Source organism: Lycium barbarum, chromosome 3 (genome assembly GCF_019175385.1).
Source record: "Lycium barbarum isolate Lr01 chromosome 3, ASM1917538v2, whole genome shotgun sequence".
Taxonomy (NCBI): domain Eukaryota; kingdom Viridiplantae; phylum Streptophyta; class Magnoliopsida; order Solanales; family Solanaceae; genus Lycium; species Lycium barbarum.
Genome location: NC_083339.1, coordinates 120,985,263 through 121,057,351, shown reverse-complemented (window position 1 = coordinate 121,057,351; position 72,089 = coordinate 120,985,263). Strand labels below are relative to the sequence as shown.

Genomic DNA, 72,089 nt, shown 5'->3' with positions numbered 1-72,089 from the left:
AGACTGATCTCATTATGAAACTACGAACCGAATTGCTTCCCCTGTATATATTCGAATGGATTTAGGTGGATCCGATTGGTGATAATGGATATGTTCCTATCATATCAATATTCCATCAAAAGAGAATTCATTTAATATTATTAGTCCCAGTGGGAGTAACTAATTAATTGATAATCTGTTTGTCAATCTCAACCTCGACACACGAGTCATCCTTGCATTCTTCTTCAACGATTTGAGATTGAAGGGGAAGCATATATAGTTACTCCACTTGATGGAAATAGCTACATAGTGTAATGTAGGCTCTTACATACCCTACTAAGGATAAATAATTACAACAATAGAAATTGAAATGGAGTGCATGATATCAAAATCAAGTGGGAGTTGATTAAGATTTTGGATCTTAAAGCTATTGGGAACAAAGGGTTCTCAAACTCAAGCATGAGGCTTGAAGCGTCATGTATTCTTGATCCATAAATACTTCTATTTCTAAAGGCGAATTTTCGTGTGGGAGGATGTGTCCTCATACCACACTAGACAATAATATTGGAAAGTAGTTAAGATGCTACAAAGGTATTTTAAAGGCACAATAGGATATTCCTTGTCTTGTCAACGAATTGAGAAGACGATTTAGATGAGAGAAAATCTAAATCTGAGTATGTTCTTCTTGCTATTGAGAGTATAAAATATATTAAGTATAATTTTGTGTCAGAGATATAGTTGTACATAGAGAAGTGAACATGAAGTACATCTCTACGTATCACTTGGTAGTAGATCTATTAACAAAACTCATAGCATTTGTTGCTTATGAAAAATATGATATCATTGGGTTTGTGTAGTGCTGATGTATATATATATTTTTAATACTTCTTGCTCATGTTTAAGTAAAACTACATTTTGAGATAAATGTTAGTTAATGCCTAAATTATTCATTTTTGTTGTTTCACATACATAAGATGGGATTTTATGATTAGAACATAAATTCCAAGTATAAGTATGCCGGATAGACAAAAAGATTGGCCTATTCACACGGGCAATCATCTCTATTGTCGAGGTGTCAGATAGAGATCGATGAGACAATTATAAACTATTATTGTCAGAAGTGATAATAATAGAGAGCTCAAAGTTTATAATACGAATGTCATTTTTTTTATGGTTAATCATGTCTGATTAAATGTGATTGTTTGTGTTTATGCCAGATGTGGGTTTTGATGGATAAAATGTATGAGTAGATTTATGAACTCAAAGTTGGACATAAGGTGTTTGAACTGTCATCTGCATAGTGTTTTCATTTGCCAAAAGACATACGCTCCACGAGGAAAGAGTAAATACTGCGGTACGTGATTCATACCACGTATGAATTAGTGACCTATAAGGGCGATACAAGTTTAATCTCTACTTGTTATCATGTGAAGCCCAGAAAATTATGAGTAATTTTCTCTTTGTACCCTCATGACTTTGACCGGTTTCGCGAGACTAAATTTAGTGTTTGCTATCTTAGGGTGTTGCCAAGAGATCATGAATGATTGGGTCGGTGGAATATTTATAGAAAAGCATATCAAATTGAGATTGATAGATTCATGAGATAAGGAAGATCATTGAGTATTATCACATTAATTGTGTTCATTGGTCAACCCTTTACGTTTGTCTTTGAGACATGAACATAATGATGAACTCAAATTTAAGACAGAGATTGTGAGAGATGTGAATACGATAAATGATCTAGGGTACTGCATACTATAATCTACTGTAAGTTTCATTGATCGAGATATATATTCCTAAGAGATGTATTGAAACGAAGCTCTCGAAGTATGTACATGATCTAGTCGTTATGTATGAAAGGTGCAGAATGGGAATGACATGACCCACTATGTGTGAGTGGGAGATGAAGGAATTAGATTCGGGCCACCCATGTGGGTCAACCCAGATCATTATAAATAATAAATAAGAAATAAATGTATATTTGTTATATATTTATTTATATTAAAAGGATGAAAAGACACAATGATTAGGACTCCTCCTGAGCCGGTGTCTTGCGTCTGTTAAATAAAAGGGGGACTCCTGCAATTTTTCTCCTTGACACGAACATAAACTTCTCCTTCTTCCTTCTATAATTCTGCAAAGTGTTACGTATTTGGTGTGAATGGGAAATGAAAGTTTTGTTTCCTTTGTCTTTTTTGGAAAGATAATTTTTTGCCGAAAAGGCACATGCCTTTTCAAAAAAGGCACATGCCTTTTCAAAAAAGGCACATGCCTTTTCAAAAAAGGCACACCTATTTCCTTAACATACACCTGTTGTTGGCTATAAATATCTAGTCATCCCTTCAGATTTTACTGACGAATTTTCTGATCTTCTCTTCTTCTTCTTGCACTTCATAAAATATTAGTGTGATTTACTGCGGTCGAGTGAGTTCGCTTCACCGGAGTTCGTTGTACCGTTACAACATTGAGTAAATTGTTGTATCTTGGGAGGATATATTCCAACACCTCGGGTACATTGAGGGGAATAATTTCCTTAAGGACACACTGTGAATTCAGTGGACTCGATTTAATTCTTACAATTTTTTTATACTATTTTCATATTCTGGTTTATGTTCATTTTCGAATACAGATTGCTAACAATCTTAAGGAAATTAATATTCTCTATATTAAAAAAGTTGATCAATCAGTATTCACAACAGAAAGAAAAGGAAATAAAACCGAGATGGTCTTTGGTGACATCTACTTTAAGAATTACTTTTTAATTAACAGAAACAGAAGTTTTGGCAAAGTCAAATGTTGAGGAATGACACAGTAGTGAGTTTTTTGATGCATTGAGTATTAATGATCATTGCATTAGTTGCAGTATGAATTACATATTTGATGGCTTTGTTTTTTAACCCGCTATGGTCTTTCAAGTGGAATGACCAAAGTATATGCCATCTCAAAGAGAAAGTGATATCTCTATACTTAATTAATCCAATGGACACGACTCTTCGTTGATATATACTTGGAGACTAAAATCTTTGTGATTTTCTACTCCGACATTTGAGATCAAAATTTGCGGATTTTCTACTTCGATTTAATACTTGGTTTGAAGATATAAAAACTTCACTAATTTATTAAATCTATTTATTTTATATTCGGTTTAAAGAATAAAAACTTCACCGTTTATTAAATCTAGACAAGTAAATAATGGAGAGAAGGAAAGAAGGCAAAGGTGACGATGTTCTATGATGAACCAGTTAGTGTGGAACTGGTTCTTCATTTCATTGCTGCTATTGATGACTGCATATATTGGTTTGACGAATCACTGCGTCAAATTAATTTGATGGCGCTGATTTCTTATGTTTTTCATCTCTATGTCTTTTCTTTAAAAATCCGAAGTATTTCGCTCTGCAAATATTTTTGGAAGAAAAATACATTAATCATTTGCAAAGCATATGAGTGTACTGGTGTGGAGGGATTTGCAAGATACACAATTATTTCCACGTTTCTTAAATTACTGGAAGATGATAGTATTATTTAGATAAATTTTGCATTCAAAAGTTAAAGGCCATATTGAATTGGTTTTGGATGATGGCATTTGGCATCCCAATGATTCCATACGTATGGACAACAAACATCTAGTGACTTTGGCCAGAAATCTAGAAATCATGCCATTAGTGCTTGAGATTGATATGGTTCGGTGGTAACAAAAATCAGGTTCTACTTTCTCTCTTTTTATATTTAATTTTCTACCCTATGTGATTTATGATTTCTTTTTGTTAATAAATGTTAGGGTAGATGTTTATTATGCAATAATTTCAAAATATATTTTATTTGCATACCATAAAATTAATTAGTTGGGATACTATTTGGCACCATGCATAAAATATGTGGAAAGTTATTTTCAAAATAGTAAGGTATGAATTAAACTTACATTAATACTCGGAAATTATTCTTGAGATCATGAAAAATAATATGTATATATTATTATGGGTCAATAAAAGTATACACATGTTTTGCATCAGCGTAAGTGTGCGAATGCGTGTGTATTTGTATATTCTAAGAACCCAAATCTCGACAGATGCCTTTAATGTTGGGCTAAAGATTACTGAAGTGATCCTATCTATTACACTGAGGAATGGAATCTTATGAGCATTGATATACATATGAGATGTATAAATTATTTCAGTGCTATTTTTTGATGGAAAAAAAAAAAAAGAATTACTCTAAAACATGGTGTCTCTTTGGCAAGACCGAAGTAATCATGTCCTCGAAAGGTTAGTGGGTTTTGGGATGAAGATTGCACTAGGTAAGTTTTATTCCTTTTAACCTTATGAAGAGAATTGTTTCCACCTTTTTGGCGTAGTTCAATTTAGAGATAAATGTCTGGTGTCATGTCTAACATTTAGCCTTTTACCAAGACACGTGTCTTTGGAAAGAAAAAAAATGATCTTCAGAAATATTTTTTAATGAATTTTGCTTTGGTAGATCGTTGATAACCAATTGGCCAATTTGTTTAAGGGTTGTTTTTATGCGTTATCAAGTCTAAAAGGTTACCTGGTTGTTCATAAACGATGAAGGTTATTTTTTGTGATCAATACTTGGCAAGTATTGGCAAAGATGGCAACATAGTGAGCGTTGATACTCCTAAAACTTCTAAGATAATAAATAAAGTGGTTTGATGGAAATAAAAGTTGGGTGTTCTGTGATGCTTTGGGAAAAAGAATTTTTTTTTTTGGCACAAGAATGATTGCTTAGCATGAAGTTTGGCTAATAAGATTCTAACATCAAAATGTTTGAGGGTATTTTTTTTTATGTGCATGTTGATTTGAAAAATAAGTAACATTTTCTGACTTGAAATTTTTCATATGCCCTTAAAATACTTGAAATGTGGGGGCTTCCTTGCTTATGATAAAGTCAATATTAGACTTAGTGTTTAATTTGGAATAACAAGAAATATGAAAATTGAAGGCAGTCTTGTATATTAAGCCAACCAACAAAATCTTTAATGGATTTTTGATATGGTGGTCGTTGAGATTAACTAGTACCAAATTGATAATTGGTGGTTATATACTTGTTCAGAAAAGTTATGTTCTTTCATGAAAGGGTGTCACTAGAAATGTCGTGACTTTTCATGAAAAATCCGTGTCTATTAAAATACAACTATTTGTATTGACATGAATATTGGTGAAAGGCTACCCGTTGTTTGTTGTTTGATAAATATGACATTCAATTAATCATTGATAATAATGAATGCCTTGTTAATAAGTTCTTGTTTCCCCTAGAACTTATGGGAGGAAGCTATCCTTATGACTACCAGTATACTCAATCAGGTGCCTATAGAAAAACACAATTTATTCCATATGAAAAATGAAAAGGAAGAAAGCCCAACTTGAATTACTTCAAAGTGTGGGGGTGTTTGGTTAAAGTGCAAGTTCCTAAGGGTAAAAATAGGACCGAAAACTGTTGGTTGTGTTTTCGTAGGATATGCCACCAATAGTAGAGGATATCGGTTTTTGGTTCACAAATCAGAAAAGTTTGATAGAATCAGAAAATGATGACTTATTGACATTATTCTATTATATCAACCCCACAATATATGTCCTTGGTGGTATTGACATGGTATGCCCTTGGTGGTATTGATATGGTAGTTAGTGAAATATTCACATAACTCGTTCTGTCTTGGTAAGGACTAGTTGATTGAACTACTAATTTGATGAGGTTGATCATATGTCTTTCATTATAGGTCATGTTCATTAATCTCGTGAACGGATGACACTTGAAAGGTTGTGAATTTTCATGATAAAATGTGTCTGTTGAAAGACAATTCTTTGAAAAGACAAGACGGTTCATTGAATGTATAAATTCATTGGTTTATAAATCGAAGAACCAATTGATGATAATGATAAAAATCGACAATAGCTTGGATTTTCACATCGGTGAATGTGCTATTAGTTGGATATTTGAAGAAGTAGACTTACAAGAAGTGGAATGGTTGATAAATATATATATATTCTTAAAAGGTTGTGGCCACAACTAATGTCAGTCATCCATGGGTATCATGATGTCACTTTAAGTGTAGTGAGAAGTCTACGTTATATCCTATTTATAATTTTCTGTTTTGCATTATAAAAAATATCCCACGGTTATTAAGTGGTATAACGATGCAAATTGGATCATCGGATCAACCGGAATAAAATCCATAAGTGGATATGTTACCATTGGTGGAGGAGTAGTGTCTTGAAAATCGTCTGAACAAACTTGTATCACCCGCTCCACAATGTAGTCTAAGTTCATAGCTTTAGACATAATCGGTGAAGAAGTTGAATGGCTTAGGAATTTCTTAGAAGATATTCCATTCTGGCCCAAACCATTGGCACCAATATGCATACATTGCGATAGCCAAGCGACAATAGGAAGGGCAGAGAGCATTATGTATAACGAGAAATCTCGTCACATACGACGAATACATAATACCGTTCGACAACTGCTCTCTAGTGGAGTTATCACAATTTACTATATAAAGTCAAAAGATAACGTGTTAGATCCACTTACAAAAGGCCTAACTAGAGAAGCGGTTGAAAGATCATCAAGGTGAATGGGTTTAAGGCCTAGGACAAGTCATCATAGCGGTAATTCTACCTACTAGATTGGAGATCCCAAGAGCTAGGTTCAAAGATATCAAACAAAGTTATGAATGACGGTTCAACATTGTCAAATAACTCAACATATTCTAATGATTAAGACAATGTTCAGAAACAAGGATAAAGCAGTAAGGCTTTTTAACGAGTTAATAAAGCTTAAGCCTTTTATGGTTTCTAAGTTTGGCAAGATATGACCAAATCGTGTATCTATAGGATTACACGTTTAGAAATCACCTATGTGAGTGTGAAGTGTAAGCCGCTTCAAGGAGAATGATAGTAAAGGCCAATTTTCTATGCACTCATGAAACTAGGCGGTGTTCATGGCTAAAACGAACACAACCGCGAGAACCATAGACGGTTAAGGATTAATTGTGTGACATATGGTTGTCTAGGTATACACCAAAGCTCGACGGTTCAAACATATCAAATCTATCGATTGACCGAGTATATTTGACATATGTTTACTACGGAAAGTTCAAAGGGAAACCTACTTATCTAGATGCAATTAATCTTTACTTGCAAATCACACACTTGTTGTTGCATTTTTATGTCATAGAGTCATTTCCCATTCATGTGGGGGATTGTTAGGTATTTGGTGTGAATGGGAAATGAAAGTTTTATTTCCTTTGCCTTTTTCGGAAAGACAATTTTTTGCTGAAAAGGCACATGCCTTTTCAGAAAAGATACACCTATTTCCTTAACAGACACCTGTTGTAGGCTATAAATATCTAGTCATCCCTTCAGATTTTACTGACGAATTTTCTGATCTTCTCTTCTCCTTCTTGCACTTCATAAAATATTCGTGTGATTTACTGCCATCAAGTGAGTTCGCTGTCACCGAAGTTTGTTGTACCGCTACAACGGTGAGTAAATCGTTCTATCCTGGGAGGATATATTCCAAAACCTCGAGTACATTGAGGGGAATAATTTCCTCAAGGACACACTATGAATTCAGTGAGCTCGATTTAATTCTTACATATTTTTTATGCTGTTTTCATATTCCGGTTTATGTTCATTTTTTAATACAGATTGCTAACACAAAGTTCCTCTGAAGATTCTATTGGAGATTCTTCCCGAAAGCAGGAACAAACTTATGTAACTAAGGTACAATCATAGACTGTAGCTATTTCGGTGTAGGTCGTATTTCATAAACATGTGATTGCACTATTAGACTAGTGAAACGAATTCAATGATGTTGGCGAGCTATGTGTTCTTGTGTATTTTTCTTCAGCTTATATAGCCTTGGCCTCTCTCCCACCTTAATAGCTAGCAACTTTTGGGGTGTGATTCTCTTAAGATTGTATCGAAGCTTTTAATGAGTTGGAGATCGGAGATCACGGGTCTTTTGAAGAAATTTATTTATCTTGTGAAGAAATTTTAAAGTAAAAATCCTAGCTTTTTGCAGTTTCCTGTTTTGCTTTAATTTGCCATACCACTTTTTCGGAACACCTTATATGTGTACTTTTCAATTTAAAAAAACACTTTCTTCTCGTACCTTAATTGACATCATCACTAATGTCTTTTCTATTGCTGAATGCGTTAGCTTAGACCTTAAGTTTTGCTTGTTACAGTACTAAGTAGAGAAACTTCAAATATTTATTGCAATTATCTTATTTGATGATATTTAGGTGCCCACCATTTCTCCAATATTTTTAGCATTGTGTAATCAAAACCATCAACGTATTTTATGTGTTTGTCTCCTCTATCCTTCTTGCCATGAGGATCATCACTTTCTGTTATTTTTTACATAAAATGCTTCATCCTTTTCATAAGAGTTCATAATTTATATAATAGCCATTCTAAAGAGATCAAGGACATGCAGAAACTTCATTTCAAACATGAGATGATGACTTGTTGTCTATGTATGTAAAAGAATGCTCTCTAAACCATCCCAAAACGCAAGGAGGAAAAAGAAAAGAAGAAATGTGGTTTAGTAATTGTTCAATAATGGTCCCAAGTGGCAGTCTGACATGTTGATATGTAGTATAGTATCCAATAATTTCATGTGCTTAATCAAAATCTTGCCAGTAAGGCAGCTTTCCTAAAGGGGCTCAACTTCAAAGTTAAAACTGGTGCTATGTAAAATCAATTGGGACATCTTAGTAGTTACAGGTTGGCATATTTCTTTGGTCCATTAATTAATTAGTACTATGATTATGAGCGAAGGCCAAGTAGCGTACGAAGATTGGGGGAGTGGACCAGCGGGAATCTGCGACTTTTGTAGGACAAAAAAAAAAGTTGAACCAAACTAACACAAAAAAAAATATATATATATAAGTAGGTTTCACGCACTAATTTAGTGCGTGAAAGGATCAAATTGTAAAAATAAAAGTTTGGCCTTTCACGCACGAAATTCGTGCGTGAATAAGGCATGCACTAAATTGTGTACTAAATATGTCTTCTCCTCCAAAAGTAAAGTAAAGCAACAGTCTCACGTTTTTGCCATTCCATTTGCATTTTTCATCGGGAAATTGAATTTCCAGAGAAGGTGATGCTGTAGCTTACTCATTTTTACGTAGAATCTTAATATATGATCCACAAATTAAATATTTCACTATGTTTCTCTTTACTGGGAAAGTAAAAAGCATCATAGAACTATTTAAAGGATCACAAACACCAGCTGTTATTTCTCTCATATATTCCTATTAATTCAACATAATTTTTATCAAATTATAAGGACAAAAAGAATGACAAGGCATATGTGAAATAGTGCAGAAATAGCAGCATCTTCTAAAACAACAATGCTTTCAGCTTTTTACTTGAGCTGCAGACTGTAGTGAGATGTTGAGAAAATGGACAGACATTGTTTCAATTGTTAGATGTAGGAAATTTAACAGTAAGGTAAAGCAATCTGGATAGGAACGTGAAGCATTCAAACAACAATGAAGATTTTATCATTAGTGTGAACAGTAAAAAAAAACAGTTACACCCACCACTAAATAGTAATACTAAGCATAAGCATCTGGATATCATACGTGCACTCAAAAGTTTGGGGGCAATTGGCGCGAATGCCCCTCTTTTGGGCTGATCTTTAGATTTTGCCCCTCAAAATGATGGTCTTTAATTATTGCGCTTCCGAGCAAAACTAACATAGTAAAAAGACATTACTACTCCTAACCGTTACATATAAAATACAACAAAAATCGTTATTCTCAAATCCTTCTATCGTTAACCCAGCCCAACTTCGTTTCCAAACCAGATTTCTCAATTATTCAAATCGTTGTTTCAAGCCAGATTTCTCCATTGATTTTGCTGCTACAACATCAGTAAAAGATACAAATCTTAATTCAACTCAATTTAACGATTTTATTGAGTTTAGATTGTTAATATTTGAAAAAGATCATCTTCTACGACCTGATTATTAAGAAACAGATGACATACAGCTCAGATTGAACATTACGCATGATAAAATTATTCAGCAAAATAGAATCGATTGGATTTAATGCTTTGTTCTGATTTTAATTACTTTATACCTTAATAAAATTAGTATACAATGCTTATTTACTTGAAATTGTAATTATAGTAAATTCAATTTAAATCAGGCAATGCTTATCGATTTAAACTTGAATTAAGGTAAACTGTGTGCAAATTTAGAACAAGTATGCCGGAGGAGGCAAAAGTTCAATTTACAAAAGAGTAGAGTATGCCGTTAACGGCAATGTTTTGAACCAATTTCATAACAAGTATGCCGGAGAAGACAAAAGTTCTGGTTTATGTAGAAGTATAAATTAGTCCAGTTGCGTCAATCCTCTAATTGGAATAACTGTTGCAGGCATTTGATTTAAATTGGATGAAGGTAGAGGAGGTTTTCATTTTTTTTTAAACCAAAAACAGTTACTGCATTATCATCAGCAAAACAAAAATTGATTATGCCGGAGGAGGCGAAAGTTCAATTTACAAAAAAGTAGAGTATGCCGTTAACGGCAATGTTTTGAACCAATTTCATAACAAGTATGCCGGAGAAGGCAAAAGTTATGGTTTATGTAGAAGTATAAATTAGTCCAGTTGCGTCAATCCTCTAAATTGGAATAACTGTTGCAGGCATTTGATTTAAATTGGATGAAGGTAGAGGAGGTTTTCATTTAATTTTTTTTTAACCAAAAACAATTACTGCATTATCATCAGCAAAACAAAAAGTGCTTATGTCGGAGGAGGCAAAAGTTCAATTTACAGGAGTAGAGTATGCCGTTAACGGCAATGTTCTGAACCAATTTAATAACAAGTATGCCGGAGAAGGAAAAAGTACAATTTACAAAGTAGTAGAGTATGTCGTTACTGGCAAAGTTCTGAACAAACTTCTGAACAAGTATGCCGTAGAAGGCAATACTTCTCTTTAGAAGCCATTAAAGTAAAATTCTACAAACCTAAAGAAACTTACACTTCATTAACATACATTTATATATATATATATATATATATATATATATATATATATATATATATATATATATATATATATCCACAAAACATAAAATCCTAACTTCATAAGTACCAAACTACCATCATCAGTTCTAATTTCACGTGTACCCATTTCAAATTGCCCCATCGTCAACTTGGCCAGTGTGCTGGAATAAGCTCTGCCTTACAAATCGTAATTCTCTTCGCAGATCATCATTTTCTCTACTTAGAGCACCGTAAAGAGCCCTCAGAAAATCTATATCTCTTTTGATATCAGCAATTTCATGAGTAATTTGCAAATTTGCAATATTAGGATGGATTTGGTTATGAGGATGGGCATGTTCATGTGTTTGCCCGTGGCCACCATTAACATGTACAATATGTTGATTTTGGTTCATTTTGTATGTGATTATATCTGGTTTTCAGAAGTAAAGTGTTTTTTTTCCTTCTTCAAAGTTGTGTTGGTTTATATAGAAGTATAAATTAGTCCATTTTAAATTGGAATATCTGTTGCATGGATTTGATTTAAATTGGATAAAGACAGAGGAGGTTTTTCAGTTTCATGAAAATAACTGTTGCAATTTTATTGGAATAACTGTTGCAGAAACAGTTACTCCGTTTTTGAAGAATGTTGGTAGCGGCAGAACTTCTGTTTACAAAATGGTAGAGTATGCCGTTTCAGGCATACTTCATGACTTTACATACAAAGCCTGCTGGGAAGGGCAGAACTTAAATTTTCAAAACTAACAACTTAAATACATTTCATTTAGGTTTTTTCTCAAGTGAATCTCTTTTTATGCAGGAAGTTTAACAAAAAAAAAATGACACCAAGATGCATCTACGTAGCCTTCAACGGCAAATGGGACGCCGCCTACAATTATGTTAATCATGAAACCAAGCTAATACTTGTCAATGATGGTGTAAATTTTCAACAATTCACTCAACAGATATTTGCGGGGCATACACAAGATACTCAGCAAAAAGAGGTCAACATATGGTTTGACACCAGTGAGAAAACATCCAAAGGGATGCGTGTAACAAACGACATTGATCTTCACACTTGCTTGTACCTGCTCAACAACAATGACAACTTCAGGAATTCCCGTTTCATATTAGAGTTCGATTCAGCTGATATGGAGGACAACCCATTACAAGAACATCATAATGAATCTATCCTAATGACAGAAGGACAAACCATAGAGGAAATTGACAGACAACTCTGCATTGCTTATGAAGAAGACATGTCTGAAGTTGGATTGGATGACGAACAACACAGCCCTATTGGACATAACCTTGGGATTACACTTGAGCAGAGCGAGATAGTAACTCCTAACCAGACACCTCAGCAGCTACAATGGCAACCGCCAAAACATTGAGCAAGTTGTAAACAATGACTTTTCTCAGCATCCAACTTCAATGAATGTTGTATCACTTACTCAGAGCATGACAGTTGAAGAGACACAAACACAGCCATGCAACAAAATAAAGACACTAAAAAGGAAGAGGATACAAAATGATACACAAATTTTGACACCTAGTGCATCGATTGATCAAATAGAAGTTGGCATTTTATTCAAAGACAAAGATACCGTGAAAAAGTGCATGAATAACATTGCAATTACTCGTCATCAACAGTATAAGGTAGAAAAGTCATGCACGCAACGGTATTACATCAGATGTGTTGATCCAACCTGCATTTGGCGTTTCCACAGTTCAAGGTTCAGAGGATCAGAACTTTTCAAAGTAGTTAACTTTGAAAAGAGACATAGTTGTTCAATAAATTTCATCACTTTTGACATGAGGAATGCAACTTCAAAAGTCACAGCGGAATACATTATAGACCTAGTACGCCATACACTACAAGAGATAACACCCAAATTTGTTATTGAAGAAATGAGAAGCAGATATGGCTTGCACATTGGTTACCACAAAGCATGACGTTCCCTCCAACACGCTCATAATGTCATAAGAGGAAGCCCAGAAAATAACTACATACTTCTACCGCAATATCTTCACATGATGAAATTAAGAAATCCTGGAACAGTTGCTAACATCAAATGGACTGCTGACAATAAGTTTAAATATGCTTTTTTCGCATATGGAGCATCAATTGAGGGTTGGAAACACTGCAGACCAGTAATGATGGTGGATGCAACCTTCTTGAAATCAAAATACCGCGGTGTGCTCATGATAGCAGTAGCAAAAGATGGAAACAACAGCATATTTCCTCTCGCATTTGGTATTGCTGACTCTGAGAATAATGAATCCTACAGGTGGTTCTTCAGACACGTGAAAAAGGTGTTTGGCACGCGCGAAGACCTATCAATTCTTTCTGATCGCCACTCGTCAATTGCAACTGCAATCAAAGAACTATATCCAGATACCCAACATGGAATATGCATCTACCACATGGAGAAGAACTTGCAGAAATATTTCCCATCCGAAGCGATCCTATCACTGTTCTACAATGCAGCAACTACCTACAAACAGGCAGAGTTTCATACCTATATGTCACAGATACAACAAATCGACCAAAAGCTGCAGAATACATAGAAGAAGAACCACCGGAAAGATGGGCACGTTCATTCCACACCAACAGGCATTACAACATGCTCACAACAAATAATGTCGAGACAATGAATTCTGTATTGAGGAAAGCAAGGGAGTTGCCAATAATGGCATGTATTGATTACATCCAGAACAAGCTGCAAAATTGGTTTTACCAGAGAAAATTGGACGCAACAGGACCGTCCCATGACCTGACATGTTGGACTGAAAAGATTCTGCTTGAAAAGATAAGTAGAGGCTTCACAATGAAAGTAAGTACATTTTACCAACACACACTTCAATATTAGTTTGGTGAGAAATGCATAGTTTAATTTTAACCAAACACAAAAGTTATGCTGGATATAGGAAAAACTATCACCCTATTTTTATACTTCGTTCTGCCGGAAGGGGCAGACACTTATATTAACTAGCATGGAATTATGCCGGTGAGGGCATAACTATTACACTGTTTTTATGCTCACAATGAAAGTAAGTAGATTTTACCAACACACTTCAATCTTAGCTTTATGAGCAATGTATAGTTTAAAATTAACCAAACACAAAAGTTATGCTGGACAAAGGAACAACTATGACCCTATTTTATAGTTAGTTCTGCCGGAAGGGGCAGAATCTTATTTTCAATGTACAGGAAGTATGCCGGAAAGGGCATAACTCTCATATAATCTGAAAATTGCCACAAAAAATATCACTCATTTATATTTTCAATTTCCACAGGTAGAAAACATAACTCCCGTCAAATTTGTTGTGAAAGATGAAGGATATCAATACAATGTAGACCTGAAGAATATGACTTGTGAGTGTTTGGAGTTCCAAACTGACGAGTTACCTTGCACACATGCCATGGCAGTTATAGACAAAAGAAGTTTGCCAAAATCTACATACTGTGCGGACTGGTTCAAGAAACAAGCCTGTCAAGAGACATACAAAGGTGAAATACTATCAGTTGGAAATCAAGACTCATGGATTATTCCACAAAACATTATGGATGTTAAAATAACGCCGCCTGATGTTAAAATAAGACCTGGAAGAAAACAAACAAAAAGATATCGCCCAAGAAGAGAATCAACAAAGTACACATACAGATGTGGTAGATGCAAGTTCTTTGGACACACTAGGGCAACCTGTAACCACAGTCCAGCTCTCAATCCATATTCAAGAAGATACAAGAAGAGGAAATTGTCATCCTAACATCACACTCTTATACATGGTTTATATGAATTTATCTTATGATTCTTGACGCATAATGCACACTCTGCCTGAAAGAAATGGCAAAACTTTGGTATTACTAAGACTAAGACTTCAAGCATCTTATCACTCATTTATTCTTCTGTCCATTCTTTCTTTTATTATTTTCTTTTATTAAGTTGTTATCTTCTTGTTGCTGATAATAAAATACTATATAATAGCAACAGATAAATGTCCCTACATGAAATCTACAATTCTCTACCATAAAACATTGAGGAAAAAGAAAAAAATCATCAACTTTAATTATCCAGTTTTATAATTTATGCCTCCTCTGACAGGTATAACAGTTTTTGCCGGGGAAAATGGCAAAACAAAATTGGTATCTCAAAGACTACATCCTGGTAAGTTTAATAAATGTGTGCCTTGGGACATAACAATATTCCTTCTCTCTGTTGTTTTCAAGTTTTACATTTATTCCGGAACTGGCATGTCTTCCGCTTACAAAATAAATAAGTATGCTATTAGGGGCATACTTATGTGCTTTGTTGTTTATAAAATATTTTCAAATGCTGAAAATTTGAAAAAAAACATTCAGCACAACACAATTAACATTAAGTAAAATATTTCATTCATTCATAGTAAAATTTCATTCATTCATACAAATTTTGGAGAGCAACAAAAAAAAAAAAAAAAACAAACATAGACTAAAAATAAAAATTCATTCATACTAAAACAAAAATTATGAGCAGATCTAGTCTATAACTACAATCTCCTCCTTCTTCTTAACAATAATCCCTATGCTAGCATTGCACTCAACAAGCCTAAAGCATAGAGTATCTCCTTCCTGCAGCCCATTGGTATCAACAAAGTCTTTCCACCCCTGGAAAAGGCGCCGATATGCACCAACTTTGTAAGTCATCTTGTAGTAATGCCGACCATAAAGCACATAGGCTTCACATTCAGAGTTCGGAAGACTGTCTGAGATGTCATTTGGAAGGATCTGCAACGAAATAAACACACAAAATTATTACTAAAAATAAAAACCCAGATGAAAACAAAAAAGTTTCTTGATAACATTTACACATACAAAGTCATCGTTAAGGACATAGGACCTGCTTAACCTTTTCTCGAAATTCACATCCATTGTTATGTGGTAAAAGTTGTATAAGAAAGAGATAAAATGTGAGTGAAAAATGGTCTAATTTATAGTGTAAAATTATAAGTATAGTCAAAATACATTTAATTAAAGTTAATAAATGCGTTTGACTGCCCAAATAGTTGGCGTCTCAACTAATCCCAATAAAATGCATTCTGACTGGTCAAAAAAGTTAAAAGGTTTTGTCTTTGTTGCTGATTGTGGCAAGTTCTCTGAACTTAATTTCTGCCTGAAAGGGCGGAACTTCTATTCATAAAATGACAAAGTATGCCGACCCCGGCAAACTCCTATTACATAACCATCATAAAGTTGTGATGCAAAGGGCATAACTTTGGTTTTCAACAAAATAACAGCATTACGTGACAAATAATTCCCAATAAATGCATTTTGGCTGGTCAATAACTTCAAAGGGTTTGTCTTTGTTGTTGGTTTTGGCAACTTTTCTGAACTTAAATTATGTCGTAATGGGCAGAACTTCTATTTACAAATGAGAAACTATGCCGACCCCGGCAAAATTCTATTACACAACCACCATGAAGTTGTGATGGAAAGGGCATAACTTGGATTTTCAACAAAATAACAGCTTTTATGAACAGATAAGTTGAGATTAAAAATGAACGCCATCAAATTACAAAAGGGCTTAAAGTTGAAATTTATAACACAAACAAACTATACAAACTTAATTTCTGCCGGAATGGGCGGAACTTCTATTCATAAAATGACAAAGTATGCCGACCCCGGCAAACTCCTATTACATAACCACCATAAAGTTGTGATGCAAAGGGCATAACTTTGGTTTCAACAAAATAACAGCATTACGTGACAAATAATCCCCAATAAATGCATTTTTGGCTGGTCAATAACTTCAAAGGGTTTGTCTTTGTTGCTGGTTTTGGCAACTTTTCTTAACTTAAATTATGCCGTAATCGGCAGAACTTCTATTTACAAAATGAGAAACTATGCCGACCCCGGCAAAATTCTATTACACAACCACCATGAAGTTGTGATAGAAGGGGCATAACTTGGAATTTTCAACAAAATAACAACTTTTATGAACATAGAAGTTGAGATTAAAAATGAACACCATCAAATTACAAAGGGGCTTAAAGTTGAAATTTATAACACAAACAAACTATACAATCTTATAACATTTACAAAAAACACAAAGGGCGCACGAAAAAAAAATTACATGGTGCAAAAATAACTAAAACAAACTATTTTTTCCCTTTCTTCACAGATCTAGCTCAACTAAAACAAACTATATTTTTGCTTTCTTCACAGATCTTGCTCTCTTTTTCATCTCATAATCACACTCCATATTGTTATGCTCATGATAATCACTTCCAACTGTATCTGGTGGCGTGTCATAACCCTTTTTCAGCTTATCTTTCCCATGACAAACCAAATTGATTGATCACTCTTTCATGTAGTCCATCAAACCAGAACTATCCCAATCAGCAGAATTTTCACCACTAATCAGCATATCAGCAAACTTGATCAAAAAACGACCACAATTATAATCTCTGAAAGTCATAAAAGAGAGATGTTTTAGAACAACAGAAAACCAAAAACAATAAACAAAAATAAAAATCAACAAAAAACAATGGAAAAAGCTAAAAAAGATAAGAATGAAACGTACGATCTTTGCTTTGGACAGGCAGCCCAGGTATATGTCAGATTACTGAAGTTATTGTATGATGTCCTGAATAATTGAAAATCATTGACCTCCAACAATTTAGGGATCATACCACAGTAGGCCTCGAGAATGCGAACCAAACGATCATCATTATGATTGAGTGAGTTATAAACTACCAATTTACGCTCATCAATCATAAAAACAGCAAGTACATAGTGAGAAATTGCTTTAGGATCATCAGATCCTGGGCGAATAGGAATTAATACCCTGTCGACATTCTCCCACGATATACCACATTTTCCTCTTTGCCCATACACAATATTACTCAGCAAAAATGCATCATCACTGCCGCCAGCATACCAGTGGTAATTAACCGGGTCTTGGTAGTATCTATTGATGTCAAATTGCACAAGCTGATCAAACATCATATCTACGGTTGTGTACTTAACAGCATTGGCAGCTGGAGGATGATACATCATTTTCTTCCTCAAATAATATAGCATCACATCAATATGCTGTGTTAAGGAAAAAAAAAATAGCGATTCAGCAATAAAGAAAAAAAAAAGCAAGAAGCAATAACTAATAGAAAAATAAGAAAAGAAAAAGTAAAAGACAATCACGAACCTCATCATTAAGCGCATAGACATCATGGTACAACTCCAAAAAAACATCCTATATTTTGGCTCAACATCACCCAACTTATAAACTTCACTCAGTTGGTTCAACTTTCCAGGATACATTACCTCATCTTCTTCCCTAATTAAATAAAAGGGAACAAAAATTAGAAAAATACAACTAGAAGTTTGGTTCACAGAAAGGAAATTTTATGAATAAGGTTTGCCGGAAGAGGCAACCTTATGCTTGAAAAAGGGAAAAGTATGCCGGAAGGGGCAAGATTTGGGTTTCAAAAAGTAAAAGTATGCCAGAGTGGGCAGAAAATAACTTTTAAGAAAGCACACAATAACTAAAAACTTATCCAGTAGGTCGAAATCTACTTGCTGGAAGATTTTGAGGATGGATAAATTTTTTCCAAAAGGTCACGGCAATTTTGCTTTTGAAGTAATGGAATGGGCACATCCTTCTGTACTGTTCATCCCAGTCACTTTCGTCCTTCCGTGACCCAAAAGGAAGATCGTTTCGTCCAGAATATAGCATCCATCCGGGTGCCGAGGTATCACCCACTACTTTCCTTTTCCTCTGGCGCCTTGTCTTCAAGGAAGATAACACTTCCTCCACTTCAACAACAGGTTCTTCTTCAGCAATAGGAGGGGTTTGACTAACAGTACTCTCTTTGACAGCAGAAGAAGCGACATTTACAATATCTTCAAAGGACACATATCGAAAATTGTCCTCCATTCCTTGAGAGTTCTCACCCTTTCCATCAACAACAGCGGACTCCCTTGGAGTACTGACTTGAACCGGGTCTGCATTGGCTGGTTCGCTCCTCAATGGCTCAACCGTATTAATAGGCTCGGGCAGGTCTGCATTGGCTGGTTCGCTTCTCAATGGCTCAACTGCATTAATAGGCTCGGGCATAACCCCAATATGAGGAACAACATCGTGTTCATCACCCTCGTTAGAAACTTGAGCTTCAGGTGTTTCACGTCTTATATGCTCAAGATTTTCAAGTGTTCTTTGCTCAAGATTTTGAGCCATATCTCCTTTTGATGGAGATACAATGGATTCTTCGCAATTGGCGTCACCAAACTTTTCAACGCCCAATTGTTCCTCCTCAACAACCTACATAAAGTAACAAATTAAGAAACACAACATCCGTCATCACAGCAAAAATATTAAAATAAAAAATAAACAAATTCTGCAAGTGGTAAAAGATTGAAAATTATGTCGAAACAAGAAGAAATTAGGTTCACAAAAAGGAAAATTTACGAACAAATTTCAAAAAATATGTCGGAAGGGGCAAACCTTATGCTTGAAAAAAAAAGTATGCCGGAAGGGGCAAGATTTAAGTTTCAAAAAGTAAAAGTATGCCGGAGATGGCAGAAAATAACTTTCCAAAAGAGATGAGTATGCCGGAGAAGGCAGAACATGAGTTTCCATATAAAATGTGAAAGTATGCCGGAAGGGGCAAGAGCTAAGTTCAAAAACTAAAAGTATGCCAGTGTAGGCAGAAATATAACTTTGCGAAAAAAGATAGTATGACGGAGTAGAGAGAAAATGAGTTTGCAATAAAAGAGTTGATTATGCCAGGAGGGGCAACACTATCATTTGCATAAGCAAAACAGAAAAGAGCAAACAAAGTGTTAAAAACAACAAAGTATAGAATGTAAATTTACCAAAGGCAATTCAGCCTCAACATTTCAAGTTGCATTTCCTTCAGCTTGAGATACAATGGATTCATCATGATGAGGCGACACCAACGCATCACCCTCTTCTATCCTATCATCTTTGGCAGGAGATAAATCTCGTTCGAGATGATCAGAAACCACCACATCTTCATCTTGAATTTGCTCAAGATTTTCAAGCATATGTTCTTTCGGTGGAGAAACGTTGGATTCTTCACGATTGGCGTCACCAAACTGTTCACTGGCAAATTGTTCCTCCACAACAACCTACATAAAGTAACAAATTAAGAAACACAACATCCATCATCGAAACAAAAATATTAAAATAAAAAATTAACAAATTCTGAAAGTGGTAAAAGATTTATGAACAAGTTTTGAAAAAATATGCCAGAAGGGGCAAACCTTATGCTTGAAAAAAGGGAAAAGTATGCCGGAAGGGGCAAGATTTAAGTTTCAAAAAGTAAAAGTATGCCGGAGTGGGCAGAAAATAACTTTCCAAAAGAGATGAGTATGCTGGAGGAGGCAGAACATGAGTTTGCATATAAAATGTGAAAGTATGCCAGTGCAGGCAGAAATATAACTTTGTGAAAAAGGTAGTATGCCGGAGTAGGTAGAGCATGAGTTGCAATAAAAAAGGGGATTATGCCAGGACGGGCAAAACTATCTATGCATATGGGGAAACAAAAAAGAGCACACAAAGTGTCAACTACCAGAAAAGTGTGTCAGGCAACTTAGATTTAGAAAACAACAAAGTATAAATGTAAAATTACCGAAGGCAATTCAGCCTCAACATTTTCGGTTGCATTTAGAGATTCAACTTGTTCAACATCTGTCTCCATGGGACATGTCACATTTGCTTGGCCTTCTCCAAAAACATCTTCAAATGCCACATTTAGAGAAGCATTTGCATCTTGTAATGTTTTGCGTAATTTTCTTCTCTTGTAAAACAGGATTTTGCCTCCCAACTCAGTCTCATCAACGGTTCTTTCACTAGAACCGGCTTGCACATCTTCCATCTGAATTTCTTGATTACTTTCACCCTCAACATTAGACAAATCAACACCGTTGCCCCCCTCGTCTCCGGTGGCAGTTTCAGATTCCCAAAATGCCTGTTCAAGATCAGCAACATCTTCCTCAACATCAAACTGCACCGATCTTCTTCGTTGCCTAATGGAAGATTGCTCAACATTTTTACGAGGCATGGCTTATTTAGTTTTCCTTTTAGCAGCAGCACTTTTACGAACAGATCTTGTGCTCTTGCGCCTACCCTTTTCAACATGACGAGAAGAATCAACATGTCGACGAACATTTTCAGCATGAGAAGCAGTTTGGGATTCAAAATTTAACCCTGCTTTTTGCAAAGCAGAAATCATCTGATCCATCCGGGTTTTCTCCTTCTGTTGATTATTCAAAATCCTATCCAATTTAACATCACAAACATTTTCCAGGAACTATGAATATAAACAAATACAGCAAAGTGTTAAACTAAAGAGAGAAAAAAAAAGGAACAAAACTTTTACAGGAAAAACAGAGAGGACCCGTGAGAAATACCTCAATGCGACGCTCTAGAGAAGAGCTTTCACTGGATTTGCCAGCAATATTGGCATCTTCAGATTCACTTTCATCAGCACTTGAATTGTCCGGAGATTCATCAACCACCCCTTTACCTCGCTATTGAAATAAAATCCATACAACAATAATAATAAATAATGACATCAAAATAGAAAAAGAAAAACCACATTAAAAGTTAAACGAAAAGTAAAGGGCAATAAACACCATTACCTTTCCACTCGTGTACTCTTCGGATACAAGCAATTTCTTCACCTCATTGAAATGTGGAGATTTCTTGCTGACATACGACAACATCAGAGGTTCACGACAATTGCCAATAATATCAACATATTGTTTGCGATAGTCATTGAACCTAGACCAAACCCAAACACTAAAGCCAAAAACAAAACCAACAACACCATAATCAATGGTATGTTTGTTTGTCCCTTGCTTATATATTGATTTGAAACACCTCAGGAGTTCGGCCAAACACAAAGACCCCCAATTAAATTGCTCAAACAATTCAGTGTCCTCTATGTATACAATATGCTGCCACAACACCTTTTTATCAATTCTACCGCCCAATAAAACACGACCAAGAATGTAGACCTCTGCTAGCATCACCGCATCAAGGTCATCTTCAAAATCTACATTTTCAGCACTCATCACATTCTTCAAATCCCTCATTTCCAAATTCCTTTTACCATCTCCAACACCAATATATCTTCTCAAAAGATGACTGCCATTGGTTTTGTTATATTTAGCATAGAAAGATCTAGGAGGTTCAGTAATTGATAACCCAGTGACTCTTAAATGATTGCTCTGTAAATGTCACAAGTTTATCTTGTATATTAAAATGCATTTCATTGGTTTCAGAACACTGAACTTCCGACAACGACATAAAATTCACCAAGATACCCGGCATTTTTATATTATGTAATTCCATAAATTTCCCAAAAGGAAGATTCTTCAAAATCACCAACTGTTCTTTTGTAAGAAATTTCTCAACAAATTTAACAAACTTTTCATCCCCTCGCCATACAGCACTGATGCGTGTGTCCGTCCACTCTTCCGGAGGAATATAATAGTCAGCAACTTGTCCAAATTGTCATCTCATGATTTAGCACACTGACATGAGCAAAACATAAAATTCAATCAGGGAAAAAAAAGGGAAAAAAAAACACATAAAAAACATTACCAACAAAAATACATTACCAAAATGCATTACCAAAAACGTAAAAAGGAAAAAAAAAAACAGAAAACCCTATTCAAATAAAATACAGACACAAACAATTGAAGGAAATAACTTATCAACAAGTAATGAAATAGTAACTAATAACTTACAGATGAATTGAAACCCCACTAAGAGAAATCAATGAATGATAAAGATGATATAGGAAACGTGACAAAACAACTGCCTTCTTCAACTTTAAAGTGAACAAACGAAAATAAAAAGTAAAATACAGGAAGAGCGGGCAATATATATTGAACAAAAAAAAAATTAAAACTGCACACGTGCTAACCACGTGACAAAACTTATGCCGAAAGCGGCATAATATAAGTGTGTTAGGAATAAAAGTTTGTCGTTATAGGCATAACTGTGTGGCTTTATATAGAAGTTCAAATTAGTGCTTTTTAAATTGGAATAACTGTTGAAACGATTGGATTTCAATTGAATGAGGATACAGGGAGTTTTGCAGTTTTTTCTAAAAAAAACAAAACAGTTAGTGAAATTTGAATTGAGGTAACTGATGCAATTATTGACAAACATACAAAGAGTTTTCAGTTTTTTTTTTCTTTTTTTTTAAAAAAGAAAAAAATTAATACATTTTCAATTGGAAGTAAATGTAGAAATACCTATTAGAGATATTGGGAATAAGAGTCACTTTTTCATTATCTTTTTTTATTTCTAGCGAAAAAAAAAACTGTTACTACGAATTTAGAAGTATGCCGGAAGGGGCATAATTTCTGTTCCCAACGGGTAAACTTATGCCGGAGGCGGCAAGATTAAAATTATTGATTTTTTTTAAAGCAAAAACAGTTACTAAAATTTAAATTGGAGTAACTGTCGCAACTATTGACAAAAATACAAAGAATTTTTCAGTTTTTCTTTCCATTTAAAAAAAAAAAAAAAAATTAATACATTAATTGGAAGTAACTGTCGCACTTATTGGAGATGTTTTGGAACAAGAGTCACTTTTTAATTATCTTTTTTATTTTTAGGAAAAACAGTTACTTCCATCTTAGAAGTATGCCGGAAGGGGCAGAACATCTATTGAGAAAATGGCAAAAGTATGCCCGTTAAGGCAGACTACAGAACACAGTTTGAAAAAGTGAAACTTCATTATATGTACAGAAATGAAAGACCAATTTACATATACATCATTCGAAAAAGGGAGAAACACAATAACATAACACTTGCCGTAAATAACAACAAAAAAATCAATTCACTTTCCTAACTCTTCTGCAGTACAATATATATCTTCAGCAGCAGAACTCAACCGTTTCTCAACTGGAGTACTGCTTGGTGTAAGCAAATACCAATTAGGATAACCATCATCTTCTTTGTTTCCATCTTCGCATCTCGGACGTTTTCTACTACCATCTTCTTCTTTGTTTCCATCTTCGCATCTCAGACGTTTTCTACTATCTTCAACAACAGCTGCTACTTCATTTACATTTTGTGATGCTTCATTAGAAGAAAACAAAATATCTCCGCGTTGAAAAGCATCATTAATTGCAACAATTTCTTTAAGTGCTTCTTTTTTTGCGCGGTCTTTATTTTCTTTCACATATTCCTTTTCAAACTGAGAAATAGTTTGAGTTTTATTAGACAGTTGACTTGATGAAGAAACAACAGCATCACAGAGCATATCGAGCATGCGAGACGTCTCATTTTTTGTAGACCTTGCTTTACAAGCTTTACAAGATTTCTTTTCGCTATGCAGTCGAACTAAACTTTCAACACAATGCATCACATAATCAAATTTACTTTCCAAACTGTCAAGTCTACTTTCTAAACAAGTTCTTTTAGCACTTTCAGAAGCTGCTACACCTGACTTTGTTTCATCATGTACACGAACTAAGCTATCCACAACATTAATCGCGCCAACAAAATTTTTATCCAATTTTTCGAAACGGCTATCCAAAGACTACAAAAAAACGAAAAAAAAAATAAACAAAGAAGAAAAGAAAATGAGAATAAACAAAAACAACTGCAGCATGCAAAGTATACATATCATATTAACAAACTCAAAAATAAAAGGCCATACCTTTACTTGATTGACAATTGTAGATCGTTCATCATCAAGTTGCTTCTTCACACTAGACAAAACACCCTGTATAACAGATCAATAAAACAACACATTACTTTTGATGTCACTAAATTAATGTTGAACAAGTATGCCGGAACCGGCAGAACTGAAGTCTGAAAATGAAAACAGTTTGCCGGTAGGGGCAGAATTCAAATATGAAAGGAGAACTGTATGCCGGAAGGGGCAGATTTTAAGTTTGCAAAACCAAAAAATATGCCTCAAGAGGCATAAAGTTTCATTTCTAAAACCAAAACAGAGAAGACTGCAAAATGTGTTACCTACAAAAATTAGTCTCAAAATGAGAACAGTATGCCGGTAGGGGCAGAATTGAAAATATGAAAGGAGAAATGTATGCCGGAAGGGGCAGATTCTACGTTTGCAAAACCAAAAAGTATGGCTCAAGGGGCATAAACATTAATTTCTATAACCAAAACAGAAAAGACTACAAAAATGTCTACTACTAAAATACTATACCACAAGGCCTCTAACTCATAATTCAGTTAAACAACCAAAAACACAAAAAGCAAAGTACAACTTACATCAACTATCTGAGAAGTAACTTCAGATGGCAAAACCGCACGGGAAGAACAAGGGCCTTAATCATCAGGAAATTTAAGTGCAACTGCATAATCCAGCATCTCTTGTTCCGTACCAACAACAACAGCATGGACAATAAATTTCTTGAATCTCTATAACACAATATAAACACATCAATTTAGACAAAAACACAAAAAATAACAAGAGGGAAAAAGAACCAAGAAAAAGAAGCATCAACAAAAGGGGAACACATACTTTTTCAGCATGGAAGAAATTATCAGTAATAACTTTATAATCAACTTGCTTTGAAGGACCCCAAGACAACATACGAGGAGACTTCAGACCATGAAAACTTGAAAACACTCGAAAGATAGGGAAAACCTCCAACAGCCACACATTTAAAGCGTAAGGGAAACCACTAATCATATAACGTGTAGATGTCGTGCTCTTGAAAGTCTTCACACGACCACGAATCGACCGTACCAACCAATTAAAACTAAGAGAACCCCAAGGATAAGACACCCGAAGATTGTCATCGTCAATTATCTTCATTAGATGACCTTTAACAACACATTTCTCGTTACGACCCAACAAAACCCTCTCCAATATATCCTCAGCAAGTCTAACAGGATCACTAGATCTTTCCCAAAAACCACCAGTACGATTACTTGACTTGATCTGTAAAATACTCCTGAGATCACACAACCTTATTCTATCCTGATTTGGAAAATAAAGTCTCAACAATCTATTTGGTCTACTAGACACAACACTAAAATCGCCAACACAAGAATCCAACCCAGTAATAAGACGGAAAGACTCGGAATCAAATACACACACGCGATCAAAAATCTTAAACTTTAACGCACTATCATTACTAGATGAAAGTTACGATAAGATCAAGCAATGGAAAATACTATCACTCAGGCGGACATCAACCAAATCCATAAACTGTCCAAACACACCCTTTTTCAACAACTCCAATTGAGAGACACTCAAAAAGGACAAAATCAAACTCCGAAAATGAAAATCACCACTCCACATGCCACCTCCTTCAACCCAATGTTCAAACTTAACCAAGGGATGTTCCTCCTATAAAAGAAAAATTAATGTCAACAGAAACCAAGAGTTTACATAAGAATAAATCAAAAATGAGAATGAAAATAATTAACATATACCATGATAAAAAATCAGCCCCTAGACTGGTACACAAATACCTGCATAATAGAAGAAAGAACCAAAACACATAAGATTGCATAAAAGGCCAACATTATTAACAAAACAACACCAAAACACATAAAGATTGCATAAAAACCAAAATTATTAACAAGACAACACCAAAAAACCAAGACACACATAAATTAACTTAATTCATGAAGTTATGCCGGAACAGGCATAACTTTATGTCGGAACCGGCATAACTTCAGTTTCAAAAAGCAACAACTCTGCCGGACCCGACATATGTTGCTTCAGACAAACACATTCTTCACAAAACCTAGATTATTAAACAAAAACAACAGCAACAACATAAAACAGCTGTTCACAGACAAAACTTCAAATATTCAACAAAGAGAAAACCAAAACGCATATCAAAATCAACTAAAACATATTACGACATTCATAATACGACATTCAAAAAACCAGAATATATACATGGGGAACGAAACTAAAGTTCAAAAAATCATACAGACACTGTAACAAAAACACTAGAATTTTAAATAAAAAAGGATCAATTAAATATAAAAAACGACGAAGACAAAGATATCAATTCAACATAAAAACAAATATTGAAACGAGCAAAATATCCAAATTCGCACCTAAATTTTAGAACAGATAAGACAGACACAAAACAGATGAGGAACGAAGAAGCAAAAAAAGAAAAGAAAAGGGCAAATGACGAAATAGAAAGGGTTTTAATGGGGTAAGAGTAATTTCGTCAAAAAATATTCATTAAACAGGCGACAGGGGCAAAAATTAAAGAAGGCATAAATGAAGGGCAAAATATAAAGACTAGCTCAAAAGAAGGGCATTCCGCGCAAAAAAAAAGAAAGTTTGGTTCATCTCTTGAGTAGGGACAAGTAAGGTCCAACTTCAGAATCGTGAGTAGGGATTGTTGCTTTACTTTACTTTTGGAGGAGAAGACATATTTAGTACACAAATTAGTGCATGCCTCATTCACGCACGAATTTTGTGCGTGAAAGGCCAAACTTTTATTTTTGCAGTTTGGTCCTTTCACGCACTAAATTAGTGCGTGAAACCTACTTATGTTTTTTTTTTTTTGTGTTAGTTTGGTTCAATTTTTTTTTTGTCCTACAAAAATCTCGGATTCGGACCAGCGATGGAGACTAGACTTTACCATGAGTTAACACTTACAATTTAGCAGAAAATTCTGTTATTTGGAGATATACATATATCCAATGCATATAATATAAGAAAAATAGTTATTAAAAATAGAGGTAGAATTTAAAGTAATTTTTAAAAAGATTGTCTACTTATATTGTCAATTAATTTTTAACTATAGTTTAAAAAATATTTCATTAATGATAATCAAATATCACGACCTAAGTATTAAGTAATCTTAGAATGAGGATATCAATCTTACACAAAAAAATACCGCTATCTAAAGTAACCTTGGGGGGTTGCGTATAGCATTCTAAGATCTCAATACGAGAAAGAAATCAGACCTAAAACCTCACTACGTTAAAGTAAAGACAACATAAACTGAGGGAAAAGAACATATGTTCTTACACGGGACGGGTCAAATCTATATAAAACATAGAACGAGAGAGTAAGTTGCAACAAAAGAGAAAGTGCAACTTATAAATAATAATCAGAAAACATAATGATAAGCTTGCAAATTCATAATAAGTTTATTCTATTTATAATATTAATGAACTTAAATTAAAATTTAATAAGATATAATATTATTAAATTATTGGTAAATACCTAGTAAAACTAAAATAACATATTTAATATAGAAAGACATAACATAGATGAGAGATTGCAAATGTCAATTGAAAAATAGACATGATACAAGATAGGAGGGAAAATATCTATTATTCAAAGTTAGAGGCAGAGTTTGAGTTTTAATATAATAGCATGTGAATCAGTCATATCCTAAGTGGTCATTTGGTGCATGGCCAAAATTATCCCGGGATTATAATCTCGGGACTAATTTATCCCATATCTTGGGACTATTTTATATCATCTTTTAGATGGTATAAAATAGTCCCAGGATAAGTGGTATAAGAAGGTATATCTCAGCTTATAACATGGGATGCATTTTATACTTTGTTTGGTACAAGATATAAATTTATCTCAGGATAAATTTAAACCTTCTACCAAACATGGTACAAAAAATTAGTGCTGGGATATCCAGCTTATATCTTCTACCAAACGACCCCTAAGGGTGTTTTAGAACATCAACGTATAACTTTAGGTTGTATTATTATATAATTAACTAACTATTTTAGTAATTAACGTCTTAGCAATAATGATCTGGATTCTGTCATTGCAATCAGAAGTGTAAATATGTTTAAGTTTGCCGTTTTCAAAGAGTGATCAATTTTTAAATTTTCCCAAGAGAAGTACAGTCCTTTCAAGAAAACTAAACCAAAAACGTAATCAAATTGCAACATGAGCATTTTCCAGTTTATATGTCTATTGTCATTTTCAAGTTCAAGGACAAACTTAATCACCCGCATTAAGCTGACATTAGATTTATCCTATTTTTCGGATAATTCTTACCGTTTCAATTTGTTTAAGGTATTTTGACTCGACACAAAATTCTAGAAAAAAAAACAATATCTTTTGAAAAATTTGTGGTCTTATAAATCTTTAATAAACATATTTGATTTTAAGTATATTTAATACTTGTGTGGCTATAAAAACTTTTTATTAAATGTAAAATAAAAAAATTGAATTGCTTTGGTAAGAATAAGGTTAATTGTTTCTTGATTTGGTAAGTAAACACTCTTTTTTACCAAAGAAAGAGTAAGCGGACACTCTTTTTATTCTGGAGGAAGTAATTTTTTATGCACTTAATGGAGTTTAAATCTGAATAGTAAAAAGTGGATGAAGTAGCGATGAAATACCATTTTTACATAATTTTTTAAATATATATAATCTTAATGATATTAAAATTTTGTTATATATCTTTTAATCATTTAAACTCAAAGTTATTTAGGAATTAAAATTTGATTAATTAAAATTTAAATCTAAATAAATAAATATATTTAATTTAATAATATTAATATTCGAATGATTAAAATTTAAATCTTTATTATGTGCATATATAAGATCTCAACCTTTGGTGGTGCTCTCGCAGTTTCATAATAAGTGGTCTTTTTAGTTTATACACACCTCTTAAGATTGTTCAATCCTAGAAAATTAAAACTGATTTTACTAATTTATCCCTAATCAAATTTTATCTCTTTCTAAGTTGACATTGGATTAAGTGCTTAGAAAAAAAAACTTAATAATTCTTAATTATGTAAATAAGAATAATTTTGAAAGAATAAAATTAATTTACCACATATTTTAAAACAAAATGAAAAGCTTACTAATAGAAAGAAGTTTAACCTCAAGTAGGCTGGCTTGGCTGGTCAGTTGCAATAGCCGATGATAAACCCAATTAAATACAATACAACAAAGCAGAAAGAAAATAATAATTGAACAACTGATAATATTATTAGATTTTGCATAATTGAAATCCAGCTTTTACATCAGCGTTTTCTCTTCTTTCTTTCTTTCTCTCTCTTCACTCTGCTTTTCTCTCCCTGTTAGGGTTTCAGGGAGCGCCGCTTCTGTTCTCTTCGATCTTCACAACTTTCAGGTAGTTCATTATAACTTGTTTTTTTTTATGGAGTATTATGTAATTTGAATTTGGATTAGGGTTCTATTAACTGCTTGATCTATAAGTTTCTAATATGCTTCAATTTGTTTATGAATGTTTAATATTTGAACTGCGATCTATGCGTTTCCTGGTTCAGTTTAATACTTTTTGATCTAATTGTTTTCTCGTATCCTTATAACTGATATAATTTTCTTCCTCTTTTGGTGGTGTGTGCAATTTCAAACTTTGGCTTTTTTTAATTGAGGATTTACTTATGCTGATTTATTGAGTTTTAAAGCTCGTTAGTACCAATGTAATTAAGGATTGCCCTATAGATTATGGACCGGTGCAGTGGTGGTTTAGGATATTACATCGGCGATAATTAACTTTTTTATTTATTATGCTGGTTCATTGAGTTTTTAAGTTCTTTAATTTTTTTTTGGGGGTTAAGATTATAGCTTTGTTGATGTAGTGGGAAATGCTGGTGTACAGGTAATTGGGACTTTTGACGGCTCTATGGTGGTTTATACTTGTTTTTGGTTAATGTTAACGAGTTCTCATTGGTTCAGTTGATAGTTGAAGAACTTGGATTTGTGCTTTATTGTCGCTTTTAATAAACCAAAGAAAAATTGTCGCCTTTTGCATTGGCAACGTCATAAGTTTTTCTTGCTGGATCGTTAATTATGTTGGTCCATTACCTTTTTATTTTTGCTACGTATTGTCTGGTATCTACTTATCCAGGAAAAAAAGCTATTGGCTGGTACATTATGTAATGTGCAAATCTGATCTGTTCATCTTTTCTATATATAGTTTACTTATTTGATTTGGTTAAAGCTATCTCTTTGTTTGTCCTTAACTGGATTTTCCTTGTTCTACAAATGCCCCCCCCCCCCCCCCCCAAACACACATATATATGCTTAGAATTTTGATGACAGAAAAAGAATTTAGCATTGATAACAGTCGGCTTCATTGAACTTCTAGTTGCGTCTACATTGCATTTCTTTCTGTTTAAGAAGCACTTCTTTAATCTAGCAGCATGGTCTCCCAATGGTACTGCATTTGTTTAGTTCTGTTTTTCTTGCTCTTGGAAATTTATCTGCTTTCGTTTTGTCTAATAATTTCTTTAGTAGCATTACTTCAGGTGCTTTCATTTGGATGATCTTTGGAATCTAACTTGCATCTTATCATGTTTTCTTGCAGATATAATATGGCAATGGAAGTCACCCAGATCCTTCTTAATGCACAGTCAGTTGATTCAACAGTGCGGAAACATGCTGAGGAAACACTAAAACAGTTTCAGGAGCAAAATCTTCCTGGTTTCTTGTTGTCTCTGTCTGGAGAGCTTGCTAGTGAAGAGAAGCCAGTTGACAGTCGAAAGTTGGCTGGTTTAATACTTAAAAATGCTTTGGATGCCAAGGAACAACATAGGAAATTTGAGCTTGTGCAAAGATGGCTATCACTTGATATGGCTGTGAAGGCACAGATAAAGACATGTTTATTACAGACGCTCTCTTCTCCTGTGCCTGACGCTCATTCAACCGCAGCACAAGTCATTGCTAAGGTTGCTGGCATTGAGCTGCCTCAGAAGCAATGGCCTGAGTTAATTGGTTCACTCCTATCAAATATTCACCAGGTCCCTGCTCATGTTAAGCAAGCTACTTTAGAGACTCTGGGTTATTTATGTGAGGAAGTTTCTCCTGATGTTGTGGACCAGGATCACGTAAATAAAATCCTTACAGCTGTAGTTCAGGGTATGAACGCCGAAGAAGGGAATAATGACGTGAGGCTTGCTGCTACCCGAGCATTATATAATGCTCTTAGTTTTGCTCAAGCAAACTTCAACAATGACATGGAGCGTGACTTTATAATGAGAGTTGTATGTGAGGCTACTCTGTCTCCAGAAGTCAAAATTCGACAGGCTGCTTTTGAATGTTTAGTCTCCATTTCATCAACATATTATGAGAAATTGGCTCCATACATCCAAGATATCTTTAACATTACAGCAAAGGCTGTTAAAGAGGATGTAGAGCCTGTTGCTCTTCAAGCTATTGAATTTTGGAGCTCAATCTGTGATGAGGAGATCGATATTTTAGAAGATTATGGGGGTGATTTCACTGCAGATTCTGATGTTCCTTGCTATTATTTCATCAAGCAGGCTCTCCCTGCTCTTGTGCCTATGCTGTTGGAGACACTTCTTAAGCAAGAAGAAGATCAGGACCAGGATGAAGGTGCTTGGAATCTTGCAATGGCTGGAGGCACTTGCCTTGGACTGGTGGCCCGAACTGTTGGAGATGATATTGTTCCACTTGTTATGCCATTCATCCAAGAAAACATTTCAAAACCTGATTGGAGGCAAAGAGAGGCTGCAACATATGCCTTTGGTTCCATTTTGGAAGGTCCTTCTCCTGACAAGTTAACACCTCTTGTTAACGTTGGTTTGAACTTCATGCTTAGTGCATTGACAAAGGATCCCAATAGCCATGTGAAGGATACAACTGCATGGACCCTGGGAAGGATATTTGAGTTTCTTCATGGTTCTACAGTGGAGACACCCATTATTACTCCTGCAAACTGCCAGCTGATAATCACAGTTCTACTTCAGAGCATGAAGGATGCTCCAAATGTTGCTGAAAAAGCCTGTGGTGCTCTCTATTTCCTTGCTCAAGGCTACGAGGATATGGGTGCATCATCTCCCTTGACACCTTATTTCCAGGAAATCGTGCAATCGCTTCTTACAGTTACTCACAGAGAAGATGCTGGTGAGTCGCGACTTAGGACTGCTGCATATGAGACATTGAATGAAGTAGTTAGGTGTTCAACAGATGAAACAGCTCCAATGGTCTTGCAGCTTGCTCCTATCATTATGACAGAGCTTCACCAGACTCTCGAGGGTCAGAAGCTTTCATCTGACGAGAGAGAGAAGCAGAGTGAGTTGCAAGGTCTTCTGTGTGGTTGCTTACAGGTCATTATTCAGAAATTGGGGGCTTCAGAGCCAACAAAGTATGTTTTCATGCAGTATGCAGATCAGATCATGAACCTTTTTCTCAGGGTTTTTGCATGTAGAAATGCTACGGTGCATGAGGAAGCCATGCTTGCCATTGGAGCCCTAGCCTATGCAACTGGTCCCGACTTTGGCAAGTACATGCCTGAATTTTACAAGTACTTGGAAATGGGCCTTCAGAATTTCGAGGAGTACCAAGTGTGTGCTGTTACGGTTGGTGTTGTGGGTGATGTATGTAGAGCTTTGGAAGATAAGATCCTACCTTACTGTGATGGTATAATGACTCAGCTTCTCAAGGACCTGTCAAGTAACCAGCTGCATCGATCTGTAAAGCCTCCAATATTTTCATGCCTTGGTGACATAGCGTTGGCAATAGGAGAGAATTTTGAAAAGTACTTGATGTATGCCATGCCAATGCTCCAGAGTGCTGCAGAGCTGTCTGCCCACACATCTGCTGCAGATGATGAGATGATAGAATACACAAATCTTCTGAGGAATGGAATCTTGGAGGCTTATTCAGGGATATTTCAGGGCTTCAAGAATTCCCCTAAAACTCAACTTCTGATTCCATATGCACCTCATATCCTGCAATTCCTGGATAGCATTTACATGGAGAAAGATATGTAAGTATTACGTGATTTCTTCTGCATTGTTCATTTTCACTCTTTAATGATGTCATCTTTATTCTGATTTCCTGGATCTTTCCTCTTTTTTTCTTCCAAATTTTAGGGATGATGTGGTGATGAAAACAGCTATTGGAGTTCTAGGAGATCTAGCAGATACTCTGGGCAGTAATGCTGGTTCATTGATTCAACAATCATTATCAAGCAAAGACTTTTTGAATGAATGCTTGTCGTCAGATGACCATTTGATTAAGGAATCTGCTGAGTGGGCAAAGTTGGCCATCACTCGTGCCATTTCAGTTTGAGGCTGTGGCCGCTTTGGTACATACTTTTTTTCTTTCTAGTAGGTCCATGCATGCATATGGTTGTGTCCAGTTGGGGTCCGAAATTGCATTCACGAGTCTTGTCATTGATGTTATCTGACAACGGAGGAAATCTACCATCATGTTGTCGTTAACTCATGCGCCAGCACCGGGGTCGGGGTCGAGGTCGAGGTCTTGTTTTTCCATGGAGGAGGGGTGGGTGGGGGAAGGTTACTACTCAAGAGTTGAAAGGCCTTTCATTCAGCATGTGATTTTGCTGGTGCTGTGTATTGTGGTTGAAGGGGTCTGCTGTAACTTACTGAACGAACAAGTCAGGTTGCTGGTTTGTTGGGTTTTCCGTGGGTCTATCTGGTAAGAAGAGGCCCCCAAATCATCCTTGTGCTGCCGTCTTCTCCAAGGGCTTTAAGGGTCATGTATAAGTTCAAAGTTTTGGTAGTCATGATACTTCAAGCCAAAGCTTCTTTGATATTGTCCCATCTATTTTTTTCTTTGGGTCTGTCAGTCATCGGTCAAAGCAGCTGCATTTTTTTTACATTCAAATTGCATACATCTCATTCATTTCTCTTGCATATACTGGTGGTGGGGTAACCCACTTTTTTTTTTAATTTAAGGTATTGCGTCTGCATCTTCATGTTTACTACTTCTGGTTTGTTTTCGGCAGTAGTTATTTTTGCACGTCAGTAGTAGATCGTGCATCCATGAAAGCGTGTAAGCTTCCTTTCTCGTGCTGTTACAATAATATAGTTTTTTTCTCTTGATCGTAGTATTATAGTATATTTGGTTGTTTTTTCGGAGGGCATGATGTGGAGATGCCACTAACCTAAGTGGCATCTAAGCAATAGATTGAAGATCATTTTTTTAGTAGATTCACTTGCTACTGTATCTGCCATGCCCGTTGGTTTTCCAGTTTAGTAGTGTTGAAACCGTTTGCAAGGTTTATTTGAAACCAGGAACAACTGAAGTTAACTACTTGCCCAAACTTATTTATCATATTGAAATTCGAAAAGATGCCAGTGGGGGAAAACTTGTTCCAGTTGTGAAACACGGTTCTTTACAAAAGATTTTTTTGAGGAAGAAAACGTGACATATACATTATCCATCGAGTTATCTCAAGTAGAACGAACCTCCCAATGTAGTAAATCAGCTACTCTCTCTGTTTACTTTTACTTGTCCACTTTGGACTTTTCACGCTATTTAAGAAATAGTAAATGAAGTGCATAATTTACGAATGTACTCATATTAATTGGTGTATAGTTTTATTGGATTTGAAAAATGATTTGAAGTGAGTAATTAATATTATGGATAAAACAGAAAAAATAAAATTGTTTTGTTAAAAGAGATAAGTAAAAGTGAAAATTTATTTTTAAAATACTGGATAAGTAAAAGTGAACGGGAGTACATATTTTTTTGGTAGAACGGGCGACTTTGGGAACAAGTCGGCAATTCTTACAAACAAAATAAGGGGGAAAAAAAAAGGCACTTAATTAGTGCGCAAGAACATCTTGAGTAAAGGCATGCCGTATGTTCTTAATTGCGAAAGAATATCCAGTCGGCAATTCTTACAAACAAAATAAGGGAAAAGGACAAAAAAAAAAAAGGCACTTTATTAGTCGACAAGGACATCTTGAATAAAGGCCTGTCGTCGTATGTTCCTAATTGCGAAAGAATACCCTGAGGGAATGGTAGAAAAGGGAAAGAAAATGCATGCTAGTGATGTGATTTTCACCTTGCTCCCTCTGTTCCATTTGGGTGTGTTTGGTACGGATGAAAATATATTTTGAAAAAAGTCTTTTAACTGTCATATTTGGTTGATCAAAAATTTTGAAAAATATTTTTTCTAGAAACAAATTCTTTGAAAATGAGAAAAATAGAAATAGAAAAAACAAGTTCCATAAATGGTTCCATTGTAATTTGTTTCTGTAATTTGTCTCCTCCAACACACTCCACCTCCATCACCATATCCCCTCCACCACACTTCAACCTTTCACCCCACTCCCAAGTGTTTGCCTAGATTATATAAAATGTTGTTGGGATAAAAAAATTTGTGGAAATATTTTTCGTCATACCAAAAACATGCTTTAAATGGTATATTGTTATATATAGATATATTTCAACTTAAATTTTTTTATTTTATTTTTTAATGAAATGATTTATAACCGTATAAATATGTATGACTTGTTTTAGACGCAAGCTTTTAAAGTCCTTTTTTTTTTTCTTAAAATAAATGCTCAAAACGGTGCTACATAAATTGGACGGAGGGAGTAGCATCTTTTTATTTAGGAATTTGACCCACAATTGACATGCTATGTGCATGAACCTTTAGTTCTTAATCAAACTCCAGTTGAATAACTTTGCTTTGTGCGTGGATTGTGCCTCAGTGAGTGGCCAAGCTTTTGTTGGGAACATATTGTACCAATACCGCTTGAGGCGGTGACTTTATAGATGTGGAGAAAAAGCAAGACATAAAGGAAATGAGGAAAACTCAAAAAAGTTAGGCTATACTTGTCGTTTCATCATTTTGAGCTGTTCTACTTAGAAACTATTTGTGAGCCGATCCCAGACGTAACAACCAAACAATGTAAATTGGAAAAAAAAAATCAGGAGAGGAGCAAAAAAGGAAAAGGACTTGTAAGCATGATAGAACAACAGTAAGTGCCATATTCAGCAGTGGTTTTCACTGCTCTAATATCAAAAGTGACACTCATCCCATCCCCCTTCACTCTCCTGAGAATCTTGAATGCAGCTCGGACAATGTACAGTGTGACTATGCACAAAATTTTACGTAAGCTCTATATATGTCACTATTGAACTAGTATGAGAGTTTGTTTTTTCTAATTTAACGAATCAAAGTGATAAATGGCTGAATCTTAGTAGATCGTGCCAACAAGGTCATTGTACCACTTACTGTATCCGTCGTTTATTTAAGTTTTCTTCAAAGGATTCTACTCTCTATTGAAATTGTACTTCAAGGCAGTTCACTAGTTTGGATTTGAGATTATGGAGTTTAACAATGTTTTAATTTTATCCCAAACTAATGTTCACTTTATATATTTTTAAAGCATTCACTACTTGTATAATTTTTGAAAATACGTATATTAGCAAATGTGAATCCAAGATTTAAATTCTATGGGGTTCAAACTTTAATGTTCTTAGGGGTCATTTGGTGTGAAGGATAAGCAAAAATAGTTCCGGGATAAAATTTTAGTGCCTCCTTATCCCATGTTTGGTTGGAATAAAAATTCGGTATAACTAATCCCGGAATTGTAGCCTTATTTTATCCCACCTTGAGGGTGGAATAACTAATCCCGGGATAAGTTGTTTCCCAACCAAACGAGCCCTTAGTATTGAACTCATTGTTTTAAAAACTATGGGTTCAGACCTAACTATTTGTTGCAATTTCAGCGAATCTTTATACATAAATTTTTGTTCCGTGTTAAAGTATTGGGTTTAGATGAATCCGGTACTTGCCTTCTTCATCCGCAACTGCATATATGTAGTTTTAATAAAGAATATCAACGAAATAGGTGTCAAATAACACCGGTTGAAGCGATGTGTTTTCGCCACTGTTTGTCTTAAAAGCATATAACAAAGATGTCTAGTTTCGTACGTTGTATCCTTTTACTGTCTGTCATAAAGATTACTATGATTATTTAATGTGGTTACTATGTTGAGGTAATGAGGTTAATTGGCAATCCAACATTAATTAGTAGTACTAATGTTGTTTTGGGTTCCCCGGCAACCTAAGAACAATGGTGGAAAACAGACTTTTTTTCTAATAATTGTACTCAATTCTCCCAATTAAAGTTGTACCATCATCACCAACATTTGATTATCTTCCCTTGTCTAATGAATGATTAACAGACATAATTGAAAAATTATTTTAAATACTCCCTCTGTTTCTTTGTGTTGTCTACCTTTTAGGTAGTGCCCTCCAACTTCCACTTTATGGCTTTTACCAAAATTTCAACCCTCTATAAAGGTACTTACGTTCATTTCACTTGTAGGCCAATGTCCATTTCTTGTCTCCCCCTAAAATTAATTGATTTCACAAAAGTGACGAAAGCCGAAATATGAGGGCACTATTAGATTTACTTTTGATATTTGGTACCACGGAGAAGTCAATTTTGGGAAAAGTTGTCTTACAGGAAAGTACCTTTTGGCCATTGAGGAAAGGAAAATCAAACAAGATTGATGATGCTATAAAAAGAAGTCGTCTTCCCTTGTGTGCAAGGGCACTAGAGCAGAGCTACATACTTCAAAATCTAATGAACCCTACATCGAAAAATTATCAATGTACAAGGAGAGTATTTTTTTTTTACCTACCTAATATAAGGAGATTAATGTAACGGCAAAAGTGATTCAAAACTTACTTTGCATCGCAGGTTTGAATTGTGTGCAAGGCGTGTATAAGGGGAGGGATGTAGGTTCAAGTGCACTCATGCTCCCCTCAAAAATAAGTTCTACTTGGACATCACCACGAGAGCCAGGGGTCTCTCTTGAACTAAGTTTCACGTGGCCGAATATTTATGGCCACTCAAGCCCAGAGCTAACTTCTTCTTATTGTGGACGTGCATCTCCAAATTACCTTTGACATGGTAAAGATAGTAAATCAAGCCCCTCGCTATCACTAAGTAATTGTTAGATTATGTAAATATTTAGTCAAATATATTTTGTAATTTTCTATTTTATGATAGCGTATGTTAGAATTCATTAGTCAAATTAGTTCCTAATTTGTAGCCTACAATTATGTTGTAAATGCTGTATATTAACCTATTCAAGGAATGAGAATAATCACGACAAATATTCTCTTACATGGTATCAGACTGGGTCTCTCCTAAAACCCTAGCATCCTAAACCCTAGCCGCCGACCCTCCTCTTCGGCCCTTCTTCCTCCTCTTCTCAATGGCTGACGCATCCAAGTTGCATCTTGCGAGTACGGTCACCAATATCAAATCATGCATTCCTATTATTCTTGATTATGAAGGAAGCCAATACAATAACTAGGCTACCCTCTTCAAGCTCCATTGCCGAGCAAACTTGGTGATCGACCACATCCTCCCTCCTGCCTCTCCCACCGAGCCACCACCGGCAACTGCAGCCGAGAAAATTGCTACAAAGGCTCTATGGGAACGGCTAGATGACATTGTTAGGCAATGGATATATGGTACGATATCGAATGATCTTCTCAACACTATCATTCATCAAGAGGACACCGCAGCCGAGGCTTGGAATCGCCTTGTCCATCTCTTTCAGGACAATAAATCGGCTAGGGCTCTTGCTCTTGATGCAAAATTCACCAACACCAAATTGGTGGATTTTCCGAATGTGAAAGCATACTGCACCAGGCTGAAAGTTCTTGCAGACAATCTCGCCAATGTCGGCCACAAAGTTTCCGACGAACGACTTGTGCTTCGTCTTCTGCGAGGGTTATCGGAAGAATATAAAACTTTTCGAACAACGGTGCAACACCGTACTCCTCTCCCATCTTTTGTCGTTGTCCCGTAGATGCTATAACTTGAGGAAGACAGCCATGGTGAGGACGCCATTCACGACTCCGGGTCGAATGCTGCTCTCGTTTCCCAAAATATTAATCCTCATAATTTCTCTGGTAATGGGCAGCCCAACAATTCTGAAAATACTTTCAACAATCGAGGAAATTCTCACAATTGTGGAAAGAAGAACAACCGCGGTCGCAGCGGCGACAATCGCAACAACAACCGCAGTGACGCCGGGAATGGGCAAAGCAGCGGCGGGGGCAGCCGAAACAATGCCCAGGCAAACCAGCCCACCGCGTCGCCTCGCCAGGGAGCCACTGCCCCGTCGTGGTATTTTCCATCGTGGGCTGCTTGGGAGCCACAACCGTGGGCCACCCCACCGTGCCCGTACCCCACCGCGGGTTGGCAGCAGTCACGCAACTGGCAGCAGTCACGCCCAACCCCAACGCAGTAAGGAGTCCATGGTGCTCGTCCTCCACAGTCGTTCTACTCGGCAGCCCCATCATCACATAGTGGGTATGCGCCCACGGATATTGAGCAAGCTATGTACACAATGTCTTTGAATTCGCCCGATGACAACAATTGGTACATGGACACCGGAGCCACATCTCACATGACCAACTCCCAAGGTACTCTCCCGTCTTACTATCAATTGAGCAAAAATAATGGCATTGTTGTTGGTAATGGTAACATGATTCCTATTCGTGGTTATGGTCATACATTCCTTCAAGTAAATCCCTCCTTAAACCTGAAAAATGTTTTACATGCACCTAAACTCATCAAAAACCTTATTTCTGTTCGTAAATTTACTATCGATAATGTGGTTTCTGTTGAATTTGATCCTTTTGGCTTTTCTGTAAAGGATTTACGGACGGGGAGCAAACTCTTGAGATGTGAGAGTTCGGGTGATCTTTATCCATTCTTCAAAAATTATCGAGCCATCTCGCCTTCCGCACCATCTGCTTTTACCGCCATCTCTCCTCATATTTGGCACTCCCGTTTAGGTCATTCCGGGGATGTAATTCTTAGTTCTTTACGTAGTAGTAATTTGATTGAATGTAATAAGGCTCGAAACAATGTTTGTCATTCTTGCCCTTTGGGGAAATTAATTAAAATGCCTTTTTTATGACTCTCTTTCAACTACTACTATGCCTTTTGACATTGTTCACAGTGATTTATGGACTTCACCTGCTCTTAGCTTTTTTGGTCACAGATATTATGTTTTGTTTCTTGACAATTATACTAATTTTCTTTGGACTTCTCCCATCAAAACAAAGTCCCAAGTTTATGATTGTTTCTTGTCTTTCCGGATTTTCATTCGCACTCAGTTTGAAAAAGAAATCAAAACCTTTCAATGTGCCAACGGGCGTGAATTTGATAATGGTCCTTTTCATAAATTTTGTGAACAAAACGGGATGCTTTTCCGATTTTCTTGCCCGCACACCTCACCCCAAAATGATAAAGCGGAACGGAAAATTAAATCCATAAATAATATTGTTCGTACACTCCTTGCCCATGCATCTATGCCACCCTCCTATTGGCATCACGCCTTGGCCATGGCAGCGTACCTACACAATACTCTCCCTTCTAAAATCTTAGCATATAAGACACCCACTCAGATTCTTTATCAAAAGAATCCATCCTACTCTCATCTTCGAGTTTTTGGTTGTCTATGCTTTCCTCTCTTTCCGCCCACACAAATTCATAAGCTACAGTCTAAGTCCACTCCGTGTGTTTTCCTGGGGTATCCTTCTAATCATCGGGGGTACAAATGCTATGATTTATCGAGCCGAAAAATAATCATAGCTCGGCATGTGTGGTTTGATGAAAACTCCTTTCCATTTTCACAAATAAATAGTCCATCTTCTACCTCATATGAGTTTTTGGGTGATGATAATTCCCCATTGAGAATACATTTGCTGCATGACCAGGCCGCTGCTCCGCCTCTTGCAACCCAACACCCGAGCTCACCCATCTCCTCTCCTCCCTCGTCGTCTGTCCAACCGGCAGTCCCGCTGCCAGCCCCTCCGTCTCCCTCGCTGCCAGCCCCCCACGACGGCAGCAGCCCCCTCTCAGCCAGCCCCCCACCTGCTCCTCGCATGACTACACGTAGTCAACATGGGATATTTAAGTCGAACTTGAAATACCATAATCAAGCCTTAAGTGCCACCAACAATTCCATCTCCTTTATTCCCCGGAATCCCGTCGGTACACTTAATGACCCGAATTGGAAAAATGTTATGCAAGATGAATATAATGCTCTTATTGATAGTAAGACTTGGGAGTTGGTCCCTCGTCCTCCAAATGGTAATATAATTCGGTCTTTATGGATTTTTCGGCATAAAAAGAAATCTGATGGTTCTTTTGAGAGGCATAAAGCCCGTCTTATAGGTGATGGCAGGTCTCAACGGGAAGGTGTTGATTGTGATGAGATGTTCAGTCCGGTGGTCAAGCCGGCAACTATCCATGTGGTTCTTACTATTGCTTTATCTCACTCTTGACCCATTCACCAACTTGATGTAAAGAATGTTTTCTTACATGACAATTTGAATGAGACCGTCTATATGTATCAGCCTCTGGGATTCCGGGATCCGGCTCGTCCTGATCATGTTTGTCTCTTGCGTAAGTCTCTTTATGGCTTGAAACAGGCACCACAGGCATGATATTAGCGTTTTGCTGAATATGTGGCAACCATTGGTTTCTCGCATAGTACATCTGACAACTCTCTCTTCACTTATTGTTGTGGAAAGGATACTGCTTACATTTTTTTATATGTGGATGATATTATTCTAACTGCATCTTCAGACTCTCTCAGACTAGGTATTATGTCCAAGTTAGCTAAGGAATTTGCAATGAAAGACTTGGGTCCGTTGAGCTATTTTTTGGGGATTGCTGTCTCCCGGGACAAAAATAGCCTATTCATGTCTCAGAGTTCTTATGCAGAGGATATTCTTGACAGGGCAGGCATGTCACAATGTAAGTCTTGCCCCACTCCAGTTGATACAAAAGGCAAACTCAGTGCTACTTCGAGCGCCCCGTATGAGGATCCTACGAAATATCGTCGTCTGGCAGGTGCTTTGCAATACTTGACATTTACTCGGCCAGACATATCATACGCGGTCCAACAGGTTTGCCTGTTTATGCATGATCCCAAAGTCGAGCATATGGAAGCATTAAAACGCATTTTGCGTTACATTCGAGGTACAATTGACTTTGGTACACACTTATACAAAACCTCTCTACAGTCACTACTTTCATATACAGATGCTGATTAGGGTGGATGTCCAGACACTCGACGCTCCACATCGGGTTATTGTGTATATTTTGGGGATAACTTGATCTCTTGGTCTTCCAAGCGCCAACCTACTCTATCTAAGTCTAGTGCTGAAGCTGAGTACAGAGGGGTTGCTAATGTTGTCTCTAAATCTTGTTGGATTCGTAATCTGTTGCTTGAACTCAATTGTCCTATTCGTAAAGCAACTTTGGTCTATTGTGACAATGTGAGTGCCATTTACTTGTCTGGAAATCCGGTATAACATCAACGTACCAAGCATATTGAAATGGACATTCACTTTGTTCGTGAAAAGGTTAGACGTGGAGAGGTTCGTGTGTTCCGTCCCGTTATCAGATTGCCGACATCTTCACCAAAGGTCTTCCGCGCGTACTATTTGATGATTTTCGGGACAGTCTAACCGTTCGTAAACCTCCCGCTTCGACTACGGGGGTGTGTTAGATTATGTAAATATTTAGTCAAATATATTTTGTAATCTTCTATTTTAGGATAGCGTATGTTAGAATTCATTAGTCAAATTAGTTCCTAATTTGTAGCCTACAATTATGTTGTAAATGCTGTATATTAACCTATTCAAGGAATGAGAATAATCACGGTAAATATTCTCTTACAGTAATAGCCATATTCGTCTCGCGGAACCATTGGTTCTGATACGAGTTGTTGGGCTAAGCCAGCTCAAATATATTCTTAACACCATAACACAGAGTGATTTTATCTGTTTTAGCCAATGTCGCACGGTTGTACTTGTACCCTTAAAAGGCCTCACTTATATTTAATTTCTCAATCTTTTCAGCTATCAATACAAAAGTTTATTTGGACACCCAACATATATTTTTGAGATAAGTCACGAGTCCTTTCCACTTAAAAACAAATATTGTTGAAGCTTTGTGCTTGAATGATGAATAGTGCAAGAATACCAGCAACACCCAAACAGCACTTTGGATGGTTTGATGGTCATTTTATTTTATGGTATAACGGGACATTGGGAAAAGATGGAAAAGCATTAGAGTGAGATGGATTGGATTGATACACAGCATGGGCTATTGGGGTACAGACGCATTATAGAAAAACACATTGACTTCTCATAAAGGTGATGTAAACAGAGAGCAAAATTTTTTTTAGCTCAAAATGGCAGAACTGGAGCCATGCAAAACAAAGGCCAAAAGGTGTCCACATGCATATAGCTAATGTTGCTTCTATGTTTTTCTTTTCTTCTTTTTAAGATATCGGAACAACTTCTCTACCTCTCAAGTAGGGGTAAGGTCTGCGTTCACTCTATTCTCTCCAGACCCACCCGTGAGATTACACTAGGTATGTTGTTGTGTGATGGTGAATCCACGCAGGCCTAGTGAAAAATAGGTTACAATGGAAGAACATCAATTAGATGAGATTATATTTTACGCATGTTTGTGTTTTTAGAGTCTTTTAGTCATGTATGCCAGTAAAATATATGAAGAATTTCTTAGTACTTTTTATTTTTGCTTTATATAATGTTAATCTGACATGGGACTAAGTGAATCGGCATGGTTTTTGTTTTTGTAAAGGGAGGTAAATTTGTTTTATTGTTCAGCCCCTCCATATATAAGACAAGGATGTTCGTGTCTCTCTTATTGTTAGAAAAATAGGTTTCATAAGTAGGGAAGAAATAATCCGGCTTTAATAGAGTAATCTTTGTTTTTAAGGAATTTAAGCCTCTCACTTTGTTGCTGCAGGGATGGTGGTAGAATTCCTTCAGGATTTACGAAGCCAGGGAAATTTGAATACCAACAATTAATTCGAATTTCTCACAAGAATATAATGTTGTGATTTGTAGTGAAAGCAATAGAGAGAAGAAGAGAAAGTCTATAATTATATATACTTTGTTTTGAAGCAGTACTAGGTACTTATAATACCTTAGGAATTTGTTCGCAGCAGACACGTCTGATCAAAGATGGCTTTTCGTAGTAGACACATCCTTTAGGAATATGTACTATAGCCATAAATAAAAAACATGTTAATTAATTTCAAACTTAACCACGAAGTTTTATATATGGAAAGAGTAACTTTCTTCCCTTTGAAAAGAGTAACTTTCTTTTCTCTCCAAAGTTCATTCTCTGATATACTCCCATCAACGCTAATAACTATTCCAATACTTTTAACTCCATAGCAAAAATTGTTGTTAGTGGCGGTGACGGTGACGGTAGCAGTGGTAAATATTCCATCATGTATGTGGGTACCTGCTACCTACCAACAACATGATCATTAGGTAACTTTGCTACTAAACATTTAGGTAAACTGATGTGACCTTTATGAGTTCTGGATTCTAGAGGACAGCCCTCAAATGTTAGTAACTGGATTTCTAGATTTAATTTTTGTTATATTTGGTGAACTACTTAACAAATATATAAGGTTTGGGTCAAAGCTATTGCGTTCTACCGAACCTAAATAGCCTACATCCATCACCGTAAGTAAATAAGAAGAAATCCCGTAACGTTTTTTTCATCTCAATTGAGATTTAAATCACAATCTTCTATGATTTTCACCCACAGCATTGATGGATAGGTTAGGGTGCACTACTGTTGTTTCTGTGTTTGATGTAACAAGTTAGATATGTAGCATATTAGGTTTCACATTAGTGCAAATTTGACTTGCTGTTTGTGGCATATAGGTATTGCAACTCATCATCATTGTATACCAATTGGGTGGGATGCACCATCACTACAGCTATAGCCTCTTGAACTCACAATAAAAAGGCCTTCACTTCTCCCACTCCAAGTCTCCTTACAAATAAGAGCTCAACTTCTATTCTACTAAATTATTTAGCTAACTCAGCTGATAGCTAGTAGAAATTAAATAAGCACAGAGCCATGAGACCTACTTCCAAAGCTTTTCTTCTACTTGTTCTATTTTTCATCTTTGTGTCATCAGGTAATTTATATATATATATAGCTATATAAGCTGCTTTTGCTGAAAAATGACAATCACCTTTTCCACTAAGGAAAATATATAAATACATATAACGTGTATTCTTGTTTTCCTTTTATGTTATTTAGGTAGTGTTGAAGGCTTGGGCAATGGCGCAAACCGCATTTACAAACTTCAAAAGGTATTAAGGGCTATTATATTGAACTCAGTAAGGAAAAAGTATTTTATGAAGAAGTTATTTTCAGTGTGTATGGTTACCAGGAAAACATTTTCTATCAAATGAACGGAAGTCATTTCGTTCTGACTATTTTAACTTATAACTTTTCGCTATATTTTGTATGAAAATATATTTCATAAAAAATGACATGTCATATCAAAGAAAAACTTTGATTTCTCACAGCTTATGTTTTTTTCATTCAATGTATGTCAATGTAACAAGAAAGCAATCCATTGCTTAATCCCACTTTAACCTTTATCTTGTTAGAGTACATAAGTACATATATAAATTATATTTTCAGGAACAATCATTTACAACTAAAAAAAAAAAAAAAGCATTTTTGCTAATTGAAGTTTGTTTTAAAATTTCAGAAGAATGGTCTGAGAGAAATACCAAGAAAGCTAATGATGCTGGATCCAGTGTTAGATTATGACTATGCAGGACCTAATCCCAGGCATGATCCCGGTAGAAAGAGAGGTCACCCTTGAAGACTATTATTATATGCCAGATGCTATATTAATATTGCTACTCTAGCTTATATATGGAGATTTTGATTGAAATATCAATTCCACTAGTAGAATATCATGTAATGCCTTTGTTGCATAATAAGAATAGCAATAGTCCTTTTGTGATGTTGCTGAGTTTTGGCTAGTGCCTCTCTGTTATGTAAGCCAGATAGTAGTACTATATGTTATGTTGTTTGAGTTTTGAAACACTTCAGAGTGCAAACTAGTGAAATAAAGAAGTGGATTAGAAATATGTACCTCTTTTACATTTTCGAAGGAAGGGAAACCGTGGAATCAACTACTTATGCTTGCGTCAAAGTAGGTTGTGTTTATCACGCCTTCTTAGAATGTGACTCAAACACTACGTGACCACGGGATGTTCTATGCACTAGGCTACTTTTTTTTAATACATTTCTTAAGATTATTTTCACAAAACTTATCGTACCTATGGGCATATCGCTTAACCTGTTACAACAACTATAAATTACAAAATACATCCAAAGGAATTAAGTGTGGATCTTCTCATAGGTGTAACGCAACTAGTATCAGACTAATCGGTCAAATAATTGTTATTTCATTAATGATTACAATACTTTTGTCCAAACAGAACAAATCTAGTACTCAAATTCTGTTTTCCCAAAATTCTTGTCATTTAAATGGGTTCAGAAATCACACGTATGTGGGGTAGCATACTTGATAGTTGATACTACCACATATCTACGCAAGAAGAAAGCTTTTTCATAATGGATAAGTTTTAAAATCATAATAATACGTCGATGTACAGGGTAGATCCAGGTGATTGATAAAAGAGACACTAAACTCACCATATATATGTTTAAAAAAAAACATAAAAAGAACTATATATATTAAAAATCACATTTAGTCCAAACCAACAACTCTAAAGAATGGATTTGCCTCCATACATGCAGGGGCTGAGTTATGTAGCGTTAAGGGGTTCAATTGAATCTTTTTTCATAAAAAATGATACTCTATAAATAGGGTAAAAACGAAATTCTTTTTGTTATTATTGAATCCCCTTGATATAAAAAAAGATTCCCGTGAAATAGTAAAGTAAGGTTCAAAAATTGTTTTAGGTCATCTGTTCATATTACATGGTGAAGTTTTGCATCCTCGAGCCTAAGCAGTGTGCCAATCCTAACATGATGATTTTCTGATGTTTAAGATCATTTGAATTATGTACTCCCTTCATTCCAATTTATCTGATATTGTTTGAACCGATACAAATTTTAAGAAAAAAATTGAAAACTCTTGAAGCTTGTGATCTTAAAAATACCATCACCTTTGTATGGTAAAACTTATAAAATTATGGCCTTAAACATGTCATCGCATTTGTGTGACTATAAAAACTTCTCATTAAAGGTAAAATGATAAATGTAAAGTTAATTATTTTCAAATATAGAAGTGTGTCATTCTTTTTTAAATGGATTAATAAAGAAATAGTGTCGACACCGAAGCGATTATTAAAGTTCTCACAGGCCCCAGTGAGTTCACTATTCCCTTCACCAAGTACCTACACAGTTAAATTGGATTTCTAATATGCTCCATAATTTAACAACCTTGACTAGCAAATGTACGTGGTATAGTTGAAGCTTCTGTCCCTTTCATATAAAAATATATACAATTAACAAATACTATCAAAATTCTAAGGAGAAATCATGGTTGATAGCCATATTCCAATGGATACAAAACTGATTGTGACTAAAGCTTGTCCCAGTTCAAACACAAAATTCTGCTTCTTCACAGGTAAATTTCGCCAGTCCGTCCTCCTGTTGACACGTCAAAATAAATAAAGTAAAAATATAATCACTGTGATAGTGCTAACTTATTAGGAAAAAAAAATATATTAGCAAAATCATGTGGATATGTAGACAAGTAACCAGTACTCCATTAAAGACAGGAAAAAGCCAAAGCTTTACAATTCTGCCTAACCCAAAAGATGAAAAAGAAGCTCAGCACTAAAAGTTGTTATGCGTTAGTATCAACTCCAACTTAGAATGGTGTGAGTCAAATCACTTGATGTCTTCATCACAACCTTTTTTGTATTTCACCTTTGACTTGTATTTACTTTCTAGTAGTTTGTAATGATGATCAAAAGGAATTTTACAGCTAAATAAGTTTGACCATTACAGGCATGGGCGGAGCTAGGGGGATGCAGGAGGTTCATCCGGACCCCTTTGCTTCTCCAGTGTGTTTACTTCTTTATATTTTGAATCCCTTAGTGAAAATTCTGGCTCTACCACTGAACTCACATGTGGTGGCCTTTTCATAGGGGCAGATAGATAATAGGTACAAAGAACTATCTTAGCCTAAAAGAAAATATTGTGACTTACTCCTTCAGCTAATTTTAGAAACTAGTAGTATTAGTTTTACTCTCAAGTCACCTGCCAGCACCTGAAGTTTCTCAAATTAGCAGTAAAATTACATTGGTTGCAAAAGGTCAAGTACATACCCCAAATCAGCAATAACAATGCTGACATTATCTTGTGTCCGTCGGTCCTGAAATGCAAAATCAAAGTGCTAAGGATATATACTTGTGTGTGCGTTTGGAGATTATTAAGTACAGAAAGTCAAAAAATTTCTTACCAACGCCGTGCGTGCAAGAGCTTCACAAGCTATCTGTTAAGAAGAAAAAAAAGAGGAGGCAGGTTATAGATGGTGCCAAAATATTGCACCAAAGCTAATTAGCAAGATGATATTTCTTACCTGAACATCGCCATGCTCTCGAAGCTGGTTCCTAACAATATCTACTATTTCATCACTGTAAGAAAAACTCTAATGAGATTATGATCTTTGCTAGATTCAGATAGATAAAAGAAAGATGGGACTTTTGGCTATAGTATCTAATATCCTTTTTCCAGACCTTTTCATGTAATCCCATAATCCATCAGATGCTAATAGTACGAATTCGGCATCTGATCCAAAAGTCACCTGTAAAACATCTGGAGATGCTGTAACCAAGTCTCCCTTGAACTGAATCCTAGCAAAGTAAACCAATAGCTTTTACTTTCGAGAAATCATAATGATGTACTCTGCTGTTTACTTTGTTGAGTTTCCTAATTCAAACTAGCCAGGCAAAACTGCTATAAAAAATTCACAATTATAATCTTACAATCAACTATTCCAACTTACAGGATTAACCAATCGAATAATCTGAGAAATTTATGCTTTCTTGAATCCTAGTGTTTTTAGCGAATGCATAAAACTGTCTGAGTCACCTAATACTGGTGATCTTTTCTATGTGCACAAGTCATAGTATGAGGACAGCCACTGATTTCTGTTTCTGATTACATACGATGACAAAGTTTTGGTCACTAAAGTTATGCATTAATTGTTCATCAAATTTATAAAATAAGCAAGGCTGAATCCAGTTTGTTAAACCGGTTGCTATAAAATTACTGAATTCGAGCAAACCTCTTCAAATTTCTTAAATTTGATTGTACAACAAACAGAACAGATAGCCTGTACTACTTAGTGATGCATGCACTAGTGCAGCCTATCACCAGCAGGATTTGCAGCTCAAGCAAGAAATGGAAATTACCGAGAAGCAAACTTTTCAGGCCACCTGCCTTCTTCAACCCCTTTCTCCAGCATCCTGGTAAGGGATGATAAAAAAATATTTTACTTTTCCAGGCAACAAAGAAATGAAAATGAATAAGGCATATGCTTCCTATCATTTAACATAAAATCAGAAAGAACATACTCATTCTTCTTTGTCTTAAATCTCATATCACCAAAAGCACGGGATACTGAAATATCTCCACAAATTCTTCCATTGACAATCTGCATGCAGACATAATACACATCCAATGTCAACACGCACGCTGACTAATTTATATTCTGAAAGCAGCAGGGGACTCTTAATTTGCTCTTTCTCGTTTATTCTTTTGGCAAGTCATTTCCTTGTTGCATTTTTAGCTGCTGAATTTTAACTAACAGTTCAAGAAAGAATGCTGAATAGAAGTAGATGAATAAAACAATCGACTATTCTTGGCGACACTGGGAGGGGTCAATTGTAGGAAACACACCCATCCACCTGCTTCATTGATTCTTCTGATTTCTTGTAGAGAAACCTTGTTGCTTCCATAGGGCCTGTGTGAATTGGTTAATGTCTCCGCTTTTCCAGATCGTGAAAACACCTGCATAAACATTCAGGGGCTCGGATAGTTTAAAAAAAAACTATTGCTCTCGAAGAAAAGCATTTCATTGTCAGTAGGAATGAATGGTCACGTACCACGGATGAATCTCCAACATGTGAGATGATCAGTGTATCATTCCCAACAAATAAAACGGTAGCTGTTGAACCGGATTCATCTTCTTTCCCGCTACTCTCAAGCCTTTTTCAAAATGAAACAGCACCTTAACATCTATACAATCATATAGAATATGAAACTACATGGATTCTATTTCTTTTTATTTACATGCTGCAGTAGCTTACCAGTTCAAGAGTTTTCTATCCGCATTTTCAAAAGCTTCTTGTAGCGCATTCCGAATCGTGTTTATGTCCTGTCTCTTCAAAAGCAACCCACCTTGTAATGCAGTAATACATTCTTTATACAGCTCCTCCCTATTAATGGCATATCAGTAATCCAACTATACAGAACTTCCATAGTAAATCTTTCTTTAACAAGCATGTAGGAACTACATAAATCTTCATACCAAGTAAAAGACACCCCAAAGCAAAAGGAAACTACGTAGCATATGACTCAGAGACACATCTAGGATTTGATGTTTATAGGTTCCTACAACGGCCTCAAGTTAATACAACAACAATAACAACAACAACATACCTAGTGTAATCCCACATGTGGGGTCTGGGGAGGGTAGAGCATACGTAGACCTTACCCCTACCTTGGGAGGTAGAGAGGTTGTCTCTGGTAGACCCTTGGCTCAGAATAAAGTAGTAACAAAGCCGGTCAAATAGGACTACACCGAAACAGTATGCTAAACGATGACAAGAAACTACAGGAGGAATACTATGACTGCTAGTAAGGAAGGATAAGCGAGACAGCGATCTACTACCTAGTAACCTTCAACCCTAGTCCGAACGGCCTCAAGTTAATATACAACAATAAATGGGTTCCTAGTCAAATATTTATAGATATTTAGTGATATTCTCAATATTCGTTGAAATGTGTAACCACCTCATGTAAAAGTTTAAGCTATTAGAAAGAGTACACTTTTATTTACCATATCTGCAACACACGCCGCTAATCACGTGGAATTCCTTTTTCAATAATGGATGGCCGTGAGACTTGAACCTAGGAGCTATGTCGCTATATCTACTCTAATACCATATTGACTTGTGTGACCGTATCATCTAAAAGTTCAAGAGCTTAAAGCTTTCAAATAAGACTGATCACAGTATTTAACCAGTTTAAGGGCAAAAACACCAGGAACTAAGGAATTTTGACATACCTAAGGAACTTGACGGAGGAGAAGCCAGCATGGCCATCAAAAACAGCAGCATAAGTAAAGCCATCAAGATCATCCGATTGAATGATCACAGCATCATCTTCCATCTCTTCTCGTGGGCCTTGGATCAGTGTTGAACCCCATCTGATGCCAGAAACACTGGTTAAAGGAGCTGGCGCGTCGATTGCCATTGCAGAGCAACATATTCCTCTGCCCTCTCCATTTCCACCTCCTCCAACAGCCTTCTGTATTTTATTCTTTTTGGCATTAATTTTGTAGCCATAGTTGCAGTAAACTCTGTTTATAAGAATTTTTTGCAAGTGGGGACTAGATAAGGCCATTGATGAAATATGGGGAGTCTTGGTTCTCACCAGACTGAAGTTAGTGTAAGATCTTCCCCTGTCAACACAAATGGGCAGATATTTGCTTGGTTAAGGTTAACCAAGGATAAGAAGATTCAAAGGCAGAATCCATAACTGATTTTAACGAATTATTGACCACTAGTTGATTGCCAGTTGGGTGCTTTTAGTGGATTCTGGCCCAGAGCTGTTGGGCTCAAAACTTTCTTAAGCCCATAAATTTAAATGGTTAAGGATGTTTACAAGGATCAAATCCTCAACTTTTGTGCAACGAAAAGAAAACCGGAGCCCAAGTTGACATCGTAATCAGAAGCTATATGCAATTATGCATCAAGAAGTGGTCCTACGATTGAGTAATTGTGCCACGACATTATTTTAAAGTTTTAAGTAATTAAACAAGTGGCACTTTTATTTATGTATATATTATGCTTTACACAATGATGAACCAGTAATTTGTCTTAAAAAGGGAAATTAGCTATTATGGAAATGAAAATGGATCTGAATAGAATGAAATGGATGTAAAATAAGCCTTGGTTTGGTGGTGCATTTCTGTACTACTTTTTGCAACGAACAATTAAACATAATTAAATACAGAAGCAGATTTTCTTCTATCTTTTGAAAAATATTTTATTTGAAGTGCTATGATGTTTTTTCACCTCTCCTCATTTGACATTAAACCCCAGATGGAGATGTATATAGTAGCGCCTACCAACTACAGAAGCGCTATATTAATACAGAAAGTATAGCTAACTAATGATCTACAGTAGTTCGTCTTTCAAATATCCAGGGCCTGGCTTGAAGGGGTCAGATTCCATGTATGCCTCTGCACGATAAACTCCAGCATCATTCATACGATTACTAAGCACATGAAGGATAGCCTTCTTCGCACCATATTCATCTCGGTTGTTCTCAACATACTGTTTGGCCTCTGCTGCAATCTCATTGACAAAGTCAAACCGGTTGTCCTCGTTGAGTAATAGTCTATGAATGTCCATTGTCAATAGTTTACCCCCATCCCTTATCTTCCTCACCTGCTCCTCAAGGAAAGGAATCCTTTCCATTTTGGCGTCTAACGTATCATCCTTTCTCGTCTGCAAAAAATTAGAATAAGCAAATATATTATCAAGCCCAACAAGCAGGCCATAAATATAATGGAAATGAGTTCGATCATGATTTAAAACAAACAATAGAGAAAAAAGACTAGATTCTTTTCTCCTTTGCTCAGGTTTTCTGCCCTTCCAACATCATATCTGGGAGAGAAATAAAGGAAGGCTAAACAACAACAAAATACCCAGTGTAATCACATAAAAGTGGGGTCTGGAGAGGGTAGAGTGTACGTAGGCCTTACTTCTACCTTGAGAAGGCAGAGAGGTTGTTTCCGAGAGACCCTCGGCTCAAAGAAAGAAGAAAAAGAGGCAGTAGCAAAAAGTTTTAAATCCTAAATCTATAAAAAAAAATACCAAGTTTTACAATTGACAAGTCAACCCCATAGAATCATTTTTTCCAACAGAATAATTAGCATACCCCGTCCGTAAGTATGCAATCTGGTCGGAATCATTTTAATCATTATCACGGAATAGTACTGTTGTGTTGATCTTATAACCCCTCCGTAAGTATGCAATCTGGTCGGAATCATTTTAACCATTATCACCGAATAGTACTGTTGTGTTGATCTTATACCGGCTTCGTAGAAGTTAAAATTTTGCTTAAAGAGTACTAGCTGAGAAAAGCTAGATAACATGCTTGCACATAAAGCTTAGAGATGTTGGAGCTAAAGATTCCATCCTGACAAAAATTGAAGTCAGCCAACCAACAGTGCACACAAAGATAAAGCCCCGAGTGATGGGTCCATCAAGAGTCACTGACTGGAAAAATAGCTCACACTAATTGGAAGGTATAGACACGTAACAAATTCCGGGATCATATAACTCTTTGAATTGCTGAGAGTTCATCTATTACTAAGATACTTCAAAAGTCATAACTTACAGGTAATCTGGAGTTCCATAATTTGGAAAATATTGATTAAAGGGGTTAGCTATTGTTGAAGTCAAAATAGTCAAAGTGCTTATTTGTAATTAACTTAACTTGATACGGGGCGGAGTGTTGGCCAGTCAAGAAATTTCACGTTCAGAAGATGAAAGTCGCGGAAATGCGAATGCTGCGGTGGATGTGTGGGCACACTAGGAGGGATAGAATTAGGAATGAAGATATCCGAGACAAGATGGGAGTGACATCGATGGAGGACAAGATGCGGGAAGCGAGTCTGAGATGGTTTGGGCATGTGAAGAGAAAAGACACAGATGCCCCAGTGTGGAGGTGTGAGAGGTTGACTATGGACGGTTTCAGGAGAGGCAAAGGATGGCCGAAGAAGTATTGGGGAGAGGTGATTAGACAGGATATGGCACAGTTTCAGCTCACCGAGGACATGACCTTAGATAGGAGGTTGTGGAGGACTCAGATTAGGATAGAAGGCTAGGTGGCTAATCCTTTCACCATAGTAGTTGTAGTTTTGCTCATTTGTTTATTGCCATTTGATTTCTGCATTTGATTACTGCTTATATTTGTTGGGTCGTTGTACTTTGGTTATCTTAGTTATCTATAGTAGTTAATGCTCCTTTCTTTCCGGACTATTCTATTGACTTTCTCGCTTTTGTTATTCCTTGCTTTCATATTGTTTTCGATATGCTTGGTCCTATCTAACCTTTTGTCTTGTTTTTCCTCTCCTGTTCTCCTCTCTTGAGCCGAGGGTCTTTCGGAAACAGCCGCCCTACCTTTCAAGGTGGGAGTTAGGTCTGCGTACACTCTACCCTCCCCAGACCCCACATGGTGGGATTATACTGGGCTTGTTGTTGTTGTGTTGTTGATAGATATCGTTAGTGAGTTGTTAGCTTTGAGTTACAAGGTAGGTTCTTGGATTAGTAAGTCGGTTAGTTCAGTGTTATTAGTATAAAGCTTAGATACACATGTATGTTAATGTTACTCAGGTTTTCAGATATAGAAAGTTTCTCTTTCTCCAGAACTTTCTCTGAGCTACTATCTCCTTCTTCATCAATTCAAATCCTCCCTTTAGTAGCTTTAAAGATGTCTGATTAGGCAACTAACCCAGCTATTCACTTTCAATGAATGACTTCAAAGTAAAATACACCCTATTCCTGGTGATGACTACTAAAGAACACCAAATGATAGTGAATCTGTTATGGTACATTGCAAGGTATGGGACTTGAGTCCCACATCGGTATATAAATGTGCTGATGTGGGATTTATATAGCCTTGTGTTCTCCCACCTCAATAGCTAGCTGTTGGGGTGGGGTTCTCCCTAGGTTGTATCAATGGTATCAGAGCCATCCACCACTATCTGTGCCCATCGTGCCATGGATGGTGATGCCGGTACTGCAGTGTTCGGCCAGGGCTAGCAGTGTCTATCACACAGCCGTCGAGGACGACGGATGCGGAGCGTGGTGGTTTGTTATGACCCATTGCAAGGTATGGGACTTGAGTGCCACATCGGTATAGAAAGTGCTAATGTGGGAAGTATATAGCCTTGGGCTCTCCAACCTCAATAGCTAGCTTTTGGGGTGTCGTTCCCTGGGTTGTATCAGGATGCACTACAGACGATTCACAATACGAGGTGATTTTCTCCCAGAGGGAGATGAAAAAACAAGAGATGATGGCTAATTTGTGGAGGGAAAGAAAACATAACAAACCCCAGAAGTTGTGTAATAGAACTTGACAGACAAAAGAAAATATTTAGTAAAGCCTGAAAGCATTATGTGTTTGTCTCAAGAACCTAACTTTGACAGCAACTGGTAAAAAACTTAGCAGCTTTTTGGTTCACATATTACAACCGGTAAAAATCTTAGGGGTCGTTTGTTTCACATATTAGTTATATAGGTATGCGGTGATTAATAACTGAAGGAATTTTTTTTTTTAATTAAATAATGAAGGAATTATTACGCGGTGATTATTAATGAAAAGATTGGGATACATGAAAAACTTACTCTAAAAGGACATTTTATCTTTAAATAGTTCAATCCCAGTATTGCTAATACACGTTTCTTATCCACATTCGATCACGCATAAAATAATACATAAATTTTCACATAACTCATGTCCAGAAGATGAAAGTGGTGGAGATGAGGATGTTGAGATGGATGTGTGGGCTTACTCAAAGAGATAGGGTCAGAAATGAAGTTATTCGGGAAAAGATGAGAGTAGCCTCTGTGGCAGACAAGATGCGAGAGGCGAGACTGAGATGGTTCGAACATGCCCAGCGGAAGAGACACAGATGCCCCAGTGAGGAGATGTGAGAGGTTGTCGATGGAGGGTTGGAGGAGGGGTAGAGGTAGGCCGAAGAAGTATTGGGGAGAGGTGATCAGGCACGACATGGCAAGTCTTCAGCTTACAGAGGACATGACCCTAGATAGGAGGGTGTGGAGATCGAGGATCAGGATAGAAGGCTAGTGGTAGAACTAGTAGTATTTTCCTTCCCAGTAGCTTAAGTATTATTTTCGTCATTCTACTTAGTATTCTCAGTTTTGCCCTATAGTTTCTTGTCCTTGATTTTCTGCTACTATCTATTATTTCTTGTACTTCGAGTATTTTATTTATCTATTCTTTTTTTTCAGATTGTTTATCGTGGTCTTCAATCTTGCTCTATTTCATTTTCGTACTGCTTTAAATTACTTGTCCTTATCTGACTTTTTTGCCATGCTTTCTCTTGAGCCGAGGGTCTTTCGGAAACAGCCTCCCTACATTGTAGGGGTAAGGTTTGCATACACTTCACCCTCCCCAGACCCCACATTGTGGGATTGCACTGGGTACGTTGTTGTTGTTAAAGTTGGATATTGTTGTGGGATTGCACTGGGTTGTTGTTGTTGTTGTTGTTGGATATTATTTAATAATGCCAACCAAACACCGGATTAGTTATCTGGCAATTATTTTTCCTATACGGTCAACCAAACACTATATTATAATATGCGGGATTTTATGTTGCGATTAAGTATTATGGTACCATTGTCCATCAACCAAACAACCCCTTAAAATATCATTATTATTCCATAATAAGCAAGAAACAAAATATAAAATCTTAAACTATTGGGAATAACTAGTTTCACTCTTTAGAAGGGGCCTCATATGAAAACCTAATAGCAGGTCAAAATGCGAGGCAGAACCATCAAGGCATGGCATCTGCTAAATTCAGAATACCGCTAAAAAATGATTTACAGTTGGTAAAACATTTTGCCTTGGCAGCAACCACAAAACCAGAATATCTGCCTATGGACATGATCTACTGTAAAAGAACCCAACCAGGACTTAGCCGTATACATACAACAACCATTGTCCGATCAGATGCCTTAACCTTGACCTCTCGAGCCACATATACTCGGGCTATAGTGTTCAGCCTTAATCATTTGACATACAACTCAGCCAAGATAGCAGTATACTCTTCGAATTTAGTAGGTTCCAAAACAAGATTAGCACGAAATTCCGAATTTCCAATACAGTTAGATCATTATTTCCCCTGCCTTCAATCTCTAGCGGGTCAAGTTTTGCGTCAGCATCAGGAGAGAAGTCTTGTACTGACACAAAACTTGAAACCCTGATGTGGGAGACCCAATAGGTTTCAGTATTGTTTTGAAATGGAATAGGTTTCAGTATCTATCACTTTTCCGACAATGTTTGTGGTTATTGAATAAATAAAGCCCAAGCAAAAGAAAAGATGCCTAATTTGATATGCCAAATAAAGAGGGTGAAAGGATCTGACTCATATCAAACGTAGCTATTATCTCTCTTCCAAAGAGGATGCAATCAAGCTTAAGTAACAATTCTAAGAATTCACCACCTAATAAGACAAGAAACTTCTCTTGCAAATCCAGGCACCCAAAACGGAAAGAAAAAAGAAATCAAAAGTCCAAACTAAATAAACACCAAGCAAAAATGAAGAAAATTAGTTATCAGCCTATAAGAATAGATCAAGCATAGTCTAGAATGTCTACCACACATATGGTTTTCACTAGAGTTACGCTAAACACATTAACGGTGTAAAAAATATTTATGCAATTTAATCACTTTAAAGCCAACTACAAACAATTGTCTAGGTTAGCATGAGTTGATGCAAGTAACCTGCAAAAATCAATCAAAATTTGACGGTGGATATACCTTAAATCCTTTCAATTGTAGCCTATACAAGCACAACACTCCACAATACTTCAAAACGAGCCTATTCTAATAACTAAATCCCACTAACTTCAATGGTATACAGGAAGAGATACATTAAGAACAAACAAAATTAAACAAGCAGGAAAGAGCACCAACTAGAAATCCTTGGGATTACCAATTTTCTTCGCCTCCATATTTTCCTATGTCCACGGCCTTCGTTTTTAGAATTCGACGCGCTCTGTACATCAAATTTAAAGATATATATATATATTACAAACACCTGTATAAAAAAAAAAAAAAAAAAAAAAAAAAAAACGATATTTTCAGCTTTTGAAAATATTTACGCCACGTAGCCTATTATACTGACAACATTATAACTGGGGGGAAAAGCATTATGCATAATGTATCGACCTTGTATAAAAGGTGTTTATACACAAATATGGGCTAAATATAGACAAAGTACGGGCTGCGTGCCGTAAATATTTTTAAAAATAGACAGAAAGCGTAATTTTCCCAAAAAAAGGTAAAGTGAGGACAAGGAAGAACAATCACCTGTGACCGAATGGAGAAGTTGAGGCGTTTTGTATTTTCAATTCTCTGCATTTAACACAAAATTAAGAACGGAGCCGTTGTAAAACGACGTCGAATCGAAAAAACAAAGTAAAAATAGCACGAGGAGTTTACAGGGAAAGTTTGTAGAGTTGAAAAGCCACTGAAAGTTAGGGTTGATGCTGCCATTGTTTGATTCAGCTCTTCTTCTTTCTCCCTTTGATAAAATGGGATAACGAACAATGATATGTTCGTAAGTTTAACTTATTGGCACTTTGGACCCCCAATGTTCCACTTATGCCTCAGTGTTTCGCCAAGTGGTCATTTCTTTCTAATTGTCATTCTTTCCAAAAATACCCCCTAAATTTCATAAATACCATAGAGTATCCTCTATTTGGGTTTTCATCTAAAAATGCCCAGCACCTATTAAAAATAGGCTAATGATGCCCTCACTGTTTGCAAATTGAGTAATTATGCCTCCATTACGTTAATAGACCTTTGGGTCTAATATATCCCTTTTTAAAACAATACCTTTTTTGGCTTAGACCAACTCTACCTCGGTAAAAAGGCAGCCGCTTATTTATTACTATATAACTATATATTGTTTTTTTTTTCATTGGAAAGATGTACTCTTTTTTTTTTTTTTGGCATAATACATAAATAGGTCCTCTAACTTGGCCTCGTTTTTTAAGTATGTTCTCTAATTTTGAGTGTGCACAAGTAGACACCTCAACTTGTAAAAAGTTGAACACATAAACACAAATGCTGACGTGGCACATACTTTTGGAGGTGTCTAGATAGTCATTTTGTAAGTTAAAGTGTTCAATTGACAAAGTAGAGATAAATTGAGGTGTCTACTTGTGCACATCCAAAGTTGGAGGGCATATTTAAAAAATGAGACCAAGTTTGAGAGTCTATTTATGTATTATGCCTTTTTTTTTTGGGGGGAGGGAGGGGGGGGGGGGGGGGGGGAGGGCTCACGAGCTTTCTTCTCCATAAAAGGTGAACACATACATGTGTGGATCTAGGAAACATTTTTCAAATTTCTCCGGCTCGATTGATCAAAAAATTTTGAAAGCATTTTCTCTAAGAAATAAGTTTCATAAATGAAGAAAACTCACTTAAATGAGAAAAATGAGTTTCTTAATGTAAGTAGAGAAAATAAGTTTCACAAATGGCATTCCACACTAGTAGTGTCCTTTACACCCTCCAACACACTTCATCTTCACCCCCACCCTTGTATCCCCTATCCCCACCACCCCCACTTACATAGTATTTGTCTGTACTATATATAAATACTTTTAGGATAATATATTTTGCTTACATACCGAACATAAGAAAGTAAATAAGAAATTCACTTATTTTTCTAGAAAATATTCATAACGAACACGTACCCCAAACTGTTACTTTTTAAAAAGTGGGATAAAAGATTATAGAAAATCCGAGATCAAATCTCAACAGAGAAAAACAATTTCTTTCCATTTATCTGTCTAGATTTTGGAGAAGAGAGTTATTCAATATTTATAGTGGTGGAAAATAGCAGGTACACAAGAAATAATTTAGGTACTCGTGAAATAATTGGTGGAAAGTAGCAAATACTCATCTGATCTGGAGATCCGTTAACTTGACAGGAATCGACTTGCTACGACGAGGGCAGTTTTGTGCGATTTTTAATAGTTCAGGGACATTTTGAGACCAAAAAAACAAATGGAGAGCATTTCTCATTATATTTTCAATAGTTCATGATCATTTTTTATCCTACCTATATACTACTACCATATGTAAATGTAAAAATGATCAACCAAGAGTATTAATTGTACATTTAGCTCAGTCATACAAGGCTAAACATAGGTCTTCTAAAGACATATGTCCTGATCTTTATTTTCTCTCTTCCTCTTCAAAGTACTCTTTCAGTCCTATTCATCTTTTTAGCTTGGTATTACAAATTGAGGGTTGCTTCTCTTTAATTTTTGCTCGAATCTTCTTCTTTTTTGCTCTCTCTGTTTTCTTCTATTTGCTTGCCTTTTCGAGATCTCTTAATACTTTTCAATTTCATGGCTGATATTTCTGGTTGTTGTGGTTCTATCTTTCAAGGGCAATTCACTTGCTTCGCTTGTAGTTGCCGATAATGATAAACTAATATCATTTCTATGTCGGCTCATCGTTAAATCAATTAAGCAAGTTTTAGTAAGTTAACAACCGTTAATTCTTAAATACAATCTATTTTTATATTTCTTGAATTAAGATTTCTCTACGGATGACCTTTTGCCATTCTTGCGGTTTCAGCTTACCCATGAGATCTGGTTCAGGGTTTCAATGGCATTTGAATTAAATTTCTTTTTTGAATTTTTATCTGTGTGTGAGTGGGAGTTTTTTCTTTTTCATAGTGTGAGTGAGGTGTAATAACCTAAATTCTCTCTTTACTGTAAAACATATTCCTTTTCCTCAAATCTCCATCAAGGAGCTAAAGAACTTCAAAAACAACTCTCCACCGCTCAAAAGGTGAAGAACCACATGGAAAAACAGCCTAAGCGAAACAATAGCATACTAATGATTAAGGATTTGTTGAAGGTGATTTATTTTGGTACGGTGGATCCAAGATTTTCATTTTGGGGTTTTCGAAAAAAATAACAAAAGCTAAATATAAAATATAATGTTGGTGATGAGAATCAAACCTACGACCTAGAGACAATTTTGAACACCCTGGACCGCTTGAGCTAACCTTTTGCATTTGTTCGGGGTATTCAAAAATTAATATATATATATATATATATATATATATATATATATATACACAAACAAAGAAAATCTACCCTATATATACACTGGAATTTTTACCGACGAATACCCTTGATACCCTCTAAATCCACCCCTGGTCATGGAGCGATGATGAGGGTTGAAAAAGCTAAACAGAATATGAAGTATTGTTTGAGGCCATTGTAAATATGTTCGAGGCGGACCTGGACTTTATCTGTAAGCTCAATGACCTGATTATTTCTTCACCCAATGAACCTACGGCCTCACACAAGCAGGCCCTTGATTGGTGCCTTGATTGTGCAAGCCTCTAGTTAGAAAATTCTGATAAACTCATTGGACATGAACTCAATGTTACTTGTGAGTGCGATATCCCCTAATTGAAATGTCGATTAGAGATTTTTATATTTCTTTATTGCTGCAGATTCTAGGGCGAAATCAAGTTGGTGAAGATCATAGCTTACATATATTTTACACTAAGAAGGTAAATGCTTTTTGGAGACTTTCGGCTACTTCAAATATAGTAGTTTAGGTAATGTTGGGCTGGAGAGATACTGGTGTTAGGTTTTACTACCTATTACTTTATTAGTATTGGACACGTAATCAAGTCTTGTTGGAAGTTTCAATTTGCAGTGACTATGACTAAAACGATCGACGATTTTAAGACTGCGGTAGAAGTTTCTGAATATCGTCAACAAAAACTTATATTGAGGACAATGAAGATTCTTTACGCCACTCTCAAACTTTCAAAAATGTTGAATCTGAACTCAAACCCAAACCCAAATCCTTATGATCAAATTGCTCCACCCCAGCTATTGCTCCACCACCACCCTCAGCCCTAGCCCTAGTTGATTACCGTTATTAACTTTGCAAAGAGAAACCTAACTTTCAGTTTGTCAATGGAAACGTTAACACAATTCTGACATTCACTGTGGAAACACTACAAAAAAATGGGTAATTTGTGGAGGTTGAAAGTTGCAATTTGTGGGGTTTTTAGACTCCTCAAGCAATTAGCGGAGGCTAAAATCCTCGCGAATTGCAGTTTTTAACCTCCACAAATTACCCATTTTTTTGCAGTTTTTAACCTCCGCAAATTACCCTTTTTTTTTTTTTTTTATAATGAAACACCTTTGAATGTTGGATCTGCTTATATACTCCAAATTGGAATAAGAGATATTCTCTCTCTAAAAATTCTCTCTCTTTTAAGATGCCAAACCCTAGCCGCCAAACCTAGAGACTTCTTGCTGTACATGGCCACCTCGGCCGGCGGTCAGCCTCCTCCGGGGACTGCATTGCCAGTGAACATCACCTCTATTACTGAATTTCCCACCCTCACAAACCAAAATGCTATTACAACCACCAAAAACACTGCTCCTGCATATTATAAACAAAAGTTAGCAGGGGCAAGTGAGAATATGAAAGGAGTTGAACCTATAGAAATTAAACCTGTCACGTATGTTAATGGGCAACCGAGAATAAAGTGGACGGAGAACGAAGTGGAACGTATGAATATTATAGAAAACCTTCAATATGCTGTTATTGGAAAGTTTTCCTATGGATGGCCGGAACTAGATGAACTTAGAACAATTATTCCATCACAATGCGGGATGAAAGGGGAGTGTCAGATTGGTTTCTTTCGAAATCGACATGTTTTAATCCGTCTTAACCTCACAGAAGATTATATAAATCTTACATCCAAAGCCTCATATTTCCTTAATTCCAAAGATGGGGGCTATTACCAGATGAGGCCGCTACTCTATGATGCTCATTTCAAAGTGGAAGAATAAACTACTAAAGCCATGGCATGGATTTCATTCCCTAATCTTTTACCTACTTATTATGTAAAAGAATATTTGTTTTCTCTTGCATCTGCTGTAGGCAAACCATTACACTTGGATTTAGCAACAATAAATAAAACACGTCCAAGTTGTGCAAGGGTAAAAGTTTTGGTGGATTTAGCAAAAGATTTACCAAAAGCTGTACACATGGATATTGAAAATGAGAAGACCGGATCAGTGAGAAATGTTACGGTTAACATCAAATATGATTATCTACCAAAGTATTGTTTTGAGTGTAAGCTTCAAGGACATGATGAAATAGAATGTAGGGTACTAAATCCTGAATTGAGGACCACTAAGGAAATGAGTATGAACTTTAAAGGGGATAGCAAGGAGAAAGGAAATGTGGTTAACAAAGAGAAGGAGCCAAGTAAGCAAGAAGCACTGCCTAGAGATAGAATGAAGCAGGGAAAGAGCAACAATTTTATTCCTAGGAAACTGGCTAGTGGCAAAATTATTGGAGACCTTGCACAGTGGAATGCTAAAAAAGATACAGAAGAAAAAGGAAACGGTGTGCAAACTTCGGGAGAAAAAGTGGCTGCGGCGGCGTCAATCATCTCTCAAAACAAGTTTGATGCCCTGTCAAAAAATGAAGAGGAAGTGAATAAAGAAGAGCAACAACAAATACAACAATCAGTAGTTTCACTTACTGATCACAATAAAAATAAAGGAATGATGATACCAACAGACATGTCACACAAGCAGTTAGAGGGAAATGAACAAGTTGAAGAAGTTAATGAGCAGGCAACCACAAAACCATGGGTGGAAGCCTCTTTCGGCAAAGTCCAACCAGTGAAGGATAATACTAGCAAAGAGTCTATACAGACTCAAAGGCAGATAGAAGAAGGAATAGAAAAAACCAACAAATGGGGAGAGAGGATGGAGGAAATAGAGGGGACAGATTCAGATTCAAAGAAAAGTACACAGAAGCAATTGACAAAGGAGGGAATCACAACATCAGAAGAGGAAGAGAGTGTACAACAGGAAGTCTTACAAAATTCTAATGAAGTAGGACCAGATCAGCAGCTTCAACAAAATAATGAGAACCCACCCTTATCATCATGCTCATCTCATGTTGGAGGATCTGCAAGTCAGGAAGCAATCAGTCAAATACCAAGCAACAAGGAAGAGGAACCACCAGATAAAAGTAGGGAAACAGACACTGCAAAACAGCACAACGAAGAGAATGATATGCAGGAAAAGAGCAGGGAGCAGGCAAAAAATGAAAACCATAGCACAGAACAAAGGCAGTTGGTGAATAATGAGGGAGAAGTGGACAAACATAAGGCTACAAACAGGGACTGTATGGAAAAAATGTCACAGACTGCAGAATATGAACCCCACACCAATCCAAAGGCAAGTTTACATGATATTGTTGCTCACAAGATCACAAAGACAGAAGTACAAAAGACTTTGGGGGAACTTGAACAAATAGAGGAGAAGGGTGCTGACATTGACAATAACATCATCAAACAGATTACAAGGGATGCTGATATATCCCCAAATGCTTTTGGAAAAAGTGTCAAAAAACCAAAGAACCAACAATTTCCACAAGTCAAGAGGGTAATACCAAAGAGAACTGGCATTTCTAAATCCAAATGATGTTAAAATCACTAATTTGGAATATTAGATCAGTGAATACTCAACAAGCTTTTCAGAGGCTTGTCATTTTACAAAAACAGTATAAGTGTTATATTGTTGCTCTCATGGAACCTTTTCAGCATTGTAGACATTTACAAAAGTACAAAAGGAGACTGGGGATGGTCACAGCTATTACAAATCAAAATGGCAAGATATGGGTATTCATGGATGAAGCTGTTCAATGGGAGCTCATTTTGAATACTGAGCAGCAAATTACCTTTAAATTGAATCATCAAGATATTGGCCAAGACATTTTGGTTACTTTTGTCTATGCCAAATGTAATGAAGGGGAGAGGCAAGAGTTATGGGAGAATCTGTACTACTTAGCAGGATCAATGAACCTACCATGGATGGTGGGTGGGGACTTTAATGCTATTCTATCAGAGGAAGAAAAATTAGGTGGACTTCCAGTTACACTTAATGAAAGTGAAGATTTTGCATTCTGTATAAACTCTTGTGAACTATTTGATCTGGGTTACAAAGGAAGTCCATTTACCCGGTGGAATGGAAGAGCAGCTGAAGATTGCATTTTTAAAAGGTTGGACAGGGTTTTAGCTAATCAGTCTTACCAAGAGATCTTTCCTCAGATTGAAGTGGAACACCTCATTAAAACTGGATCAGATCATGCTCCTATGATATTGTCTTGTGGTGAGAAAATGACCAATATTGTAAAACCTTTCAGGTTTTTGAACTTTTGGGTACAACATGGTTATTTTAAAGAAGTAGTAAGGCAGAACTGGAATACTGACTTTGTAGGATCTCCATATTTGGCTTTTAAACATAAGATGAAAAATCTTAAAGTGGCTCTGTCTAAATGGAGTAGAGAGACCTATGGGGATATTTTCAAGCAACTTACAATCAGGGAGGAAGTAGTTAAAGTGAAGGAACAATTATTTGAAGAGGAGCCAAGCATCATTAATAGGATTGTTCTTCAAAAAGCTCAAGCAGAATTGAAAAAATATCTTACCCTAGAAGAGCAGTATTGGAAACAAAAAGCTGGATTTTCATGGTATACAGAAGGTGATAGAAATACCAATTTCTTTCATAACTATGTCACAGGGCGAAGGAGAAAATTGCAACTGGATAGAATTCAAGATAGCTTTGGGAATTGGCTAGTTGATAGAGAGCAAATTTCAGAGGAGGCAATCAATTACTTCAAAAAGCAATTTACTCAGGATGGTGATCCAGATATTTCTACTTTACTACATCATGTCCCTTCTATGATATCATATGATCAAAACATTAAGTTGTGCACATATCCAACTAAGGAGGAAGTGAAGAGGGCAGTAAATGAGCTAAATGGAGACAGTACTAGCGGACCTGATGGCTTCACAGGGGTGTTTTATCAGCAGTGTTGGGATATAGTAGGGGATGATGTTCATGCTATGGTACTAGCTTTCTTTGATGGAGCAGTTTTGCCAAAATCCATAACTCATACTAACCTAGTACTAATTCCAAAGAAACAACCAGTGCTCAGCTTTACAGACTTGAGGCCAATAAGTCTGTCAAACTTCATTAATAAAGTGATTTCAAGGCTAGTTCATGATAGATTGGAAGGTCTACTCCCTAGTATTATATCATCCAATCAAGCAGGATTTGTAAAAGGGAGGAGTATTTTTGAGAATATTCTCCTAACCCAGGAGATAGTCTCAGATATCAGACTTAGAGGGAAGCCTGCTAATGTAGTTTTGAAATTAGACATGGCAAAAGCATATGATAGGGTCTCTTGGAAGTATCTTATGCATGTTTTAAGAAAGATGGGATTTGCTGAACATTTTATTACACTGATATGGAGGTTGGTGGCAAACAATTGGTACTCTATCCTTCTAAATGGTCAAGCAACTGGTTTCTTTCAATCAACTAGAGGAGTGAAACAAGGGGACCCTCTATCACCAGCCTTATTTTTAATATCTGGGGAGGTTTTGTCAAGGGCATTGAACTCTCTTTTTGAAAATAGGAGCTTTATAGGGTATGGGATGCCTAAATGGACTAATCCACTGAATCATTTAGCTTATGCAGATGATACCATCATATTTGCATCTGCTGATTCAGAATCTTTGAAAGGCATAATGGAGGTACTGAGGAAGTATGAACAATCTTCTGGACAACTCATAAACAATGCTAAAAGCTCCTATTACATGTATGATAAGGTGGGAAATGAACTAATTCAATCAGTTGTCACTGTAACGGGTTTTACCAAAGGGCATTTCCCATTTACTTACTTGGGTTGTCCAATTACCCATTCTAGAAAGAAGAAGATGTTTTATGCAGAACTGATAAAGAAGGTGAAGAGTAGAATTTTATCATGGAAAGGAAAACTGCTATCTTTTGGAGGAAAAGCTACTCTAATTAAAAGCGTACTGCAAAGTATGCCAATTCACCTACTGTCAGTATTGGCCCCTCCTAAATGTGTCATTCATGAAATTCACAAGATCTTTGCTAAGTACTACTGGAGTAATAAGGAAGAGACAAAGAGCAAACACTGGTCCACATGGCAGAACATTTGCATTCCAACACAGGAAGGAGGTTTGGGTTTTAAATCTCTATTTGATGTTTCCAAGGCTCTTTTTGCTAAATTATGGTGGAGATTCAGAACAACAAGTACATTGTGGTCAAACTATATGTGGAATAAATATTGTAAGAAAGTAATACCAACTTTAGTACAGTGGAAAAGAGGATCACAAGTATGGAAAAAGATGATTGAAGCTAGAGAAACTGTAGAACATGAAATATGGTGGGAGATAAAAGCAGGTTCAGCCAATGTGTGGCATGAAAATTGGACAAAATTAGGGGCATTATATCATGTGGTGCCAGACGAGTATCCTATCAATGAGGAACTGGAGGAAGTGGCTGAATTGGTGGATGATGGAAATTGGAAGGAAGATATATTACAACGGAATTTCCCTCTGGAGATTGTGGATCACATTAAATCAGAGATTCACATTGATCATTTATATGGATACTGGGATAAACCCTGGTGGATGGCTACTACATCAGGTAATTTTACTGTTAATAGTGCATGGGACTTACTCAGGCATAAAGAGGCTGAACAGGAGGAGTATAAACATATGTGGATTAAAGGAATCCCTTTCAAAATTTCTTTTTTCCTTTGGAGACTATGGAAATTCAAACTTCCTACAGATGACCAGTTAAAGAGAATGAAAATTTCTATCGTTTCTAGATGATATTGTTGTCCTATTCCTCAAGAGGAAACAATTCATCATCTATTTGTAACAGGAAGTTTTGCAAAGGAGGTCTGGACAATGTTTATGAAGGCAGCAGGTTTACATATAAGTTTTATTCAAACTCATCAGGTTATCAGATCATGGTGGAATACGAAATGTGGAGACAAACTTAAACCAATTCTCCAAGCAGTGCCCGCCATGGTAACTTGGGAATTGTGGAAGAGAAGGAATAATGTCAGACATGGTGGATTAGTGAGTTTTAATAGAGTGGTGCATGAAGTGAACAACAACTTGTACTATCTAGCAAAATTGAGATATCCTTGGCTTAAGAATATACCATTCTTATGGCCAGAGATGGTTAGATTTCTAGAAGGATACAAGTCTAGTGTTGCAACTAGAATTGTGTACTGGAGGTTGCCTGCAGATAGGTGCTATAAGTGTAATACAGATGGAGCTTCAAAAGGGAACCCTGGTCCCAGCTCCTACGGTTTATGTGTGAGGGATTGGAGGGGAGACCTGGTGTATGCTCAATGTAAGGAGATAGGGGAGACAACTAATGTAGTTGCTGAGGCAAGTGCAATGATGGAGGGACTGTCTTTATGTGTCTCTGAGAACTACCTACCAGTGACAATTGAAACTGATTCTATGCTGCTCAAGAACTTGGTGGAGGGTAGATGGAAGGCCCCTTGGTGTATTGCCACACTGGTGAACAGAATTAAGGATCTGAAGGACCACCATGAAGTGACAATACAACATGTGTTGAGAGAGGGAAACTACTTGGCTGATTTTATGACTAACCTAGCTTTTGATTTTGCAGGTACTTCTAGATTTAATAATTTTTCAGAATTGCCTAGTGTAGGAAGAAAAATCATTAACATGGAAAAGCAGCAGATACCAAATCTCAGGATCAGAACAACAAGGAACAACAATTTTCAAGTACATACTTAGTAATTTCTGTTATCTAGATATTAATAAGACTTTAATGGTGGTATTAGCGTTAGCTCATTCCATTAAAGTTTTAGAGATGGTAAAGTAGCAAAAATTCCTGGTAGTACCAAAGTATGATAAAAAATCAGCAGCCCAAACACTTACAACAACAAATACAAGACAAGAGTACACATTCATAGTCACCCAAATAGCGTCAACAACAAATACAAGCAACACATGAACGACAGTGCAATTTCTTAGCTCAATAAGGGAATCTCAAAAACTTTTCTTGCAATCGCAGTTAAGATTTTGGGACTAACTTTTAAGCCAAAGAATTTTACCATTGATGAATCGAATCTAGTCATGATAGCTCGAACTTGTACAACCCAGATCTGAACCAACCTTCATTTGCTTCAACTTCATCTTCTTCTGAGTTTGTTACTCCATGGATCTGATTTCAACTGCACCAGGTGAGAGATTTTTTAGGTGCGAATAAAGTGAAATCAGTCTAAAGATGCTGAAGTTCTTACCTTTGAAGATGGTTTGCTTCTGAAATGCGATGAAGAGGAGCTCCGACGCAACCTTTATGCTATCCAGCTTTGCAGGGGAGAAAATTTAAGGCAACTGTCAGTAAATGCTTTTGTCTTTTAGCATTTCCCTTTTTGTCTTTGTTGCTTTGTTTTATCTGCCTTTGTATCTATTTATTTATTTTAATAAAAAAAACCACTAAGCTTACTTAGTGGTAAAAAAAAAAATGAATGTTGGATCTGCTTAACTGCCTTCCGTACCAATTTAGACAAGCAAGCTGACATGGAAGATGACCGCTGAAGTTGAAGAATAAACCCTACTCTGCTTTTTTTTTCAATATTGTTCTCTTTTTTTCTAGTTTACATTCGATTTTACCAAGGCTAACGTATTACCTCGGTCTCGGATTGCTCTTTTTCACTTTCTAGTTCTCAATTTTATCACTGTATTTTTTTTATTTATTTTTTAAAAAGATTATTAATGCCAAATAAGTGAACACATGATTTATTTATTTTTAACACTAGTTCCTTAAGTTTTAGAATATTTAATATGCAGAAACAACACCAAGAAGGAACAACTGTGCCTCAATAGAGTTATTGGCCTAAAGCAGATTTTTAATAAGAGGCAAATGTTCTTTTTTATCATACTTGTTGTTTATAGTGTAGTATTTTTTAAGTGACATAATGATGTTATTGCTATCATTTAAATCAGTAAGGATTAATTCAAATTAATAAGATATTAATCATGTGTTTGCAATACAATTCGTCAGATGTTTTGTATGAAATTATGTTTACTAATATAAAGTTTAATTCAAAATTCTAAACTATTTCTACCGTAAGAAGTAGACAGTTTTTGTTTCTTTCCTTTTTTATAAATATTTTTTACCTTTTATTTTTGTTCAAACCACAATATTTTTTAAGCAAAAATAAAATAATAAAATTCACTATTAATTAAAAAAATTGTGCCTCAAATTTCTGGGGGTCTAAAGCAAAGACTTCATAAACCTCCCCCTTGAGCTACCCAGTGGTGGACCCAAAATTTTAAGCTCGTGGGTGCTCTTCTTTTCATATAAAGTTACTATAAATCACATAGTATAGGTGCACGAATATTTAAACGCGGTAGTTTACAAAGTTAATGAAGGAAACACAATTGACATTATCATTATATATATATATATATATATATATATATATATATATATATATATATATATATATATAAACTCTTCACTTCTTAGGAAAAGATGAATTCTCTTGAAGAATTTTTTAACCAAATAGCCAGACTTTCTAAAAAAAATGAAAAAAAAAATTAGAATGCTGTTTTTTTCTTTTTCTTTGTTAAAAGAAATTACATGAATATGAAAGAAAATCAAAAGCTAAAGTAAGTATAACAGAGGAGGAGGAGGAATCACCAAGTTGAAACTGAGTTAAAATGAAAAGCCATAAATAAAGTATAAATAAAGGAATTAAAGGACCTGAAAGAAGGTTTGTTGGAAGGGGGGAAAAAGAAGGAGAAAAAGAAGGAAAAAGTTTGACTTTAAAGCAGAAAAAGGTGACTTGAGTTACAAAATATTTGTATCATGCCAGGTTCGAACCCGCGCACTTCTTCCCAAGGTAGGATTTCATGCCAGGCACCTCCAAAGCATCCATCAGGATTTTCGTTCATTGGATGCTTTTGGTTTAATATATCTATCCTTTGAAAAGTTTATATACAAATATACACAATTTACGTCGGGGTTAATGGGTGCTCGAGTGCCGGTAGATTGCATGTGGGTCCGCCCCTGGAGCCACCCCAACCTTGAAAGAAGAAAAAAGTAACCCGCTCAGTAATATTAACATTTATTTATTCATTGGTATCTATATAATTATGGACAATAGGAGAGTGGTATGACACCTCTCTTGGGTCATGATTCCATTTACCCTTTTTTTTTTTGCCTTTCTTTTGATTTTAAAAAATTGCAAAAATATTTAAAGATGCCTCATTTATCTCTCTCCTTATTATTATTACAATTACTGATTTTCCTGAAATTTCTTTTCCTTCCTTCTTTTTCTACCGTTTTCTTCTTCTAAAATGCAAAAAAGAAAATAATAAAGTTCTTGTATTTATGTATCTCCTCATGGGGCGAGCCGTAAGTCTCATGGATCTTTAAATTTTTATTATAATGTAGTAAATTAAAGTATAATAACACAAAAAATTTAAAAAATACATCAATAGTTTTATTAAAATTAAAGCATGATTAAAGAAACTAATAGAAAACAAAACTTCTAACAT

At 36.0% G+C, this 72,089-nt stretch overlaps 4 protein-coding genes and 1 long non-coding RNA gene across 9 annotated transcripts; 2 read left to right on the top strand and 3 right to left on the bottom strand.

Annotated features, from left to right (window-relative positions):
- The first annotated feature begins 29,846 nt into the window (after positions 1–29,846).
- On the top strand, positions 29,847–34,790 carry LOC132632107 (importin subunit beta-1). The gene is made up of 3 exons (XM_060347938.1): positions 29,847–30,087; positions 31,288–33,711; positions 33,818–34,790. The coding sequence occupies exons 2-3, from the start codon at positions 31,295–31,297 to the stop codon at positions 34,014–34,016; spliced, it is 2,616 nt and encodes an 871-aa protein (XP_060203921.1). The 5' UTR covers positions 29,847–30,087; positions 31,288–31,294; the 3' UTR covers positions 34,017–34,790.
- A 10,742-nt stretch (positions 34,791–45,532) lies between these two features.
- LOC132634073 (uncharacterized) lies at positions 45,533–46,699 on the top strand. Its single transcript, XM_060350384.1, has 3 exons — positions 45,533–45,728; positions 45,854–45,906; positions 46,314–46,699. Exons 1-3 carry the CDS (start codon positions 45,668–45,670, stop codon positions 46,428–46,430), a joined length of 231 nt encoding a protein of 76 aa, XP_060206367.1. The 5' UTR covers positions 45,533–45,667; the 3' UTR covers positions 46,431–46,699.
- Positions 46,700–48,049: 1,350 nt separating this feature from the next.
- LOC132632105 (protein phosphatase 2C 57) lies at positions 48,050–52,341 on the bottom strand. The gene is made up of 11 exons (XM_060347934.1): positions 51,885–52,341; positions 50,905–51,033; positions 50,701–50,803; positions 50,495–50,605; positions 50,170–50,249; positions 50,008–50,061; positions 49,330–49,446; positions 49,173–49,227; positions 49,053–49,085; positions 48,919–48,965; positions 48,050–48,235 (listed from the first exon to the last, which is right to left on the bottom strand). Exons 1-11 carry the CDS (start codon positions 52,220–52,222, stop codon positions 48,112–48,114), a joined length of 1,191 nt encoding a protein of 396 aa, XP_060203917.1. The 5' UTR covers positions 52,223–52,341; the 3' UTR covers positions 48,050–48,111.
- A 500-nt stretch (positions 52,342–52,841) lies between these two features.
- On the bottom strand, positions 52,842–59,239 carry LOC132632106 (protein PLASTID TRANSCRIPTIONALLY ACTIVE 7). Of its 3 annotated transcripts, none has more exons than XM_060347935.1 (4): positions 59,084–59,239; positions 58,952–58,996; positions 58,575–58,679; positions 52,842–53,331 (listed from the first exon to the last, which is right to left on the bottom strand). In XM_060347935.1, the coding sequence occupies exons 1-4, from the start codon at positions 59,135–59,137 to the stop codon at positions 52,999–53,001; spliced, it is 537 nt and encodes a 178-aa protein (XP_060203918.1). In that variant the 5' UTR covers positions 59,138–59,239; the 3' UTR covers positions 52,842–52,998. The 3 variants fall into 3 exon arrangements, with proteins under 3 accessions (XP_060203918.1, XP_060203919.1, XP_060203920.1); XM_060347936.1 differs by having other exon boundaries at positions 58,575–58,637; positions 59,084–59,237; XM_060347937.1 differs by lacking the exon at positions 58,575–58,679.
- Positions 59,240–61,755: 2,516 nt separating this feature from the next.
- On the bottom strand, positions 61,756–70,074 carry LOC132634072 (uncharacterized). Of its 3 annotated transcripts, XR_009580025.1 has the most exons (5): positions 69,824–70,074; positions 69,635–69,754; positions 64,535–64,624; positions 64,062–64,119; positions 61,757–63,076 (listed from the first exon to the last, which is right to left on the bottom strand). It is a non-coding gene; the product is annotated as an uncharacterized LOC132634072 (long non-coding RNA). The 3 variants fall into 3 exon arrangements; XR_009580026.1 differs by lacking the exon at positions 64,062–64,119 and having other exon boundaries at positions 61,756–63,076; positions 69,824–70,069; XR_009580024.1 differs by lacking the exon at positions 61,757–63,076 and having other exon boundaries at positions 63,086–64,119; positions 69,824–70,065.
- Between the last annotated feature and the right edge of the window lie 2,015 nt (positions 70,075–72,089).

Excerpts from the sequence above, each read along its gene's own strand:
- LOC132632106 (XM_060347935.1), bottom strand. The coding sequence starts at position 59,137 with ATGGCAGCATCAACCCTAACTTTCAGTGGCTTTTCAACTCTACAAACT. Across the intron at positions 58,997-59,083 it reads CAACTCTACAAACTTTCCCT|AGAATTGAAAATACAAAACG; the intron begins GTAAACTCCTCG and ends TGTTAAATGCAG. Across the intron at positions 53,332-58,574 it reads TATGGAGGCGAAGAAAATTG|ACGAGAAAGGATGATACGTT; the intron begins GTAATCCCAAGG and ends AATTTTTTGCAG.
- LOC132634073 (XM_060350384.1), top strand. The coding sequence starts at position 45,668 with ATGAGACCTACTTCCAAAGCTTTTCTTCTACTTGTTCTATTTTTCATC. Across the intron at positions 45,729-45,853 it reads TTTCATCTTTGTGTCATCAG|GTAGTGTTGAAGGCTTGGGC; the intron begins GTAATTTATATA and ends TATGTTATTTAG. Across the intron at positions 45,907-46,313 it reads GCATTTACAAACTTCAAAAG|AAGAATGGTCTGAGAGAAAT; the intron begins GTATTAAGGGCT and ends TTAAAATTTCAG.
- LOC132632105 (XM_060347934.1), bottom strand. The coding sequence starts at position 52,222 with ATGGCCTTATCTAGTCCCCACTTGCAAAAAATTCTTATAAACAGAGTT. Across the intron at positions 50,606-50,700 it reads ATGTTGGAGATTCATCCGTG|GTGTTTTCACGATCTGGAAA; the intron begins GTACGTGACCAT and ends ATGTTTATGCAG. Across the intron at positions 49,447-50,007 it reads CCTGAAAAGTTTGCTTCTCG|GATTCAGTTCAAGGGAGACT; the intron begins GTAATTTCCATT and ends TTACTTTGCTAG.
- LOC132632107 (XM_060347938.1), top strand. The coding sequence starts at position 31,295 with ATGGCAATGGAAGTCACCCAGATCCTTCTTAATGCACAGTCAGTTGAT. Across the intron at positions 33,712-33,817 it reads ATTTACATGGAGAAAGATAT|GGATGATGTGGTGATGAAAA; the intron begins GTAAGTATTACG and ends TCCAAATTTTAG.